We start from the raw sequence: 72,089 nt of genomic DNA on the forward strand, positions 1-72,089 counted from the left end.
TGACATACAACATTGTGTAATTTTAAGGTGTACAATATGACGATTTGACATATGTATATATTACAAAATTATTGCAATAAGGTTAGTTAACCAACACCCCATATAATCATTTTTGTTTGTAGTGAGAACATTTAAGATAAATTTCTTAGCAATTTCCAATTATATAATAGATTATTAACTATAGTCATCATGGTGTACAGTGGATCATCAGAACTTGTATATCTTATAACTAATGGTTTGTACCCTTTGATAAATATCTGAATAATTTTCCCCCACCTCAGCTCTGGGCAATCACCTATTTACGGTTTGTTTCTATGAGTTTGACTTTTTTATACAAATTGAAGAAGGATCACATAGTTTTGTCTTTCTCAGTCTGACTTATTACAGTTACTATAATGCCCCAAAAGCTCATCCATGTTGTTGCAAGTGTCAGGAATTCCTTCTTTTTTTTATCACAGAATAATATTCCATTGTACATACATACCCCATCTGCTTTATCCATTCATCCACCAACAGACACTTATATTGTTTCCATGTCTTGGCTATTGTAAATAACTCTGCAATGAAGTTGGGAGTGCCAATATCTCTTTGAGATAATGATTTAATTTCCCTTTGGTTATATAACCAGACATTTGATTGTTGCATCATATAGATGGATTTTTTTAATTTTTAAGGAGCCTTCATTACTGTTTCCCATCATGGCTCTACCCATTTACATTCCTGGCAACAGTAAAATGGTTCCCATTTCGCCACATACTCACCAATGATTGGTTGTTATCTATTACTTATTTGATAAAAATTGTTCTAACAGTCATGAGGTGATAGCTCTGTGGTTTTGATTTCGATTTCCCTGATGGTTAGACATGTTGAGTGTCTCTCTATGTACCTATTACTTATTTGTATGCCTTCTTTGAAAAAATGTCCATTCAGATCTTTTGTCTATTTTTAATCGGATTGTCTGTACTTTTGCTATTAAGTTGTATAAGTTCCTTCCCATACATGAACACAGGATGTCTTTGAATTTATTTGAGTCTTCTTCAGTATCTTTTATCAGTGTTTCATAGTTTTCAGTGTAAAAATTTTCACTTCCTTTGGTAAATTTATTCCTAAATTTTTTATACTTTTTTGGATATTAACCTCTTACCAGATATAAAATTTGCAAATATTTTGTCCCATTTCATAGGAAGGCTTTTGCTTTTGTTGATTGTTTCATTTGCTGTGCAGAAACTTTTTGTTTGATGTAACACCGCTTGTTATGTTTTTCATTTGTTTCTTATGCTTTTGGTATCATATCCACAAATCATTTCCAATACCAGTGTCAATGAGGTTTCTCCTCCACTTTTTAAGAAATTTTATGGTATGAGGTCTTACCTTTAAATCTTTAATGTATTTCAAAATAATTTTTGTGAGTGATTTAAGATAGTGGTACAGTTTTATTCTTTTTAATGTGGACATCCATTTTCCCAACGCTGTTCATTGATAAGACTATCCATTCCCCATTCCATGTTTTTGACACCCTTGTCAAAGATTTGTTGACAGTATGTACATGGATTGATTTCTGAACTCTTGATTCTGTTCCACTGGTCTATTTGTCAGTTGTAATGCTAGCACCATACAATTTGATAACTATAGCCTTGAAATATAGTTTGATATCTAGAACAAATATTCCTTCAGGTTTGTTTTTTCTCAAGGTTGCTTTGGGTATTAGGAGTGGTTTGTGGTTTCATACAAATTTTAAGATTGTCTTTTCTATTAGTGTTAAAAAATGCCAATGGAATTTTGATATGGATTGCCTTGACTCTGTAAATTGGATTGTGTAGTACAGACATTTTAACAATATCTATTCTTCCCATACATGAACACAGGATGTCTTTGAATTTATTTGAGTCTTCTTCAGTATCTTTTATCAGTGTTTCATAGTTTTCAGTGTAAAAATTTTCACTTCCTTTGGTAAATTTATTCCTAAATTTTTTATTCTTTTTGATGCTATTGTAAATGTGACCTCAATTTCTTTTTCAGAGAGCTTATTGTTAGCATATAGAAATTCAACCAATTTTTGTAGATTCATTTTATATCTTGTAACTTTACTGAGTTCATTTATTTGTCTTAAGTTTTTTGTTGAGTCTTTAGGGTTTCCTATACATAAGATCATGTCATCTACAAACAGAGACAATTTACTTTGCCCTTTCTGATTTGGATGCCTTTTATTTATTTTTATTTCCTAATTCGTTTGGCTAGGATTTCTATCAGTATGTTTAATAGAAGTGGCAAGGGTAGCACCCTTGTCTTGTTCTTAGTCTTAAAGAAAAAGTCTTCAGCTTTTTCTATTGAGTATGAAGTTAGCTGTGGCCCTGTCATATATAGCTTTATGGTGTTCAAGTGCATTCTTTCTATATCTAGTTTGAGAAGGTTTTTTCCCCAGTTTTATTAAGATATAATTGGCATACATGACTGTATGAGTTTCAGGTGTACATTATAAAGATTTGACTTACATATATTGAGAGATGATTACCATAATAGATTTAGTTAATGTGCATTCTTATACGGATACAATGAAAATAAAATATTTTTTCTTGTAATGATAACTCACAATTTACTCTCAACAAATTTCATATCTCATACAGCAGTTGTAACTATAGTCATCATGTGATCCTGAAATTATGTTAATTTTCTTCAAATACTTTCTCTGTATCTAATAAAATGATTGTATGATTTTTATTCTTCATTTGGTTAATATAGTATATCACATTAGTTGACTTACACATGTTGAAACAACCTTTCATCCAAGGGATATATTCCACTTGATCATGGTGTATGATCCTTTTACTATGCTGTTGAATTCAGTTTGCTAGTTTTAGGTTGAGAATTTTTGCATCTGTATCCATCAGTGATATTAGCCTATAATTTTACTTTCTTGTAGTGTCCTAATCTGGCTGTGATGTCAGGATAACTCTGGACTTGTAAAATGAGTTTGGAAGTGTTCCTTTCTTTTCAATTTTTCAAACAATTTTGAGAAGGATTGGTATTAATTATTCTTTAATTATATAGTCAGATTCACCAATGAAGCCATCTGATCCTGGACTTTTGCTTTTTGGGGGATTTTTGATTACTGATTCAAACTTAATCCTTCATATTGATCTGTTCAGATTTGATTTTGTATTTACTTTTATTTTGGCTTTTTTTATTCAATTCATTTAAACTAGAAAAATACCAAGCAATTTACCCATTTCTCACATCTCCAACCTCCCACTCCTGATAATCACCGATCTGATCTCTGTATCTATGACCTTATATCTATCTATCTATCATATATAGTATACACATCTAGTGTATATATCATATAGCATATATGGCATATAGTACATAGCATATACATATATTGTGTGTGTGTAGGTATAGATTCCACATATAAGAGAGATGATACAGTATTTGTCTTTCTCTGTCTGACTTATTTTACTTAGCATAATGCCCTCCAGGTCCATCAATGTGGTCACAAATGGCAAGATTTCACTCTTTTTTATAACTGAATAATATTCCATTGTATCTGAGTATACCACTTCTATTTCTTCATGATTCAGTCCTAGTAGTTGTTATGTTTCTAGAAATTCTTCTATTTTTTATAGGTTATCTAGTTTCTTAGCACATAATTGTTCATGATACTACCTTATCCTTTGTATTTCTGTGTTATCATTTGTGATGTGTAAACTTTCATTTCTGATTTTATTTTTGTGACCCCTTTCTCTTTTTTTCTTGGTAAGTCTAGCCAAAATTTTGCCAATTATTTTTATCTTAAAAAAAAGACACCTTGAGGTCGGCACCATGGTTGAGTGGTTAAGTTCATGTGTTCCACTTTGGTGGTCCTGGCTCTTGCTGGTTACAATCCTGGGCAAGGACATAGCACAGCTCATCAATCCATGCTGAGATGGCATACCACATAGCACAACTAGAAGGAGGTGTAACTAGAAAAAGATTGACAAGAGATGTTAGTGCAGGTGCCAATCTTTGGGGGAAGAAAAAGACACCTTGATGGCTTACCCCATGACCAAGTGGTTAAAGTTCCAGGTGCTCCACTTGGTAAGTCTGGATTTGTGGGTTCAGATGCTCTGCATGATCCTACTCCACTCATCAGCCATGTTGTTGAGTCATCCCACATACAAAATAGAGGAAGATTTGCATGGATGTCACCTCAGGGTTAATCTTGCTCCCGTGAGAAAAGAGGAGGATTGGCAACAGATGTTAGTTCATGGTGAATCTTCTTCACACACTTAAAAAATATTTCTTAGTTTTATCTCTTTTATTTTTTAGTCTCTGTTTTATTTATTTCTACTGGAATCTTTGTTATTTTCTTTATTCTACCAAGTTAAGATTAAGATTTTTTCTTTTACTCATTCTTTGAAAACCTGAAGGTAAGATTATTTGTTTCCTTTTAGTGAAGACATTAGTTGCTATAAATTTCTTCCTATTAACTATTTTGGCTGCATCCCATAAGTTTGGTATGTTGTGTTTCAAGACATGTTTTGATTTTCCTTTTGGTTACTTATTTGACGTATTTGTTGTTCAGGAGCATGTTCTTTAATCTCCACGTATTTTTGAATTTTCCTGTTGTCCTCCTCTTATTGATTTCTAGTTTCATACTATTGTCTGGGAAAAGATACTTCATGTGATTTAAAACTTCTTAAATTTTTAAGACTTGTTTTTTGTCCTAATGTACAATTTATCCTGGAGAATCTTCCACGTGTGCTTGAGAATAATGTGTATTCTGATGCCATTGGATAAAATGTTCTGTGTATGTTCTGTCCAAAGTGTACTTCCAGTCCAAATTTTTCTTATTGAATTTCCGTCCACATGATCTATCCATTGTTGAAAGTGGGGCATGGAACTCCACTGCTACTGCTGTATTTCTGTCTATTTCTCCCTTTGCATATTTTAATATTTGCTTTATATACTTAGATGTCCCAAATATATCATGTCATGCTTATATGTACTTAGAATTGTTTCCCCCTGATGAATTGACCAATGCATCATTCAGTAGTGACTCTCCTTGTATCTTGATTTGTTTTTTATTTAAGGTCTCTTACCTGATACAAATATAGCTACCCTTGTCATATGCATAGTGTTTCACTGTTTCTGAGTCCACAGTGTAAACATCTGTGTATTCTTTCTCAGCAGCATCTTCAGGAGTCTGTGATGGCTGCAAGGGCTTTTGAGGTCCTTAGCAGTGTCTCCAGTTTCAGAAGCCAGTGATTGGGACATATGGTGATAGTGTCCAGGGCTGGGGTTGTGCACATAGTCAGCTATGAGGAAAGCCTGCAGTGCATGCAGTTGCAGGGATTAGCAGCAGGTGCCCACATGGCAGTGAGGGCCAATGACCATGTTCAGGGACCAAGGCTGGCCTCAGGCATTGCAGCCATGCTAGATCCTAGGGTTGTTCGGTGTGATGAACAACTATGGGAGTGGGGAGAGGGGCTCACCTAGCTAGAGTCAGAAAGGTGAAAACCTACAGCATCCTCAACAGCAAAATCCACAAGATAGTCTACAGAAGCTGTGATGGCTGTTGATTTTCTCAGTGAGGAAAGCTGCTCGGTCCTCTGTGGATCAGCATACTGGGGTCTGTAAAGGAGTCTTCAGTTGTGAAATCTGTGAGGGGTCTGTGACATCCTTGAGGACTGTTGAGATCCTCCGTGGAGAAGGCTTCTTGGGTCTTTTGCAGAGCAGGCAACTGAGGACTTCAGTGGCTTATTCCTTGTGGCTGAGACTGATAGCTTCTTGCCTTTTTCTTTGTTCCTAGTCATCTTGATTGGATAAAGAAGATATGGTATGTATATACAATGGAATACTACTCAGCCATAAAAAGGATGAAATTCTCCCATTCAAAACAACATGGGTGGACCTTGAGGGTATTATGTTAAGTGAAATAAGCCAGATAGAGAAAGACAAACTCTGTATGACTCCACTCATAGGTGGAACTTAAACATGTAGACAAAGAGAACTGATTGGTGGTTACCAGGGGACAGGGTGTTTGGGGGTTGTGCGCAAATGGTTAAGTGGTGCACCTACAACACGACTAACAATAATGTAGAACTGAAATTTCACAAGGTTGTAAATTGTTGTAATCTTAATAAAAAGTAAATAAATAAGTAGAAGCTAAAAAAAATGGAGAAAATGAAGAGTGCATGTAGGTAAGGGGTAATAAAGATTACTATGAATTTTGCAATCTTTAATCAGATGCACAAATCCTAAGCACCATACAATATGTTAGAAAACTTTATGATTTTCCAAATCATAATTAATTATTTGAAGTATTATTAACAACTGTTATATAGTGTTATGATAATGATAATTATGTTATTATTATCTTAAACATTTCTGGGATCCAAATACTTTCCTTTAAATTAGCCCAAGAATAAATGGGGGTGCAGAGATTGTGGGAGGTCTCAAACATGTTTCAATCCAAATGCTGTCTTTAAGTAGCTGGGAAGGTAGAACAATAGGTAGAAGATGATGAACATAATCTTGCTCTGGTGCATTATCAGAGCAGTCGGAAGGAGAGACAGCTAATGGCACTTTTATTCTCCTAGAAGTTCACCAAGATAATCAATAATTTTCCTTTCATGAGTGCTGAAATTCATGTACAGTGATTGAAATAAGTCAATTCATTCTATCCTATGATTTTTATATTTTTTATTGACTTGACTGATTGTTTTACTAAATTAATACCATTTATTGTGTTTTGTTTTTGAATATTCTAGTCTCCATTCTTGGACTTTTTGAATAAGTGAAATGTGTTTACACTTTAAACAATCAAATATCTTCTTATGCAGTAAAAGAGTTGAATACTATCTGTTTCTACATCCAATAATATACCCAAGTATATTTTTACTTCAGTGATAGTTTTGGCATAAATGCTGACATGGTCGAAACATGAAAATAAGGCTATTATGAATCCGGAGTTATGACTTACAGATACTGAAATAAGTGGTAATGTAGAAGAAAACAGTCCATTCTTGGAATGATGAATTTATTCCAACTGCCAATCGTTAAGTACATAGGAGCCTCATGAAACACGAGCATAGTTGGTAAGTGAGCCCACAACCACCCAGGGAGCTCATTTTGATGTTATACTACTTTAAATTAAGAGTACACTATTGTCCTTCCACTCCCAATACACTTGTCAACACAGACACACCGTGTTTATTCAGACGCGAAAGGTCCATGCATTGTGTATGAGAATTGCATAGTGTTACCGAACCTGAAGTGAGTCTGCTCACCCGTTGCACAGCAAGCCAATCTCTGACACCGGGTGTGGTGGAAGAAAGTAGGAACTTTACTTTTGCACAGCGCTGAGCAAGGAGAGAGGGCAGCTAATGCTGAAATCCCAAACTCCCCAAAAAGCTAAAAGGAAGGGTTTTTATTTGGGGCTTTAGGTAGCAGAGGTGGAGCATATGGCCTTGCTGGTCAGAGCTTTCCCACCAGCTCCTATCTCTTTGTGAGGAGGAGATGGTCCAGGTGCTTGTCCTTGATGGTGTCTGTCTCCATGGAGGATAGTGGATTCTGGAGGCAGGAAGCCAGAGAGTAAGCAGGGAATGATTGTTTTAGTTTTAACCCCATATATGCTGGATTTAGTGTGGGGAAACTGATATCAGGGTCGATATCAGTAGGGTAAACCTAAAACTTGTTCTCAAAGTTTCTCTTTGATTTCACTGTTGCCAAATTCTCCTTATGTCCATGTGGGACCTCATTACTTTCCAAAATGCCTGGGAGAGTTGAGTTAGAAACCCTAGGGATGTTTTAACAAGCTTTTCTTTTTGGATCCAAACTACAGATACAAGTGCTTGTAATTGCCTCTATTTAATTATAACTTTTTATTGTTATATTGTAGACTAACAAGTCCCCTGGCATGTCCATGGAAGGAGTTTAACTGGCAGGGCTCCCAGCTCCTGGAAGTTGATTAGCAAAGGAAACAAACTGCTTTCAAGCCTTTTTTTTTCATGATATGCGAGAGACAATTTAAATCTTTACTCAGTCCCTGTGCTTTTAACCTGTCCTATTTTTAATAAATAGTCTCCCTGGGAGGCCAAGTGATGCTCAAGTTGGAGAAACCAAACCACCAACTGGAAACTCCCTGTGAACTGTTTCCATGAGAACAAAGCAATCACACTGTGAATTCCAATTATTGGTTAATTCTGATGCTTTGATTTTGTTCCCAAAGAGAAGTCTTGTTTTTCTTGTGGTTGTTCCATAAACCCCCTAACTCACCTTTCAAAAACAGACAGAATATATTATTGAGTCCTCCATCAATACACAAGACTCAGGAGAAAAGATACTAACATTTATCAGCGCAATCATCATTAGGAAATAAATTTTGATTTTATAATCTACTTGTACCCAACTCCTTTTCCATATTTTCTTCCTGTTGACTCCCTTTAAAAAAGACTGGTTACAGAACAGAGACTAAAATACTTAGATAACTGATTACTGGTCAGAACATACACAAAAGTGTGATTTAGCAGTCAGCCAATCAGTGCACCTGAGTTATCTATGTTACGTTGTAGCATTCACAACAGAGAGGGTTCCTTGAAGATATTGAAAGCTTCATCTAAGGTTTTCTTAGTTTCCACTATTTTTGTATAGCCAACATTTTCATTTTGTCTTTATGTTTGTTTTGACAGTTATATATAGCAATCTTATTTTTGAGATATATGTAATAGTGCATATAAAATATAGATAACATACACATATATACATACACACATATTACATGCAAATATATGTAATAACATAACTTTATATAAGGAGTGAAACTATTCAATGTTTGGCTAGCTTTAGTGCACGGTGTTACAATATTTTTAATTACAATTTGATACCTGACTTTTCCTCTTTAGATGCATATCAGCAAGTGCAGTTCTGAGATCTACCCTCCATAGCACATATCTTTTATTTGCTATTTCAAAAATGTAATACTGTCATCCCAAAAATATTACTTGCTTGTCTCCAGTTGATCTAATACATTCCATGAAATAGATCTTATATGAAATCTTACTTCATCAGAATGAAAAAAAAAAAAAAAACAGGCGCTGGCCCCGTGGCCTAATGGTTAAGTTCCTGAGCTCCACATCAGGAGGCCCAGCGTTTCCTTGCTTCGAATCCTGGGCACAGACATGGCACTACTTATGAAACCATGCTGAGGCAGCATCCCACATCCACAATTAGAAGGACCCACAACGAAGAATATAAAACTATGTACTGTGGGGGTTTGGGGAGAAAAAGGAAAAAATAAAATCTTTAAAAAAGAAAAAAAACAAAAAAAACACCCATATTTTAAAACAGCCATTATAAAGAGGGTTACAGAGACCAAATGGGTCTTTCCTGCTTCACAACATTTGAAATTATTCAGGATAAAGTATACAGGAATATGTTTCATCAACTTTAAAAGATAATTTTACTATTTTTATCCTCAAAATGAGTTTATTTTGGAATAGCCAAAAGTATTCCAATTTGAGATGTGCATGCTATAGAGAACCACAGGCAAATCCAGACAAGAGAGGAGAGGGGCTTGCTTTTATAATTAAAGAGGAGAGTAGGGATGCTCTGTTATAAACAAAGTTCATTAGGAGAAAGTAGGAATTCAGGGTGACAATAGCTTCTCAGTGGCTGAGCTGTGGCATTTCTTATTGCTTGGGCTATTGCCAGGTAGACAGAGAAATCTTCTTTCAGTAGTGAAGTAGTTGTACTTTCCGTCAGAGATTCAAGCTTATGTCTTCTTTGGAGTAATTGATGGCATATGACAACGTGTGAGAGCTCCCCCTACAGGTCTCCCTGACTCCAATTTGGTGATGATCAACAGGAGAACACCATGACTCAGCTGTTTAATCAGACAAGCTGAGTAGACAACTGTCAGAGTCTGCTATTTTCTTTCTCACTTCTTTAACGTTAAGCTCATAGATGACTCTCTCTCTTAAGCTCTCTTCCTTGTCAAAGAAAACCATATGGAAGTCAAATCAGCAATGTAAGTTCTTTTATTTATAAAGAATAAACAAAATAACTGTCAAGATGTGTTCCTTTTCATTGAAGTTAGGTAGCAATAAGCATGATTTGGCATAGTGAGACCATCATTTGAAACCTTCAAATTTATTTTCATTCAGACTTTTTATTTTAAGTTGAAAATTTTAAAAGGAAGCCAATTCTGAATTCCTTCCTCTCAGAAAGTGTTCCACCATGGCTTCTACAATTTTATTGCTCATTGTAGCACTGGATTTTTCATTTTGTTTTATATATATAAATATATATAAAATATATATATTGTTTTATATATATATAGTACGTCATTATATTTAGACTATCTTGCACGATTCTCTAGAGAACCCATTACACTGACACATATACCTCATGCAGAATAGAAGAGACTTGGCTCAGTGTTTAGCTAGTTGCCTAGAATGTTTATGCTCCCTATAGGAGACTACAAGCTGTGTAAAGTTGAAATCATACCTTAATATTTCTTTCACTGTACACTATACTCCTCAGCAGTGCAAAACTCCATCTTAAATTATGAGCTTCTTGATTATTTTAAGTTTAAGAGTGAGAGACCAGGAGTGCTTTGAGTATTTGTTGCCGTTTTTTCGTTATGTGAATGTGGGATGGGCAGAATTAGGATATATAATGGATTTTCCCTTCATTGTATCTAGTACTTGTCATAGTGTATAGGTAATATTCCATACCGATCTGGCTAGTTCACTTAGAACACTGTGATCATGAGGCAGACAGTCTGAGTTTGGGCTTCATATAATTTATTTCAGATTTCATTGAAGAAAAATCCTGTTCTAATGAATGCAATTGTAGGGCAATTTTTTTGTTGTCTATAATATTTTCAGCTATGAGTAACAAAGAATACTACTTCAGTCCTTTTAAACCAGTGAGAATATTTATGCTGCATGCAATGGAAGTCTGGTGTTAGACAGTCAATAATGTCTATGACTGCTCAATTATACCAGCAAAGAACTAGGCTCCTTTCATTTTATTGTTCTGCCACTCAACTGTGTCTTCTCTAGGGTTATGAATGGCTTCTGTATTACCAGGCATCTCACTCAGGACCCAAGCAGAATGAATGCTAAAGATGGATATGTTAAAGAGCAAATGTCTTCATCTATTAATTTTTAAACTTTTTTCTGATTTATTGAGGTATAATTGACAAGGAAAATAGTAAGATTGTAAAGTGTGTTTCATGATTATATTTTAAATTAAGAATCACTCATCCATAATCATGTATTTACATCATATTGGCCACGGCTGTACCACTGCACCACCTCAAGCTGTAAGCACTGATTGGAAGAGTGGATATAGAAGCTGGGCAATTGACATTTCTGAACAATTTTGGAATTAACATACATAGGAAAGGGAAGAAGTGTTCATATTATGCCAGTTAATATACTATCTCTCAACAAACATATCATAAGTACAGATTTGGAATCACAAACATAATAGTGGAATAAAATTGGATTGAAAAAGAGAGAATGCCATAACTGAGACTACCATGTGATATGTAAATGTTGAATAATCCCTGCACCCCTGAAATAAATGCCACTTGATCATGCTGTATGATCATTGTAAAGTATTGTATTTTATTTGCTAATGTTTTTTAGGATATATGAATCTATATTCATCAGTGATACTGGCCTTTAATTTTCCTTTTTGTGTTGTCCTTATCTGGTTTTGGTATCAGGGTAATGTTTGCCTTGTAGAGTGAGTTAGGAAGCATTCCATCTTCTTCAATAATTCAAAATTGTTTGAAAGGAAAGGTATTATATATTCTTTGAATGTTTGCTAGAATTCACTAAAGAATCCATCTGGCCCTGGACTTTAGTTTATTGGAAGGTTTTGATTACTGTTTCAGTGACTTTACTTGTGATTAGTCTATTCAGAGCCTCCATTTTTTCTTGATTCACTTTTGGGAGGTTATATGAGTCTAAGAATTTGTCCATTTCTTCTAGGTTATCCGATTTATTGTCATATATCTTCTTGTAGTATTCTGCTGTACTCCTTTGTATTTCAGTGGTATTCACTATAATTTCCCTTCTTTGATTTATAATTTTATTTGTTTGATCCTTCACTCTCTTTTTTTAGGGAGTCTGGCTAAGGGTTTGTCAATTTTTATTATCTACTCAAAGAACCAGCTCTTAGTTACATTAATCCATTTTATTATTGTTTTAGTCTCTATTTGATTTATTTTGGGTCTTATTTTTATTATCTCCCTCTTTCCACTGACTTTGGGATTTGTTCTTCTTATTCTAGTACTTTTATGTGTAGTTTAAGATTATTTCTTTGATATTTTTCTTGTTTGTTCAGGGAGGCCATTATTGCTATAAGTTTACCTCTCAGTACCAATTTTGCTGCAAATCATAAGCGTTAGTATGTTGTGTTTTCAATTTCTTTTGTCTCTAGGTACTTTTTTATTTCTCCTTTGACTTCTATCTTCTCTTTCTCTCTCTTTTTTTTTTTTGGCCGATGAAAATTAGCCCAGAGCTAACATCTGTGCCAATCCTCCTCCACTTTATATGTGGGTCACCACCACAGCATGGCTGATGAGTGGTGTAGGTCTGTACCTTGGATCTGAAACCATAAATCCAAGGCACCAAAATAAAGCATGTCAAGATTAGCCACTGCATCATGGGGCCAGCCTCTCTCATTTGATTGCTTCATTGATCCAATGATTGATCATTAGCATATTGTTTAGTCTTCACATGTTTATGACTTTCTTAGCTTTTTTCTTATATTTGATTTCTAGTTTCATAGCATCGTGGTCATAAAAGATACTTGATCTTATTTCAATCTTCTTAATTTTGTTGAGGCTTGCCTTGTTTCCCAACATATGGTCCATCTTTTGAGAGGTTTCATGAGCACTTGAGAAGAATGTATTCTGCTCTTTGGGGATGAAATGTTCTATATATATGTATTAAGTCCACCTGGCCCAGTGTTTCATTTAAGGCCACTGTTTCCTTGTTGACTTTCTGTCTGGATTATACACCCATTGATGTAAGTTGGGTGTTGAGGTCCCCTACTATTGTTTTTCTGTTAATTTCTTCCTTTAGGCCTGCTAATAGTTGCCTTATATACTTTGGTGCTCCTATGTTATGTGTATATACATATTAATTAGTGCTATGTCTTCTTGGTGGCATGTCCCTTTTATCAGTATATAATGCCCTTGACATATCACATTAACAAAATGAGGAATAAAAATCACATGATCATCTCAATAGATGCAGAGAAAGCATTTGACAAGATATAACACAAATTTATGATAAATACTCTCTATAGAATGCATATAGAGGGAAAGTTCCTCAAGATAATAAAGGCCACATTGGACAAACCCACAGCCAACATCATACTTAATGGTGAAAAACAGAATGCCATGCCTCTAAGAACAGGGAGAAGACAAGGCTCTCACTGCTCTTATTCAATACAGTACTAGAAGATTTAGTTAGAGCAATTAGATAAGAAGAAGAAATAAAAAAAGGCCCCAAATTGGAGAAGAAGAATTAAAACTCTCACTGTGGATGACATGATTCTACATATATAAAGCCCTAAAGAATCCACCAGAAAACATTTAGAAACAGTCAACAACTACAGCAAAGTTTCAGGGTATAAAATCAACATAAAAAATCACTTGCATTTCTAATCACTAATAATGAACTAGCAGGAAGATAACTTAAAATTAAAATAACATTTACAATCCAATAAAATGAATAAGACACCTAGGAATAAATTTAAGCAAGGAGGTGAAAGACTTATACACTGAAAACTATAAGATAGTATTGAAAAAAATTGAAGAAGACATAATGAAATAGAAAGATATTCCATGTTACTGGATTGAAAGAATAAACATAGTTAAAATGTCCATATTACCTAAATCAGACTACAGGTTCAATACAATCTCAGTCATAATCCCAGTGACATTCTTCATGGAAATAGAACAAACAATCCTGAAATTGATAATGAGCAACAAAGACCCTGAATAACCAATGCAATCCTGAGGAAGAAGGTTGAGGTATCACAATTGCTGACTTCAAAATATAGTACAAAGCTATAATCCAAACAGCATGTTACTGGCACAGAAATGGACACAAATCAATGGAAGAGAATTGAAAGCCAAGAAATAAAACCATACATCTATGGACAGGTAATCTTTGACAGTGAAGACAAGAACATACAATGGAAAAAGGAAAGCCTCTTGAATAAATTTTGTTCTGGAAACTGGCACCCACATGCAAAAGAATGAACACAGACCATTATCTTTCATGATACAGAAAAATTAACTCAAAATGGATTAAAGACTTAAATGTAAGATATGAAATCTTAAAACTCCTAGAAGAAAATATAGGAGAAATATTTTCAAGTCATGTATCTGATATGGAGTTAATATGCAAAATATATAATATACACGCAACACTCCATCCAAAAACAGTAGAATATACATTCATCTCAAGTGCACATGGAGCATCCACAAAGATAGACCATATGTTGGGAAACAAAAGAAGCTTCAATAAATTTAAGAAGATTGAAATCATATCAAGCATATTTTCTGACCAACAGTGTTATGAAAGTAGAAATTAGCTGCGAGAAAAACACTGGAAAAGCAACAAATATGTGGATACTAAACAATATGCTACAGAAAAACCATTGGATCAATAAAGAAATGAAAGGAGAAATAAAAAAATAACTGGAGACAAATGAAAATGAAAATACATGTTGTACCCTATCAACTGTTATGGGATACAGTAAAAGTGGTTCTAAGAGGGAAACTTATTGCAATACAGGCCCACCTCAAAAAACAAGAAAAATTTCAAAGAAGTAATCTTAAACTACACCTAACAGAAGTAGCAAAAAAGCAACAAAAAAGCCAAGGTCAGCAGAAGAAGGGAAATAATAAAAATTAGAGAATAAATAAAGTAGAGAGTAGAAAAACAGCAGGAAGCATCAATGATACTAAGTGCTTGTTCTTTGAGAAGATAAATAAAATTGAAAAACCTTTGGCCAGACTCACTAAGAAAAAAAAGAGAGAGAAACCTCAAGTAAATAAAATTTGAAATGAAAGAGGAGAAATTGCAATGGATACTGCAGAAATGCAAGGGATTATAAGAGAATACTCAGAAAACTATATTCCCGCATATTGGGTAATCCAAAAGAAATGGATAAATTCTTAGACTCATGCAACCTCTCAAAACTGAATCAAGAAGAATTAGATAATCTGAATAGACTGAACACAAAAAAAGAGATATAAACAGTAATCAAAAACCTCCCAAAAAATGAAAGTCCAAGACCAGATGCCTTCTCTAGAGAATTCTATCAAAGATTCAACTATTTAACATCCATTCTTCTCAAACTGTTCCAAAAAATTAAAGAAGACAGAATACTTCTTAAATCATTCTATGAAGCCAACATTACCTTGATAACAACACCAGACAAGGGTATGACAAAGAAGGAAAATTACAAGCCAATATCACTGATGACCGTAGATGGAAAAATCCTCAACAAAATATTTGCAAACCAAATGCAGTAATACATTAAAAGGATCATGCACCATGATCAAGTGGGATTTAAACCAGGGACACAAGGATATTTCAACGTCTGCAAATCATCCAGGCAGAAAATCAACAAGGAAATGTGGGATTTGACCCATACTTTAGACCAATTTGACCAGAGAAATATACATAGAACATTTCTTCCAACAACCACAGAATACACATTCATCTCAAGTACGCATGGGGCAATCTATAGGATATATCATGACATATCAGGCCAAACAACTATGAGCATATTTAAGAACATTGAAATCATAGCAAATATTTTATATGAGTAAAATAATATGAAACTAGAAGTTAATAACAAGGGGAAAGCTGAAAAATTTGCATATATGTGGACTCTAAACAACACATTCTTGAGCAAACCATAGCTCAAAGAATTCAAAATCGAAAATGGAAAAATATCTCGAGACAAATGTAAATGGAAACTCAAGATACCAAAACCTATTGGATAATGCCAAAGCAGTTTGAAAAGGAAAGTTTAGAGTGATACGCATATAGTAAGAAAAAATCTCAAACAAATAATCCAACTTTACATGTGAAGCAACCAGGAAAACAGCAAACTAAGGTTAAAGTTAGCAGAAAAAAGAAAATAACAAAGATAAAACTGAAATAAATGAAATAGAGAATAGACAAGTCAATAAAACTAGGAGCTCTTTTTTAAAAGAGATAAACAAAATTGAAAAACTTTTAGCTACATTAAGTGATTAAAAAAGAGAGATGATGGGGCCAGGTTCCGCTTCCATGGCCCATGGTTAACCGGTTTGGATCCCAGGTGCGGACATGGCACTGCTTGACAAGCCATGCTGTGGTAGGCATCCCACATATAAAGTAGAGGAAGATGGGCATGGACGTTAGGTCAGGGCCAATCTTCCACAAAAAATAAAAAAAGAGAGAGAGTGAAGGTGCGGATAAAGAAAATCAGAAATGAAATAGATACTAAAATTGATACACAGAAATACAAAAGATCATGAGACTATTATGAAAAACTATATGCCAACAAATGCAATGAGCTAGAAAAAGTGGATAACTTTTTAGAAACATACAACTTAACAAGACCAAATTGTGAAGAAATACAAATATAGGGGAAAAAAACAATAATGAGTGAGGAGATAAAAATCTTTCAATAAAGAGCATCTCAGAACTAGATGGTTTACCTGGTGAATTCTACCAGACATTTAAAGAAGAATTAACACCAATCCTTCAGAAACTCTTCCAAAAAATTGAACAGAAAGGAACACTACCAAGCTCATCTTATTATTCCACCATTACTCTGATACCAAAGACAGAAAAGAACATTACAAGAAAAGAAAAATATAGGCCAATATCATTGAGAATATACACACAACTTCTCAACAAAATACTAGCAAACATAATTCAACAGCAAGATAAAAGGATCATTTACCATGATCAAGTGATATTTATCTCTGGGGAGCAAGGATGGCTCAATATGCTCAAATTGAAACATTTTCTATACCACACGAATTGAACAAAGGATAAAAATCATGATCACCTCAATATATGCAGCAAAATCATTTGAAAAAGTACAACCTCCTTTAATGGTAAAGGCTCTGAACAAATTTGATATAAAAGAAAATACTTCAACATAATAAGGGCAATATATGACTAATCTAGAACTAAAATCATACTCGATAGTGAAATATTGAATTTTTTTCCTGCAGGATCAGGAGCAAGACAAAGAAGCCCACTCTCACCACTGTTATTCAACATAGTACTAGAAGCCCTACCTAGAGCAATCACGCACGATAAAGAAATAAGGGGATCCAGACTGGAAAGAAATAAGTAACATATTGTTATTTGAAGATGATATGATCTTACAAAAAACTTTAAAGATTCAACTAAAAAATTTTTGAAGCTACCTAACAAATTCAGTAAAATTTCAGCATATAAAATTAACATACAAAAATTATGTGCATTTCTATACACTACAATGAAATATCTGAAAAAGAAGTACAGAAAACAATCCTCTTCACAATAATAACAAAAACAATAAAATTCTTGGAAATAAATTTAATGGAGGAGGTGAAAGATCAGAACACTGTCTAGTACAGGATTTTGATGAAAGAAATTTAAAAAGATACAAACATTTGGAGACATATGCCATGTTCACAGATTGAAAGTTAAAATATTGTTAAAATGTCCATACTACCAAAGCCATCTATAGAGTCAATGCAATTCCTGTCAAAATTCCAATATGACATTTTGACAGAATTATAAAAAGCAACCTTATAATTTGTATCTAGCCACAAAAGATCCTAAATAGTGAAAACAGTCTTGAGAAGGAAGAAAACAGGAAGGGTCACCACTTCCTGATTTCAAGCTATACTGTAAAGATATTGTAAACAAAATAGTATATTACTCATAAAAATGCATACACATATCAGTGGAACATACTAGAGAACTTAGGGGAAAAAACACGTGCATATGGTTAACTAATATTTGACAAGGGAGCCACCAATACTTGACAGGAAAAGGGTGGTCTTTTCAACAAATAGTATTGTGAAAATTGGACAACCACACACAGAAAAATGAAATTGAATCCTTATCTTACACAAATGAATTTACAAACATTTGAAACTACTTACAAAAATGAACTCACAGTGGATTAGACTTAAATAGAATACTTGAAATCATAAAACTTCAGGTAGAAAACAGGGAAAAGCTCCTTGACCTTGGTTTGGGCAACGATTGTGCCAGAAGCACAAGAAACAAAGGAAAAAATAAATAAGTGGGACCACATCAAACTCAAAAGCATTTTCATAATAAAATGAAACATAAAAAAATAAAAGACAGCCTATGAAATGGGAGAAAATACTTTCAAGTCGTGTATCTGATATGGAGTTAATATCCAAAATACATAAAGAACTCATACAACTCCATAATGGAAAATAATATTTCAATTAAAATATGAGTAGTGGAACTGAATAGACATTTTTCAAAAAAAGATACACAAATGCTAATAGGTAAGTGAGAAGATACTCAATATCACTAATCATTAGGGAAAGCAAATCAAAACCGCAGTGACATATCACCTCACAACTGTTAGAATGGCTATCATTGAAAAGACAAGACGTATCAAGTACAGGTAGGATGTTGAGAAAAGGGAATTCCTATGCTTTGTTGGTGGGAATATAAAATGATACAGCCACTTGAGAAAAAGTGCAAACACTACTTCAAAAATTAAAAACAGAGCTATCATATAATCTAACAATCCCACTTTTGGATATCTGTCGAAAGGGAATGAAAACAAGAGTGCTAAGAGATATCTGCACTCTCATATTTATTGCAGTATTATTCACAATATGCAAGATATAGAAACAACTTATGTGTCCATCAATGGATGAATGGATAAAGAAGATGTGGTATATGTATATATGTATATAATATGTATATAAATAATATAAATATACATATATATTTATATAGAGAATGGAATATTATTCAACCAAGAGAAAGAAGGGAATCTTGCCGTTTGTGACAAAAAGGAGGGAGTTTGAAGGCATTATGGCTAAGTGAAATAAGGCAAACAGAGAAAGACGAATTTTGCATGCTACTATTTATGTGTGAAATCTAAAAAAGCCAAACATAAATAGAGAGTAGAGAATGGGGCTGGGGGCAATAGGGAGATACTGGTCAAAAGGTACAACCTTCCAGTTAGACAATGAATACATTCTGAGGATCTAATGCACAGAATTGTGAGTATAGGTGACAGTACTATATTATATATTTGAAAATTGCTGAGAGTAAATGTTAAATGTTCTCAACACAAATAAAATGTAATTGTATGATGTATTGGAGGTGTTAGCTAACTGTACAGTTGTAATCATATTGCAATATATAAGTTTCTCAAATCAACATGCCTTACACCTTAAACCTACAGAGCATGTCAATCTCAATAACCCTGAGGAAAAGAAAACAAAAAACCAAGAACAGTGTAGTTTAAATTGGGCTACACTGTGCTAGAAATGTAAGCAAATCTTCAAGAAAATGCATTTTATAGTAATATATTAAGTGCTCATTTAGCAACATACCTTTATATTTTTTTCAAAAATTCTAATACAGTGCATTTATATCATCAGCAGCTACTATGGTCAAGCATTATGCCATGTATTGAGTTTACACTGGTGAACTTCATAGATGTTTATCTCCAAAGAACTGAATGAAATTTAGAGATCTCCATGATGCAATACACATACAGTGCTTAGAAATTTGCCCAGCACACTGAAGTCACTATGAATATTTGATAGTAGTATTGCTTTTTCTTATAGTGAACATTCACTTCTACAATATTGTTAATATCTGATTGGCACATACTACTCTCCAAGACCCCCAAGTGTTCTAACGGAGTCATGGGTGCTATCTCCACTAGTAAATTTTATTTTATGAATAAATATATTTATTAGTAAATAAAAAAGAGTTTGCATTATATCATATTCTCCTCACATTTTCCCATAAAATTCTATAGTAATGTAGTGTATTTTATTCTTGAAAATTTGTATTCAATACTCTATCATAGTTACCTACAACAAAATGTATATATGAATTGATTTTTAAATTAAAAGTTTCCCTTAACAATAACTGATAAAAATTTCTGCATTGAGTTACCATTGAAATTATTAGTAAGGTATTGATCACTAAAATAAAATTATTCTCATAAAATGCACATAAAACTTACCATTAATGACACTTAGTAATTTCACAATGCTGTACAAATATTAGCACCATTTAGTTCCCGAGTATTTTGTTAATTCCAACATGAAACTCTGTAGCCATTAAGAAATCAGTCCTCACTTTCTCTCCCATCCATCTCCTAGCAACCATTAATCTGCTTTCTGTCTGTATGGCTTTGCCTAGTTTGTATATTTATATAAATGGAATCATGGGGCATTTTGTCTGGCTTCTTTTACTCAGCTTCATGTTTTCAAGGTTCACTCATGTTGTAGCACATCTAGCTACTTTATTCATTTTTATGACTGAATAATATTTCATTTTATGGTGACACCACATTCAGTTTACCCATTTATCTATTGATGGGCAATTTTGTTGTTTCTATCTTTTGGCTATTGTGAAGAGTGCTGCTAGGAATATTCATGTAAAATACTTGGTTTGAAACCTGTTTTGTATATTTAGGGTGTATACCCTACAGTAAAACTGCTGGGTCGTATTATAGTTATGGTTCTTTAATTTAGGCACTGCCAAACGGTTTTCCACAGGAGCTGCCCCATTTTACATTCCCACCAGCAATATACAAGGCTTCTCATTTCTCTACATCTTTGCCAGCACTTATTTTCTTTTTTAAATGATTCTAGTCATTATCATGGGTATGAAAAGGTATCAATGCATTTCTACTGAGACTAATGAGGCTGAAAATGTTTTCATGTGGCTGTTGCACATTTTATCTCTTCTTTGTAGAAACGTACCTTTAAGTTTTTGCCTAGTTTTAAGTTAGATTCTTTACCTTTTTGTTGTTGAGTTGTAAGAGATCTTTATATGCATTCTGGGTATTAAACCTTTATCAGAAATATTTCTCCCATTGTGTAGGTGATCTTTTTGCTTTCTTGTCGTGTCCTTTGATGCACGAAACACTTTATTTTTGATAAAGTACAAAAAAATGATGGGCAATATTGTCTTGTTCCTGATCCTAGAAGGATAGCTGTAAGTTGTTCACCACTGAGTATGATGTTAGCTGGGGGATTATTATATATGGTCTTTATTATTTTGAGATACTTTCCTTCCATAAATATTTTATTCAGAGTTTTTATTATAAAAGTTTGCTAAAAGTTGTTGAATGCCTTCTCTGTATTTATCCAGATGATCATGCTATTTTTATTCTTCATTTCGTTAATGTGGTGTATCACATTGATTGATTTGAGGATGCTGAACCATCCTTGCATCCCTGGAATAAATCCCACTTGATCATGTCTTATGATTATTTTAATGTATTGTTGTATTTAATTTTCTAATATTTTGTTGAGGATTTTTGTATCTATGTTCATCATGATATTGTTCTGTAATTTTTCTTTTTCTCTGTTATCTTTGTCTTGTTTTGGTATCAGAGAAATATTGCCCTTGTAGAATGAGTTAGGAAGCTTCCCTTCCTCTTCAATTTTTTGGAACAGTTTGAGAAGGATAGATATTAGATGTTATGTCTTCTTTAAATGTTTGGTAGAATTCAAAAGGAAGACATCTAGTTCTGGATGTTTGTTTTTGGGAGTTTTTTGATTACGGTTGATGTCTTTACCAGCAATTGGTTTATTCAGATCCTCTATTTATTTTTATTCAGTTTTGACGGGTTCTAAGAACTTATCCATTTCTTCTATATTACCCAATTTTTTGGCATATAGCTTTCCATTGTATTCTCTGATAATTCCTTGAATTTAAATGATATCTATTGTAATTTCCCCTCTTTCTTATTTTATTTGATGACCATTTTCTAGTCAATTTTGTATATTGTTTCAAAGAAACAACTCAACTTCATTGATCTTCTATACTCTCTTTTTAGTCTCTATTTCATTTATTTATACTGAGCTACTTATTTTTTCTTCCTTCTATTGATTTTGGACTTCATTTATTCTTGTTTTTCTGGTTCATTTTGGTATATTATTAGATTGTTTATTTGACATTTTTCTTGATTTTTGAGATAGGCACTGTTGCTATAAACTTCCCTCTTAGTACTTTATTTGCTGTATCTCATAGATTTTGGCACATTGCATTTTTATTTGTCTCAAGATATTTTATGATATCTTCATTAATTTCTTTGTTACCCAATAATTGCTCAGTAGCATTTTCTTCAACCCCTGCATATTTGTGACTTTTCCAGTTTTTGCCTTGTAGTTTATTTCTAGTTTCATACCATTATGGTCAAAAAAATACTGGATAGTATTTCAATCTTAAATTTGTTGAGACTTGTTTTGTGGTGTAATATGTGATCTACCTTAGAGAAAGTCTCATGAATATTTGAAGAGAATGTATGTTTTACAATTTGGGGATGAAACATTCTGTGAAATTGTTCCTTTCATTTCCATTTGCTTGGAGTGTCTTTTTCCATGCCTTCACTTGTGTTTGTGAGTGTCTTTAGGTTGGAAGTGTGTCTCTCGCATGCAGCATATATATGGGTCTTGCTTTTTTAACCATTCATTCTCCTTATGTCTTTTGATTGGAGCATTTGTCCATTAACATTAAAAATAGCAATTGATAAATATGTACTTATTGTTTTGTTACTTTTTTCTGGATGTTTTGTAATTCCTCTCTCTTCCTTTCCTCTTCTCTTGTTCTTTTTACTTGTGATTTGATGACATTCACTAGTATTATCTTTGGATTCCTCTTTCTTGGAGCGTATTTACTATAGGCATTTGGTTTGTGGTTACCATGAAGTTTATATATATATATATATAATGACCTATGTAAATAGCAATCTATATTACATTGATGACCTCTTAGGTTCGACCTCTTACTAAAAGCCCTACACTTTACTCAATTTCATGTTTTATGTTTTGACATCATATTTTACCTTTTTTTTATTTTTGTGAATGCCTTAACCTCTTCTATATCACAGTTATAGATGTTTTTAGTGCCTGTAACTTTTGACCCTCATATTAGTTTTATAAGTTATTGATTCATTGCCTTTAATGTTGATTTGCCTTTACCAGAGATATTTTTTCTTTTATAATTTTCTTAGTTCTATTTGTGGCTTTTTCTGTTCCACTTAAATAAGTCCCTTTAACATTTCTTTTAAGGCCAATTTATTTGTGATAAATTCCTTTAGTTTTGGCTTGTCTTTTCTTTTTCTTTTTTTTGACGAAGACTAGCCCTGAGCTAACATCTGCCAATCCTCCTCTTTCTGCTGAGGAAGACTGACCCTCAGCTAACAACTACGCCCATCTTACTCTATTTTATATGTGGGATACCTACCACAGCATGGCTTGCCATGCAGTGCCCTGTCCACGTCCAGGATTTGAACTGGCGAACCCTGGGCTGCCAAAGGGCAACGTGCACAATCAACCACTGTGCCACGGGGTTGGCCCCAAGTTTTTGCTTGTATTGAAAACTGTTTATCTCTCCTTCCATTCTGCATGATAACTTTGCTTGGTAGAGTATTCTTGGTTCTAGGGTTTTTTTCCATTCGGTAATTTGAATATATTATTTCATTCCCTTCTATCCTACAAGATTTCATCAAAATGTCAGTTGATAGCCTTAAGAGGTTTTCTTGGTATGTAATATTGCTTTTGTCTTGCAGATTTTAGGATTATCTCATTACCTTTCAATATTGACGTTTTATTTATAATGTGTAGGGTTGGATCTCTTTGAGTTCATCTTGTTTGGTGCTCTCTGTGCTTTCTGTACCTGGATGTCTGTTTTCTTCCCCATGTTAGGGATGTTTTCAGCTATTGTTTCTCTGCCCCTTTGAGTCTCTTCTTTTTCTGAGATTAACCATAAAGTGGTTGGATGTTAGTACACTTGATGTTGTCCCAGAATTCCCTTAGGCTGTCCTAATTCTTTTAAATTACTTCTCTGTTCAGCTTGAGTGATGTTGTCTACTCTGTCATCCAGATTGCTAACCTGTTCTTCTGTGTCATCTACTCAGCTGTTGATTCCCTCCAGTGAATTTTTCATTTACTTTATTGTACTCTTTAATTCTGATTGGTTCTTTTTAATATTTTGTAATTCTTTGCTGATATTCTCATTTTGTTCAACTATTCTTCTCTCAAGATCAGATAGCACCCATATGACCATTAGCTTGTACTCTTTATCAGATAAATAGTTTTTCTGTTTTGTTTAGTTCTTTTTCTGTGGATTTGTCCTATTTTATTTGGAACATATTCCTTTGTCTCCTCATTTTGCCTACTTCTCTATGTTGCTTATATGTATTAGGTACATGAGCTACATCTCCTGGTGTTAAAAATATGGTGTTATATAAGAATGCTTTTTGAAGGGACCTATCAGCATGATCCTTCTCACCACCCATTCCAAATCCTTCAAGGGTCTCCTTTGTGTGGGCTGCATGTGCCCTTCTGCTGTGGCAGGGTTGGTATTGCTGTAGGCATGCAAGCAAACTGGGCTGGGCCCTGGGCTGGCAAATTGTGAGGTGAGGCCACATGCAGCTGCTACAGCCATGTATAGGGTGGGGCAAGCCCCTGATATGGCTGGATGTGAAGCCTAGTGGTGCATGACTACTGCATTTTTTAGTGATTCAGGGTCCCAGTGTATCTGATTGCTAAGTCCACATGCGCACAACTGCTGCAGGCCCCTGCTGTAGCTGAACGCATGGCCCTGAGTTGCTCAGCTGCCTTGACTGCATTGGTAGGTGAGACAGGCTTCTGATGAGCTTAGCAGCATGCTACATGGATGTTGCCATCTTGCTTTTGGGTGAAGCAGTCCACTAGTGTAAACTACCTACACTGCCCTGCAGTGCACAGCAACATCGGGTGTGCTGATTGGCAAGGCAGGCCCCAGGCATGGCAGTGTGCAATTGGTTCAGGCATTGCAGGTGGGACAGATCCTCTGTGTGGCTGTTTGTGAGGACCAGTGGTACAAGTCTGCTTTGGGCTCACTGGTAGATGGGGCCAGTCAGAGGGACAGGCTACTGCCCAGCCTGGCTATGTTCAGTTGCCTTAGTTGCTCTAGTGGGTGGGGCAGAACCCTGTATTAATAGGCTAGAGGAAGGATTCCAATGCCTGTCAGCATCTGTGTGACCATGGCTGATCTAGGTCATGATAGGAAGTGTAGCCAGTTCCTCAGTCCCTGGATAGTGAACCCAGCCACTTTTGGCTCTCTTGGCTATGCTGTGAACTTAGTAAGTGAATCTCTTTTACCACTGGACTATGAACTTTTCTCTCTCATGTTTTTGTGCTGGTTTCTGAGTTGAGTGAATTTGTGTATGGGCCCTTCAAGAGCAGCTTTTCCTTTCCCTGAAGTTCTATAATTTTGCTGAGCATATTCCTCACTAGTTTTTAAAGCCAGGAATTTGGGATCTTGTTTCTCTTGTGGTGGATCTAAGGGATGGGGTGCCTAATGCAGGGCTCTAACTCCCTGTTCATATAGGAAAATCTCTGAATCTTTGAGACTGTTCCTGACCATGAAGTCCTCAAAGGGCTCTATGTCTCCTTCTTCCACCCCTCTCTGTGTTGTCCATTGATGTGGAGGTTATTTTTATTTAGTTTCCAGATCTCTCCCAGGGGAACATGTTCCCCAGGTAGTCGTAAGTTTGTTGTGTCTGTGGAGGGAGATGAGTTCAGGATTATCCTATGCTGTCATCTTCCAGACTCTCCTAAGCAGACACTCATGAGCAGAAACTTCCAAGAGTGCTGGAGTTGGAAAACCTGAACTGTAACCAACAAGTTGCTAGAGGTTCAAGGTGGTCAACTCTGACAGTTAAAAACTCCAATAAGTTGTAGTCATGGGGGGGTTCTACACTTCTGTGATTTTTACCTACAGGATTTCAACTCGATCCTCATGATACATTTCAGAGAAAAGTTCCCTTGTGTTTTCAGCAGCAGGAAGGAAAAAGGATTAGAAATATTTTCAGTTTACAGAAAAATTGACAAGGGAGAATAAAGAATTTACAAATAAACCATGCTAAGCTTTTGCTATTAATAATATTCTATATTAATATGTTACATTTGTTTAAATTAAAGAACTGATATTTATGTATAGTATTCTTAGAGTCTACACTTTATTCATATTTCTTTAGTTTTTACCTATTGTCCTTTGTCTTTCCAGAAGACCACATTACATTTATTTATTTTGTCACCTTATGCTTCTCTTGGCTGTAACAATTTATCAGAATTTCCCTGTTTTGTTTTTGTATTAGTTACACAAAAGAGCACAGTAAAGAAGGAAAAGCACGCTGATACCAAAAGACATCAATACACAAAAAAATATATTAAGACAAGAAATAAGAAACAAAGAATCTACAAATCGACCAGAAAGTAATTAACAAAATGGCAATAGTAAGTCTTTACCTATCAATAATTGTTTAAAATTTAAATGGATTAAATTCTCTGATCAGAAGACAAAGAATGGCTGAATAATAATAATAAAAAAAGTACAATATGTTGCCTCTGAGAGACTCACTTAAGGTTTAAAGACATATGTAGACTGAAAATGAAAAGATGTAAAAAGGCACTTCAAGCTAGGCTTAACAGAAAAGAAGCAGAGGTTAGCTATGCTTATATCAAATAAAAGACTTTAAACTAAAACTGGAAAACAAGGCAAAGAAGGTAATTATATAATGATAAAGGTGTTGCCACATCAAGATGATACAACAAATGTAAGTATTTATGCAGCAAACATTGGAGAATCTAAATATATAAAGCAAAAGCCCACAGAGCTAAAAGGAGAATTGAACAGTAATACACTAATAGTTAGGACTATAATACCCCACTCTCAATAGTGGTTGTGTCATCCAGACAGAGACTTTATAAGGAAACTGGATTTGAACAACACTACAGACCAAATGGATCAAACAGACTTATACAGGACATTTTATTCAACAACAGCAGAATATTCATTCCTCTTAAGTGCACATGGGATATTTTCATAGCATAGAGCATAGCGTAGGCCACAAAACAAATCTCAGCAAATTCAAGAAATTGAAGCCATGCCAAGGTATCTTCTCTGACAAAATGGCATGAAATTAGAAATCAATAACATGGAAACTGGAAAATTCACAAACACATGGAAATTAAACAACACTCTCCTGAACAATAAATGAATCTAAGAAGAAATTAAAAGGGAAATTAACAAGTTTTTGAGACAAAATTGGAAACACAACATACCAGAACTTATGGGATTCAGCAAAAGCAGTTCCAACTGGGAAATTTATAGCAATAAACACCTACACTAAGAAGCAAGAAAGATCCCCCCAAAACAACTTAACACTATACCTTAAGAAACTAGAAAAAGAAGAGCAAACTGAGTCCAAAGTTAGCAGAAGAATGGAAATAATACAGATAAGAGCAGAAATAAATAAAATGGAGGAAAGAAAAACATGGAGAAGATTAACCAAACTAAGATTTGGTTCTTTAAAAAGATAAACAAAATTGGCAAATTTTAGCTAGATTAACCAAGGCAAAAAGAAAAAGGACTAAAACCAGCAAAATTATAAATGAAAAAGGAGACATTATAATTGTTATCACAGAGATTAAAAGGATCATAAGAGGCTACTATGAGCAACCAAACTGGACAACCTAGCTCAAACAGAAAACTTCTTAAAAACATACAACTTACTAATATTGAATAAAAAAGAAGTAGAAAATTGGAATAGACCAATCACTAGTAAGGAGATTGAACCACTAACCAAAAATCTCCCAACAAAGAAAATCCCAGGACCAGATGGCTTTATTGGTGAATTTTAACAAACATTTAAAGAAGAATTAACATTGTTCCTTCAAAATTCTTCCCAAGAGTTAAGAGGAGAGATAAGCCCTGAGCTTATTTCATGAGACCAACATTTTCTAGATACTAAAACAGGAAAATACACAGTTAGAAAAGAAAACTACAAGTCATTATCCCTAAAGAATGTAGATGCAAAAATTCACAATCAAATACTAGCTAACCAAATTCAGGAACACGTGAAAGGATCATTCACTATGATAAAGTGGGATTTATCCCCAGGGTGAAGAATGTTTCAATATAAACTAATCAAATAATGTGATATATCACATCAATAGAATGAAAGAAAAGAATCATATGACCATCTCAATAGACAGAGAAAATATGCAACAAAATTAAACATTCATTCTTGATAAAAACTCTTAACAAACTATACATAGGAGGAACATACCTCAACTTAATGAAGACCATGTATAACAACCCCACAGCTGGCATCATACTCAGTAGTGAGAGGATAAAAGCTTTTTGTCTAAAATTAGGAACAAGACAAAGGCGCCCACCCTCACTACTCTTATTCAACATACTACTGGATGTCCTAGATAGAGAAATCACACAAGAAAGGAAAATAAAATATATTAGAGTTGGAAAAGAAGAAGAAATATTGTCTTTATTGGCGATGACATATTTTATAGAGAATATTCTAAAGACTCAAACAAAAAACTGTTGGATCTAATGAATAAATTCAGTAAATTTGCAAGATACAAAATTAAGACACAAAAATAGTTAGCATTTCTATAAACTAACAATAACATTTCTGAAAAAGAAACAAAAAATTGATCCAATTTATGGCAGCATTACAAAAAATAAAATACTTAGGAATAAATTTAACTAAGGAGTTGAAAGATCCCTATGCTGAAAAACACAAGACACTGACCAAAGAAATAAAAGTCATACATAAATGAAAATGTATCTCTTGTTCATGTGTAGTAAAAATTAATATTACTAAAATGTCAATACTACCAAAAGCCACCTATAGATTAAATGCAATCTTTATCAAGATTCCAATGGAAGTTTTTACAGAAGTAGAAAAATTACTTGTAAAATTTATATGGAACCAAAAAAGATCCTGAACAGCCAAAGAAGTCCTCAGAAAAAAATAAAGCAGGAAGTATCACAGTTCCTATTTCAATCTATAGTATAAAGCTTTAGTCATCAAAACAGTATGATACTGGCAGAAAAACAAATAGATCATGGAAGAGAATTGAGAGCCCAGAAATAAACCCAAGCACATATGGTCAACCAATACTTGACAAGGGAGCTAAGAATACTCAATAGAGAAAAGACAGACTTCAATAAGTGGTGCTGGGATAACTGTATATTCACATGTAAAATAATGAATTTGAACCCGTATCTTAGACCACTCACAGAAATTAACTCAAAATGAGTTAAACACTTAAATATAAGACCTGAAACCATGAAACTCCTAGAAGAAAACAAAGGAATAAAGCCTCTTGACATGGGTCTTGGTAATGATTTTTTGTATGTGACGCCTAAAGCACAAGCAATAAAATCAAAAATAAACAAATGAAACTAATATAACTAAAAAGCTTTGCTGAGAAAAAGAAACCATCAACAAAGTGAACAGGCAACCTACAGAATGGTAAAAAAAATCTTTCCACATCATATATCTGATAAGGGATTAATATTCAAAATATATAAAATCTCATACAACACAACAGAAAAAAACAATTAAAAATTGGGCAAAGGATCTTGATAGATCTTTCTCCAAAGATATACAAAATGCCAAAAGTTACATGGAAAGCTGCTCAACATCACTAGGTATTAGGGAAATGCAAATTAAAACCACAGTGAAATATCAACTCGTGTCTGTTAAAATGGCCATGATCAAAAAGACAAAAACTTGCAATTGCTGTCATGGATATGGAGAAGAAGGAACCCCTGTGCACTATTAGTTAGACTGTGAATTGGCACAAGTATTATGGAAAATAGTATGGAGAATCTTCAAAAGATTAAAAGAAGAGTTACCATATAATCCAGCAATTCCCTTCTGATAGTATACAAGGAAAATGAAAACACCAACTCAAAAAGATATCTGCACACTCATGTTTAGAGCAGCTATTAAAATAGCTGGGGCATGGAAACAAACTAAGTTTTCATCAGTGGATTAATGGATAAATAAGTTTTGGTATATATATATATATATATATATATGTATATATATAATGGAATATTATTCAGTCATAAAAAAATCCTACTATATGTGACAACATGGTTGGAGCTTGAAGGCATTGTGCTAAGTGAAATATGCCAGCAAGCCAGAGACAAATACTGTATGATCTCACTTATATGTGAATTAAAAAAAAAAGACTCACAGAAAAATGGATCATATTTGTAGTTATCAGAGGTGGGGGATGGAGAGGGGGAAGGGGAGGAAGATGATCAAAAGGTACAAACCTCCCGTTACAAAGTAAATAAGTACTGGGAAGTAACATACAAAATGATGACTACGCCTAACACTGCTGTAGGTTATCTAGGAAACTTAAGAGAGTAAATCCTAAGATTTCTCATCACAAGGAAATTCTTTCTTTTTTTCTGTTGTTATATTGCATCCACATAAGAAAATGGATGTTAGCCAAACCTATTGTGATAGTCATTTCACAATATATGAAAAGTAAGCCTTTATACTGCAAGCCTTAAATTTGGACAATGATGTGTGTCAATTATTTCTCAATAAAACTGGAAAAAAATCCAGAAAAACTTAAAAGTGTTTTATTAGCTTTCTATTGCCGCTGTAATAAATAACCATGAATTTAACGGCTTAAGATAAAACACATTTATTATCTTAATATAGACTTTAAAGTCCAAGATGGGGTCTCACTAGGCTAAATTCGTGATGGCAGCACAGCTGTGTTCATTTCTGTGGGCTCTGGGATACAGTCGGTTTTCTTGCCTTTTCCAGCTTTCAGAGGCCATCTTTACTTGGAAATGGTCACTTTCCTCCCTGTCAAAGCCAGGAACTTGCTTTACTCCTTCTCACCCTGTCATCTTCCACTTTTCAGGAGCTCTGTGCTTTCATTGGGTCACCCTGGATCATGAAGGATAGTCTACCTATCTTTAGGTCATCCCACAGGCAGCATTAATTCTATCTGGGACCATCATCTCCTTTTTCCATGTTGTGCAACATATTCACAGGTTGCAGGGATTGGAAGGTAGACATCTTTGAGAGCTGATTATTTTATCACAAAGTTGTGTATCTCAAACACATGAGATTTGTCTCATTGATGAGGCAAGTTTCAGTTGTCTAAACAAATTTCAAAAAAGTCCATTGATTTCTGTGTTCATTATAGACAATGGGTTAATTGAAACAAAAATATTTTCTAATTAAAAATTATTTTGAAAAGTCTTCAGTGTCTTAAAGTATGAATCACGTACAAAATTTATATTCAACTAATAGTCTTAAAAATGTGCTAGAATATGTCAGGGCAAAATTGCTGAAACAAGATGGAAGCTAAAACCAATAGAAACTAAAATGGACAAACTGGCAGAAAAGCTAATCACCCAAAAACTCTGAAAAAATGAAAAGCATATAACCAAAGTTACAATAATACTCCAACTAACCCAATTGCTAACCTCCAAGATGATTCTTTTTATTTATCAGCACCTAGAATTTTAATAGAGTACAAGGTAACTTATCAAAACAGCATACTGCTTAATTTTCATATTTTGAGTTTCTTATAAATGACGTGACGATAAGATTTGTTTTTATATCTTGATTGTAATACTAAACTTCATGCCTATCCATTTCATTTAGGTATTGTAAGGCTATGCTGTTTGTTAGCATTCAATTGTATAGAACATCTGATCCTAGATGCTTGAAACTTCTCTGTGTTAAAAAGTGGAATTTAGCACATAGGGTATCAAATGAGTCAAATTATTTATCAAAATAGTTCTCTCCAGTTTACACTAATTCTTGTAGTGTTAGATTTTTATTTGCTGCCAATTGAATGTGTGGGAATACTCAACGGCCTCCTTAGTTTTTTTCCCATCTGTATCACCTTGACCTCCAGCCAGTTTGATATGCTTTTAAAATTTTTATTGACATTTTGATATTTCTCTTCTGTCAGTTGCACATCAATATCCAGTGTAACTTTTCTCATTCATTTAGTTATTCACCTTTTCTTAGTGAATTTTTTGGACATTTAAAATGCTTGTTCGGACCAACCCTTTGTCCATCACATATGTTGTCCACACTTTCTCCTAATATAGCTTTTGAGTTTTCAGTTTGACTGTACATTTTTAGTCACTGTTTTTGCTGCTGATTGCAATAATTGTGTTAATATCCACTTAAATACTGAGGAAAATCCTCCTCATCTTCAGCTTTTTCCCAGCACCAGGAAGCCCCACCATACACATCACTCAGCCTATTTGAGACACACACCATCACCTGAGGAAGACATCTTGGGATGAGATGGGAGTTGGAATCCATTTGTGTTACTAAGACTTGACTTCTAAACCAGTGTCCTCTGTAACAGTTTTAATTCAATTTGTCAATTTGGATTAATTGATGTATCACTTCTGTTCTGCCAAAAGCCCAGCTGAGCTAGGACAGTGGAGTATCATTCCTAGAGACCAAAGAAATGACCCAGAGACTGCAAACAGGACATATAGGTTTACTGGGACTTACTTGAAGGGAGAGTGTCCAGTGGTGGCTGGCTAGAAGGAAGTGTGCACCTGCTACTGCCCCCTAAGCAAAGCTTGCTTAAGTAGACAGAGGAACAAAGTCTGCATGCTTGCCAAAGGGCTGTCCTTGGTATGAACAGCATTTCCAGGAACAGTAACTCACATGGAAGGGCTTTGTTTCCCTGTAAGAGGCTATGTTCTTTACGTGGGATAAGGGAGGATCCAGGTTGGCCAGGTCCAGGTGCTTAAAAATCTTGGGAGCTTGGCTGCCTGCCCAGAAGAGAGCCATAAGTACACATGGTTGCAATGGGCCTGGGGGTTTCTGCTGAATGAGCAAGGCCCAGACCCTACATGTTCTCTTCCTGGTCAACCTCTGACCATGCTGTTTTATGAGATTCATTACAGGCTGGAAGTTCCTTCTTCAGGCTTAGGATGGCATCTCTTCCTTTAAGCCCAAGAAGGAAAAGAAATACTATTGTAAGAAAATTCCACGAATTCAGTTATCCTTGGCAAAAAGGGGAGAGTGAATGCATACACATGTGTGAATACCTGCGCATGCATTCCATTCACACATGGAGGCTCTACCAGAACATGAGCCTTTTGGTTGAGCCAGATGCTGTAGACTGAATGTCTGTGTTCCCCAAGATAATATACTGAATTCGAACTGCCAATGTGATAGTAGTATGAGATATTATGGACTTTTGCAAATGATGTGGTCATGAGGGTAGAACTCTTATGAACGGAAATACTGCCGTTATAGAACAGACCCCAAAAAGATCCCTCCTCCCTTCCACCCATGTAAGGAGACACAGTAAGATGATGGTAATCCATGAACCATGCACTCACTAGACACCAAATCTGCTGGAGTCTTGATCTTGTAATTTAAGCCTCCAGATCTGCAAGAAATAAATTTCTGTTGTTTAAGCCACCCAGTAGTCTATGAAATTTTTGTTATAGCAGCCCAAACTACTTCCACCCAGGAAAGTTCCCTTTGAAAAGTCGCAATAGTAAACAGCCCCCAGTACAAGGTAGACATGTAAGCAAGGAAACTTGGGAATGCAGCAATTCCACAATGCCAAAGATTTGTTGCTTTGATGCCTACTGAAGAGCTGGGTTAGAGCTGGGAATGATTGCATTACAAGGAGAAAGTATCTCTGAGTGCTCAGGAGGGGAAGTTGGTGATAAGGGTCCCATATTTGCCAGGGCACTAGGTTTCTTCTTTCCTATGCTGGGGAAGGAGCACTGACCATGACCCTAGAAAGAGACTACTCAGTTTACACTCCAGCACAGCTTCAAATCCAAGGGCTTTTTCTATAGTACGGCCTCATCCTTCCTCAAAGCTTCTCTGGAGAACCAAAGATTTCCCCACATTTTAGGGGGAAGGGTAGATGTAGGGAGAGGAGGTAAGTATCTCATACAAGCTTTTCTCCCATAATCAACTTAAAAAAGAATCTCAGAAGAACTGCAAACAGACTCAGTGGAGAAGGCAGACCCTAGCCCACACACAGACACTCTGTCTCCCTGGAGTGGCTTAACATCAGGTCATCCCTGGCTTCTCTCACACTCCAAGACAGAGATGGTATGATAATAAGCAGGAGATGCTGCTTTGAAGTCCATTCTGTAGACTGCAACTCCATTTCCCTAATAACATAGATATCAAATCAACTAAAGCGTGATGGAATGTAGGGGGAAAGAATGATGCAAAAGAAGAGGGGCTTACCTCTTCTTGATCTTTGGCGGACATCTATTCCAGCTTGGTTCAAGCTCACTATGAGGAGAGTTTTCAGTCTGCATCTAGACCCACTTGCACAGTTAATCATCTGGGCCACCTCTGGCCAGCCCCCTTTCATCCAGTTCCCAATCATTCTGCTGGAGGGACATCCCTTTTGCATACAAATGTGTCCCCAAGAATCATGAAGTAATTGTTTGTTTCACTCATCCAGGAAATGACATAATTGTATATAGCAACTGCTCAGCGTCTACTTGAATGGTGTGAAAACACCATGAAGGAAACGTGGAGAAAATGCAGAAGGAGATATTAAAAGCATGTAACTCCTTATAACATGAATACTTCTCCTTGGCAGGTGAAACCCCTTATATTCACCCCAATTAAAAATTAAATGGTATCAAACATGGAAAACCATGTAAAATCAATGATCAAACTAATCCAAACCATTAAAGAATCCAACAAGGTAGCAGAATGTCAAATTAACATGCAAAAGTCAGCAGCATTCATATGAAAAACAGCAAGCTTATTTACAATAACAACAATAATAGATAAACTTACCAAGAAATGATCTGAAACTGAATGAAGAAAACTACAAAATATCATATAAAATGAATAATGGACATAAATACAGACAAGACGTCATACAGCAATTTCTCCCTGTCCCTCTTTGCTAAGTACGAACATAAGATATGTACGACATGAAAGAAGAAGCTGAATGAGAACTCTGAAAGGTGGTTAGAAGAAGATGAACTGCCTTGAGACTCTAGGATTTGAACAAGATAGCAACAGGGCCTCTTAGCCCCGGTCCAACTCAAGAAGGAAATCCAGATCCAGTATTTTCAGCTCCTCAGTTGATGAACAGAACACAGCCAAGGTAGGCTTGTCCTCCTCCAGATGTAATGAGAGTCTTAGGAACCATTCCAAATAGCACTAACAAGAGGGGGTCCTTGGGAAATGTCACTGACAAAAGAAAGCAAAATAAGATTATCCTTCCCTGTCAGAAATGAGACCCATTCCCCCAGGTAGAGCCTTCTGGGCAGCAGCAGCAAGAATGACCTTGTCACTGTAGGAGAGGAATAAAATAAGGCTTTCTTCTAAGCTTCTAGGTTCTGTGCTGGGCAAAGAGTTAAACTGACATGAGACATATTAACAAAAGAAAAAATATAATTGCATAATAATATAAATATGCATGGAGTTTTTAAATTACAAGACTCAAGGAGGTGGCCAGATTATTGAGAGTTTGTTTCAATTTTTACCAATCTGTTAAATTAACATTTCTTTGTAATAAACATTACTACCATTTGAGCAAGGTTTATTACTGTTGTGATTATGTCCACAAATTAAGGGCATTTTCCTTACTTCTACTGAGGTGAATAAAATCAACCTTGTCAGTAAATTTTGGCATTCTTCTGAGAAATAATGATTTGCTTCAAGCCCGCTCTGTGTGCTGCCAGCACATTTCTTTAATTCTGCCCACTGGAAGAACAAAACCTCTCAGTGTAATTTCTCCAGTTATGACTACATTTAAACATACCCGTCATGGGTTAAAAAGTGAGACAAGACAAGTTACTCTGATAACTCCAACATGTGGTCCATATTTTGTGACAGCTCCAGCTGGAAAGTGCAGATGGATGTCTGTGTTGTTACAAAGATCTAAACTTTCAACAGCATTAGTTAGATTTTTTTTATTGTTGCAAAGTCAGGTAATAGCAAGATGAGTAGACTCCTTCATGACTCCCCTTTCTGACCAGTTAGAGTTAAATGACCTTTGCCATCCATTCAACTTGCCTCCACAAATATGTTTTCCTTACCTAAGGGAGTCCAAACCAAACCTATATCCACTCCTGGTTGATTCAAATGCCCATTTCATACATCTTAAGCCCAAGCATATGTTTCAGAGCATGGAAATTAATCAAAATTGATACTGCAGGTGGTAGGGTCAAGTCAGCACTGTGATTCATAGATTCAGGTTTTGAATCTTTGAAGACATGTTCTCTGTAAACTTCTCCCTCAGTCACATCAGAATGGTCCAGTTTGGCTTCCTTATATTGTCCTTCTGCAACCTTCATGGCAATAGCTGGGCAAATGGCCCCAAAGTCTCTGTCCAGAGAATGAACCCATGCCTCTCTGGTATACCTGGTGAAGATGTGAAGAGGAGTAACCTGAGGGACTTGAATCTGCTTAGGAGTCAGCCCATGCTGCTCCACTTGCTTTGGGATCAAGTATCTGTCAGCAATTTATCTTCTCCTCTTGCGTATACACTGGCACCTAAATAATCTCCATTCTTTTCAACAATGGATATTGGCAGTAGTTATAAAAAGAACTTGGAAAAAGTCAAAGACCACATTTAGATAATTTTCTTTGAAGTTATAGGATTATCTTGTAGACATTTTTCTTGTTGGTCAACCTCCTCTAATAGGAACACTGGATTATTAATGTCAACAGACTTCAAGTCATTGATTACATAACCAGGGATACTGCCAACATAGCTGTGCCTGTGTCCTTATATGTCAGACTGAACACATATCCTCCAAGTGCAAACACTTTGAAATCTTGACCTAGAGTCTTGGCCACTAATCTTCCCAAATTTGTTTTACCTACTCCAAGAGGGCCTGCAACACAAGGAAGGGGCACTTCAGATTGCTTTTTTAGAAGTCTGATACCCAAATATTTAAGTAATCTTTTCGTCAATTTTTCTGTTACATAATCGTCATTTTCCAGAAAAATCTGGGCTACTCAAATATCCAGATGATTAGTTGTACTTCTGTTCCAAGGAAGTTCCACCATAAGTTTTAAATAATTTATAATCAGAGCATATTTTTACATGGACTACAGAATTTTTTTTAGTCTTTTTGTTTCTTTGACACAGAATTTATGGGCCTGTTCTGACATACGAGATGCTTATATATATTTATTTTTCTAGCATGAGATTTTCATCATTATCTACATCCTCCTCTTCATCTTCTAAAGTTCCTGGGATGTGTATAATTCTCCTATGAGGGCATATTACTATAAAATACTTATTATCCTCTGGTCTGTGTTTTCTGTTTTTTAAAGCAATTTTCGTCCTTCCATTTCCTTGATAAGGAGTGGTATCATCCTCTTAAATGGTTCCTCTATACTCACAGTATCTAAAATTTGGAGCTTATTTTGATTGACTATTAGGTGTCCAGATGTGTAGTAAATCTTCCCTTGGAGAACTATCTTAAAAAAAACCTCAATTTAACAACAGTAGGAACACACATATCTGACATTTCAACTAATTTTAGTGCAGGTTTCTAAAACTGTTCTGATACTTCTCCTGGCACCTCTCTAGTATTACAGATGTTAAGAAACTTCTCAAGTTGGTCCAATAGTTCCACTTCAACAACAGGATATGGCTTCTCATTTATGACCTGTACAATCGGAAAACAGCACAGGCATGAAGCCAGCAAAATAGAGTGGAGTTTGGGCCAGTTATTACCCACAACCTGTACTGTCAGTGCACCTGTCCCAATCGTGTGCAGAGGTGGCAGGTCCTAAGCATTGCTGGCAACGTGGGTCATGTTAGACATGAGGTTCAGGATGGTGCCCTGCAACCTTTTATCAGGTAGCTCCACATCAACTGTGGATTGTGGGCTCAGTCCACACTTGGTGCACATGGGGAATCTGGGAAGCAGAAAGCCCCCTGGGTGAACAAAAGCAGGTTGTGGCTGGAGGAAAATTATTGGAAGATGAGTGAAGAAAATGTATATTAAATAAAGTTTATCTTACTGTGTAGATAAGTCAGGTGAAAAGAGTGTCTCTGGGAGTAGCTCTCTTCCTGGTACAGATGCTTTACTAATAGAAATGTCCTTTGTCAATATAAATTTCCTCAACAAAAGGAAAATTTATACTTTATTTTAGCCCGTTAAGAAAGAGGTCAAGAGCTTTTCTTCATCTCCTAGCTGCCAATTGCTTTCAGTTCAAAATAATTTACACACCAAAGTGGTTTATTTGGGAGTGCATGTTCTGAACTCTGAAAGGAAGGGACTTATTGTGGGAAGTCTTTTTCGATTCTCCAACCCAGAGATACCCAAGTTGCCAGGGGCCACCAGTAAGTGGGATTCTGATGCAACATGCTTCAATGCAGCCTCTTCATCCCCAAAGGTATGGTGCATACCAGTGGGGTATATTACTACAGATTCTCCAGCCATTGAGAAAAATGCAGTTATATGCTCATAAATTTGACAAATTGGTAAAAGGAAACAATTTAGAAAACATTTTAAACTAAAATACTCAACCAAGATGAAGTAGGTAATATGAATAGTCACATAAACATTAAAGATATGTAATTGATAATTAAAAGACCTGGAAAAAAAACTATTGGGGCCACTGAAAAATTCTAACAAAGTTCTAAATGCAAATTAACAAAGATTTTCAACAATATTGATACCAACATTGACATCAGTTTCCCTACATTAAACCCAGCATATATGGGGTTAAAACCAAAACACTCATTCCCTGCTTACTCCCTGGCTTCCTGGCTCCAGAATCAACTATACTCCATGGAGACAGACACAGCCAAGGACAAGTACCTGCATTAATTATCACCTCCCTGCAAAGAGATACCAGCTGGTGGGAAAGCTGCTGACCAGCAAGGCCATATGCTCCTCCTCACCTACCTAAAACCCCAAATCAAAACCCTTCCTTCCAGCTTTTCGGGGAGTTTGGGATTTCAGCATTAGCTGCCCTCTCTCCTTGCTCAGCACTGTGCATAAATAAAATTCCTACTGTCTTCTACTACACCAGGTGTCAGATATTGGTTTGCTGTGCAATGGGTGAGCGAACTTACTTCAGGTTTGATATCAATATTTTTCAGAAAATAAAACATATGAGATTTCTAATAACCTGATTCCAAGTTAATAAAGTATAAAAAAGACAGAGAGTACAATAAAATAAAACTACAATATTTCCTATTACAAATAACTCATAAACTTATATGTAAGAATGTTAAAAAATATTAACAAACCAAATTAAACAACGTATCAAAAGTATTTTACACCATGACCAAGGGGATTTCTTACAGGTATGTAAGGCTGATTCAATATTTAAAAATAAATCAAGAATATCAATTTTGTTTAGATATTAGTAAACAGAAACCTTATTAATATAGAATCAAGAGGCCAAGGGAGGATACCTCATGCCCTATGCTGATAGCAAAGCCCAACAGGAAGAAAAAAGACTTCCATTTCTTGACGAGCCGAAAGCTCAGCCAACGAGAGACTATCACTACTCACACAAGGCAAATCCACAGCTTGGACTCTTTGTTTACAACAGGCCTCCTGACTTCCTCTTCTCCTCTATAAAAATGTTTCTCCTCCATTTATTGCTGTGGATCTGCATGTCTTTTGCCATGGGTTCAGACTCCAAGTTGCTATTCTTTGCTGCCCCAATTAAACCCATTTTTGCTGGAGAAATAACTGGCCGTCTATTGGTTTAAGATCAATATTTGTTTAAAAATAAAAGAATGTAGAAAAAGCACTTGATAAAATCCAATAACTATTTATGATAGATAATAAATAAACAGATAAAGCCCTACTCTAGGAAGTTCAAGATAGAGAAAAATTACTTTCACTTGTTAAAGATTATCTATAAAAAATGTACAGCTGACATCATAATTAAGAGTGAAAGATTAAGTGCATTTCCTCATAATGGAGAACAAGACAAGAATGGCCACTTCCATCATTCTTGTTGAACAACTTTCATCATTTTTATTGAACCAAAATACACAATGTTCTAGCAGTAATAGCAGTAAGAGAAATAAAAGCCGTAGAGTTTGGAAAAGAAGAAATAAAACTGTTCTTAGGTGAATTATTCAACTAGGGATCTATTGAAAAACAATGTATTGAATCTAGGAATCTATTGAAATAAATATTCAAGGCAATATATAGTACAAAAAGATCACCAAATAGAAAGTCAACTCACAATAGAAAAAAACAATTTTGGAGGTACATAGGCACAAAAAGATCACCAAAAACAAAAATGACTCACAAAGACAATCTTATTTCTATTTATTAACGAGGATCCTGCAGATGCTGAAATCAAAATCACTGTATCAATTAGCATCACTCCAAAGAACATGAAATGCTCAGGTATATGCTCAATAAAATATGTACAAAATCCATATGCTTAAAATTACAAAATACTGATTAAGGTAATTAAAGAAGATGTAAGTAAATCTAGAAATACAGTTATCAAATACAAACACTACCCACATCAGCTAAAGTGGTGAAAACAGATTTTATTTCATAACTACTGACAGCAGGGGAAAGATCTGACCTCCATTCTAACTTGTGCATAGGTCATTTTGGAATTTTAAAGGAAGGATAGTGGAGTGGGAAGTGTGGGGGCTAAAGTCACAGAAGTGAAAATGTATAAAGGGTTGGTCAGTGTAACTGTGATTAAGCCAGCTGTGTTTGCTTTTGGCGGTTATCAGAGTTAGGATTTTATCTTCACTCAGAGGTTGAGAGAAAGAGACCCTATTCTTAATAATTGCATATCAAAGTAGTGGCTGTCAGGTCCTTGGGAGAATTGTGAGATGAGTATTCAAAACTGTAAGACCTTTATAGTAAATAAACTAGAAAATGGAGGGCAGGGGCCTATAATAGGGTGTTGGCTAGAACAAATAGTAAGTTTTCTGGAAGCTTGAGCTTTCTCAGGCAGGTCTTTTAAAGTTGGGCCTGGATGGTCTAGATACACAGACTTATGCTGCTAGAAGCCATGCTAGAGTTTGATCAAGTCTTCTCCTAATGCAGGGGTTTGGAAGGAGTTGTTATGTGCAGAGGATTCTGAAATGATAACCATGTTCATGGGTAGAATAATGAGTACAGACATCAATTATCCCCAAATTGATGCATAGGTCTAAAATTCTAACCAAAATTCCACCAAATTATTTGTAGACATAGACAAACTTCTTCAAATCTTTATATGGAACAGCACATACTTGACAGTAGTTAAAACAATTTTGATATTGAAGAATAATGTAGCAGTAAACCATTTAACAATATTTAGTATTACTCTGCAACTATTATAATCATGGCATTGTAATTTTCACTGTAGGACGGCAGGAAAATTAATGAACCTGAATAGAGAATCCAAAAATATGCCATATAGTTATACCATAGTAATTTTTGACAAATAGATAAAAGCAATACAGTGAAAGAAAGAAGACCCTTTTACAATTGGTACTGGAGAAATTGAACGTCGGCAGGCAAAAAAAGAAGCACTGCTAAAAATCATCCCAATATAAAAAATAATTCAAAATGCATCATGGATTTATATGTAAAACACAAAATTATAATTTTGTTTTAGTAAATATATAAGAATCTTCAGAATTTAAGGTTAATCAGAAAGTTCTTGGATGGGATAGCAATAGCACATTACATAAAATGAAAAAAGTTAAATTGGATCTCATCACAACTAAAATATTTCACTTTGCAGAAATCACTGTGAGGAATTTGCAAAGACAAGCTAAATTGAAACAACAATGAGATATCACTGCACACCAGCTAGAAAGGCTGAAATCGAGTTATGAAGAAAGACTTGCTCTATCATACATTAAAAATATTGCAAAGTCTGTAATACAACAGGGAAGTGTTACTGGATGAATAAGAAGAGAAGAGAAGAGACAGGGAGAGGGAGGAAGAGGGAAGGGAAGAGGAGAAGGGAGGGGAGGGTCAAGGTGTGCCCTGATGGAAAGTTTCTGACATGGGGAAGCTGGAGGCCACTAGGTAAATGGAGGACATCCTATGCGATGATTTAGGGAGTGTATTTGGCTTTGTCTGGTTGGTCCTGTGTTGAAAGCAGAATTAAAATTTTGGAAGCTGGCAGTTACTGATCAGGTGCAGACTGTTTTGTGCTGACTGTTGCACGGGTTGTGATTTGGTTTCCTAGGGTGATTGCTTTCCAGGTTGTGGGGCGGAGTTCTGTTATCACATAAGATCTGGCCCTTCTCCATTTGTATATTCAGTCTCAAAAATAAGAGTTTCTGTACAAATGCATATTATTCAATTTGCTCTTCACTAAAATAACTGTCTTGAAAAGTTAAAGCTTCAAAAGTTAAAAAGATAAAAATGTTAAAAAATAAATGTTGCCAAATAATTTACATAGATGAATATTAAAAAATTTGAAAAAACCACAAAATTATCTTTCAATAGAACAGAATTTTGTGAAACAGGCTTGTCAAACTTGAAGGCCTGTTCATTAATACAATTTTCTTTCTTGTTTTTTTGTGAGGAAGATTCACCCTGAGCTAACATCTGTTGCCAATCCTGCACATTTTTCTTTTTTTTTTTTTTTTGAGAAATACTGGCCCTGAGTTCCTGAGCTAACATCTGTACAAGTCTTCCTCTACTTTGTATGTGGGATGCCTCCACAGCATGGCTGATGAGTGGAGTATATCTGCACCCAGGATCTGAACACTTGAACCCTGGGCTGCTGAAGCAGAGCACATAGAACTTTAACCACTGTGCCAAGGGGCCGGCCCCAACACCATTTTCTTAAAAAGAAGTTTGGCAAAATGGATTAAATGACTTAAAAAGTCTTTAGCAGCGACTTTACATTTCCACTTCCAGTAATTTACCTCCAGGGAATAATTCTGATAATTCTAATTTCTCCCAAATTAATTTTTAAATAAATTATTGATTAAAACAAGAAAGAAAACAAAATCTAAGTCCAGCAGCAAATGATATTTTCTTGAAAATATATCATGCAAATTATGATCAGAGTATGTCATTTTTTTAAACAGCATAGGAAGAAAGACCCGAGTTAATAAAGGTATTCAGATCATTCTCAGTTATTTTTTTCACTTAACATTAAATCTTGGATACATTATCATGTCAAACTGATGCATTTAGTCGTTCACTTTAAATGATGAAGACTATTTCCTTGGTTTTGATATAATGAGGTGTGCAGAGGGAGTGAGATGTTGAACATAACTTTCACTGAGATTGACAGTAGCAACAGCTTTTGTATTTTTTCAGAATTTGGGGCTCATCCATCAAAGCAGGGATGCCATTTGTCCTCAGAAAGTAAGAATTTGACTTTTGTTAGAAATTTTGATTCTTAGAAATCTCCATGTAACCTTAAAAATTTATTTTATTTTTTAGCTCTATTAAGTTACACTTGATAGACAAAAGAATGCTCAACTTTACTATGCACATATTGATTAGTTTGGACATATGCATACATCCGTCATATCATCACCAGAACCAAGTGCTAAACACATCCATCACTTCCAAAAATTTCCTTGTGATTTTTGTGTGTTTTTTTAATCTTAGGAATTTCATGGATTTTAACCTTATGCTCAGATAAAAGAGGGAGCAGATGAGGTGTACATCGTTTCATTATGCTACCTTAAGAGGTAGGCTTTCAACATACACATGACTTCTGAAAATCCATATTTATTACTCTCACAATGAAATATTTTCTCCCTGTTCCTTCAGATATATAGCCTTTTTATTCTACCTTCCCCCACTTCCTTTTTGAGTAGGGACCCAGTAGGAATTTTCAATAGTACAAACAAACAGGGTCCAAGGGTTGGCTGCCCCTCAGCCCTGCAGGCTTTTCCCCTGTGAGAAGCAGCCCACTGTGCACCTGTGTAAGCCAGTGTGGAACAGGACAGAGAATGTCTGCAGACTGATTCAGCCTGCTGAGCCCTTTTGCTACTTCTAACCTATGGCCCAAAACAGGGATAAATGGAGGGAAATTAACTTTCATGTGTCAATGATGAGAAAGACCATATTTTGCTCTCTAAGGGATAAAGTCATTTGGAGGAAGATCAAATCACTACCATAGTTATTTTTTTCCATAGCTATTTTCACCCTGGAGCCACTGCCGATCCTAACCTTGTGGACTTGCTGGTAGTCAGAATCCAGTAGTATTTTCCTTTTCTAAGGTCAACACATTGTTCTGTATGGGACTTCTATTGCCTTATCCAAACTCTCCTGGGATCCTGTTTATCTACTTTTCACTTTTCATCCCCCGCTTGTTTTTTCTTTTTTTTAACTTTTTATTAAGATTATGATAGTTTACAACCTTGTGAAATTTCAGTTGTACATTATTGTTAGTCATGTTGTAGGTGCACTGCTTCACCCTTGGTGCCCACCCCCCCCCTCCCCTGGCAACCACCAGTCAGTTACCTTAGTCTCTATGTTTAACTTCCACCTATTAGTAGAGACATACAGAGTTCATCTTTCTCTATCTGGCTTATTTCACTTAACATAATACCTTCAAGGTCCATCCATGTTGCTGTGAATGGGACAATTTTTATATTTTTTATGTCTGAGTAGTATTCCATTGTATATATATACACCATATCTTCTATATCCAATCACCAGTTGATGGGCACTTGGGTTGCTTCCACATCTCGGCTATTGTATATAATGCTGAAATGAGCATAAGGGTGCAAGGGACTTTTGGAATTGCTTATTTCAAGTTCTTTGAATAGATACTCAATAGTGGGATGGCTGGGTCATAAGGTATTTCTATTTTTAATTTTTTGAGAAATATCCATCCACTGCTTTTTAGATTTCTTTGTTCACAGTCCTTGCTAAACAAATGTGGCACATTAAAATTATCAGTTTTTATATGTATCTATTGTACTGTATTTCATCAAGAAATAGTGTGCTTTAATTATTGCAGACTCTGACATTAGTTATACTTTTATCCATTTAGCCTTTTTGTGTTTCTAATACTCCATATTTCACAAATATAGTTCCCAAGAGTTTTCACTTATGTAATCAAAACAATCTTTAAAAGGGACAGGGATTTAGAGTTTCTTTAGTAAAACACTATTCTTACTGTTTATATGCACCTAACTTTATAAGTGAAAGTCTAGAACAAATTTAATTGTGTGCAATGTTTTTTCAAGAAAAAAGAGTCCGGTTTTGCTTATATCAAGAACTCCCATTCCCATCATGTATGAGAAAGTAGAGCAAATGTATACAGTTTTTTAATTTCTTTTGTTCGATGTTTTCACTTTTGTCTTTCCCTCTGTCAAGAAACATTTGTCTTTTTCCTCCATATTTATACGTGGGACCTCTGCACAACTATGGAGATGATTTACAGAGATTCTTCTTTTTGTAGGTGGCTTATTTCCCTTCCATTTCTTCAGCAGTTTCCCTTACTATTTTGTTATGGAGAGGGTAGATAAAGGTGTTTAGATCTGGAGTCATCACAGTGTTCAGGACATGCACAGCTTTATTCAGATCCAATGCTTTGCTCCTCTGCTGGCCAAGGGGATGCTGAGGATGGTGCTGATGATATATACCAGGTGATGAGGCACAATCTCAGAATCACCACCAAAGCCGTCACAAAGGTTGTGAGTTCCACTGCTTCTGTGCTGGTGCAGGCTGGGGCAACCTGGAGAAACAAGTCACAGAAGAAGTGGCTGATAGTGCATGAGCCACAGAAGGACAGTCTTCTGATGAGGGCTGTGGGCACTGCAATGGCCAGGAAAGTGCAGAACCAGGAGTCCAGGGCCAGTGTGCTGAAAGAAGGCTGCTCATGATTGTCCCACAGTGTAGAGGTGAGGAGACGGCTAGATAGTGGTTGTAAATCACAGCTGCCAGGAGGAAGTACTCTGTGCAGCTCAATGAGAAAGCAAAATATATGTGCAAAAGGCAGTTCCTAGAGCCCCGGCAGTCCTCCTGTAAGGAAGCCAAACCATAGCAGTTACCAGCTGCCTTTTGCACATATATTTTGCTGTGGTATACCAAACTCCCAGGAAAGAGAGTTTTCTCTGAAAGAACTCCATGGGGGTGTGTAACTGATGGCAAGTACTCAAAATACCAAGATAGTCATATTACCTCGACCCGTGAGTACATACATAACCAGGAAAGCACAAAGAGAAGTGGCTGAATGGTCTGGGACCCAGGAAAATTCAGCAACAGAGAGTCCTGGAGGAGACTTTTATTGTCTGTACTCATTGAAGGAGGAGATAAATAAGAAAGCAGAGGCCCTACACTGAGGCCTTTGACTGAATTGCACAGTCCTGGGAAAATAAAACGAAATATATTCATAATAGTGATTCAACTAAATAACCAAATGCAGACTGACAGCATAACATTTGTTGAAGGCCTGCTTTGTGCCTGGAGCTGTGCATGGTTAATATCAGTTAATTTAATGAAATGGAGAGACATGTATTATTATAACTAATTTAACAGTTCAAGAGGCGTACATGCAAAAATAATTAACAGTTTTACAAAGATTGCACCTATAGTTGCACTTCAAATCCAAATGTCAAATGCAGTCTTTCTACCTCCATCATCCTGCAGTAGCATGCCCCAGCTCAGCCACAGATTACATCTAAATACACAAAGGGCCAACCATTTTATGTTGACTCAATTCACTACTTTGTAAAAGGACACTTTCTGCATGGCCCTTAAATGAAAACATGTATTTTTGTCTTTAAGAAAAAGGCTTCCCAAATGTGTATTCTAGGTACCTAAGTTTAACAGTTATAGCTTCTGAATTGATCTTCTTATTTACAAGTTCTGACCTCAAAAATAATGTTCACAAGTTAACTATAATAATTTAAAAAATAAATAGCTGTAAAATGATTTTTCTTCTCTGATCTTGATCCTTACACATTTAAACTTAATGTGACACATTCTTCACACAAACGAAAGAATGCACCTTATTGAACAATGCACTTAAGGCAACTGATTCTCATGTCTAAGACATCCTGATGCTCATTTGGAAGTAGACATACCAAGAAGAGGCTAAAAGCAGAAAATAATTTTGAAACTAGTTATTAAAAAAGATTGTAGTTTATTTCTGAATCATTATTTTGAGGACAGAACCTATAAATTAGAAGATCAATTGGGAAGCTATTACTGTCAAACATTCAGGTGACTAGAACTCACATTTGAAAGGCAGGTTTGGGAAAAAAAGATGAAGTGGACTTTGGAAACTTCACTTTCCACATTCCCTTCTTTCTTTTATTTTTTTTTAGGAAGATTGGCCCTGAGATAACATCTGTGGCCAATTTCCTCTATTTTATATGTGGAATGCCTGCCACAGCATGGCCTGCTAAGTGATAGGTTGGTCCGTGCCCAGGATCCAAACCAGTGAACCCGAGACTGCCGAAGCATAACATGCCAACTTAACTGACGAGCCACCAGGCTGGCTCCACGTTCCCTTCTGAAGGAATGTTCCTCTCTCCATCCTCATGTATAAGACTCTTATACTCTCTAACACTACATTTCATCTCTTGTATAAATCGCAGAAAATTTTTTACGTATATCCAGTGTCAACAAGCATATCTTTCTGACAAATGAGTCTACAAAGTCAATGGGTAGAAATTGTGGATATGTAGGAATAATTGTCCCTATTGTGCTTCACTTTATTGTACTTTGCAGATATCATATTTTTATATGGCCCTTCATCAGCAAAAAAGTTATGACTTGCTGAAGGCTCAGATGATGCTTCGCATATTTTAGAATAAGGTATTTTTTAATTAAGTTATGTACTTTTTTTTTTTTAGAAATAATGCTATTGCACACTTAATGAACTACGGCATAGTGTAAACATAACTTTTATATGTACTTGGAAGCCAAAAAATTTGTGTGACTTGTTTTATTGCAATATCTGTTTTATTGCAGTGGTCTGGAACCAAGCTCCCAATATCCCCAGGGTATGATGGTACCTCATGTGTAGCAGAATGGGTCTTTAGGGTCAACTAGAGCAATGATCCCAAGTTCTAATGGGCACTTGAATCACTTGAGGGTGATGGCAAAATATAGCTTTCAAATTAGTGATTTAGAGTGGGGCCTGTGGGTGTGCATTTCACACAAACTTTCAGAAGGCATCACTGTCTGGGGATCCTACTCTAAGGAGCAAGAATCTAGCATCCTTCTAATTTTGTAAATAAAGTAAGCTAAAGATGCCGGCCTGATCATGTAGTGGTTAAGTTCATGTCCTCCACTTCATTGGCCCCGGGTTTGCAGGTTCAGATCCCAGGCGTAGATCTGGCACTGCTCATCAAGCCATGCCTGTGGTGGCATCCAACATAAAACAGGGGATGATTGGCATAGATGTTAGCTCAGCAATAATCTTCCTCAAGAAAAAAGAGGAAGATGAGTAAAAGATGTCAGCTCAGGGCCAATCTTTCTCACACACACACACAAAGAATGTTAATTACTCTCCTAAGTTTTGCTTGATTCAGTAATAAAGCATCTAGAATATTAAGTACTTATCCTAATAAAGAAAAACTTATCTCAATTTAGACATTGAAGCATGAGACAGAACAATAGAGACTACAAAGAAAATATGCTAATTAGAGGTAAATGCTAAATAATGGTTTTCATAAATTTCTTAATGCTAATATGTTCCAAAATCTGCATCACTCATGGCCAACCAATTTATTTAACACATGATTTCGAGTCCAAATTACTTATGGCCATAGTTAATGTCTTTAGTATTTTCCAATTTTTTTTCGTTAAAAAGATAGTCAAGAAGATACCATGTAAATATAAACTCATAACAATGGCTAAAAGTAGCCAACATATAGTGAATGCCTACTTGGCAGTCATTAGTTTACTATCTACAAGATCTTCGCATATATTATTACTTTGATTTTATTGTCATCCTACTAGTTTTACAAATGATAAAATAAACACAAAGAAGCCACAGAAGTTGTCCAAAGTAGAGCAATGACCAGCAATTCTAGAGGTCCAGGCCCAGAGCCATAGCACATTAGACCTGATGCTTTCAGAGACATTATAGGTCTGATATCTGATGGTCAGGTTCAAAGAAATGATGCTTTAATTTTTATTTAAATAGAAATTACTGGTAAAAGCTATTTCTAAAATATGTTAATGTGAAATAATTCTATCTTAAATTGTATAATTAAGGTGAATAATTATTTTTATATTTTTTTCATTTTCAAAATTTTAAGATCAGTGTGTGATGACTGAAAATTAGAGAAAAAATAGAATATCCATTATCATATGTTTGAAATGGTATTTTCATATTTTGCTTTCAATTATATTGCAGAATTCATCAAATATCATAAACTAATAATATTTGCTAGAATTAGGAGATGACTATGACCCACATTTTAAAATCTGTATATATTTCTTTATATTTGATTATTTTTATTATTAATTCTAAGATGGCTTATCTGTGACTTTACACTTATGAATTAACAAGAATTTAACAATAAGAGAAATAATTTGATTTACTGATTTTAATTTTGACTGTTCAGATTAAATATTTTACTGGATTATAAGAAAAATATTGTTTTCAAAAATTTATTGACTGAGTTTAATAAGAATTTTAATTTTTTACATTTGGAAATTTATTTTTAATACATAAAACAATTTTTTTCCTACGAAAATGCAATATTTTAGCAAACATTACTACATTTATAATGTTTCTTATTCATAGGAGATTTGAGGGATTGATTGAATGCTATGATGGGTCTACCACATTGCACAAAATTGTGATAAACATACTCATTCATTCATCAAGCATTAGATAGAACATAGTGAGTATAGAGTAACTCTGTTCACTTATGCAGTTGTAATTCTTTGTGCCATAAATATAAACTCCATAAACTTTGTCTTTTGATGTCCCCTTCATCAGTATGTGTATTCCATAATTTTATACATTTAAAAATATTTTGATTGCAATTATTCTATTTAACTCCCTTGCTTCTTTTTTATGTATCTTATTATTTTATGGTATATGTCTTCTTGTACTGTTCCTTGCTGTCAAAATTGACTGTCATGGAACAAGTTTAAAGTGGAGTCAGAGGTACTTTTCCAGAGAAACTGCCTTGCCATCTTAAACATTGAACTGAATCGAGACAGAAATTGTTTTATAAGCAATTATTTGGGTAATAAGCAGGAAAATAGACGTCCTGATCAAAGAGAGTGAGGATTATGGACTTTCTGAAGATAGAATCAATAGTCAATCAATGTTTAGCCAAGATAAGCTCTCAGCTCCCTACTGCAATTAAAATTCTTTGTATGAACCAAACCTCCCTTCTTTGCCTTTAAAATCCACTGACTTTTACTTCCTATTGGGACACTATTTGGGTTTCTACCTAAATCTGTGCTTTCTGAATTGCAATTCCATGATAATAAACAAATTTATTCCCTCTTAAACTTGTTTCCATTTTTTCAATTGACACATGCTGTCAAAAAGTGGGACCTGAAGCAATCTCACCTTCCTGGACCAGAATCTCCTGGAGATGGATTGTAAACCAACAAAAGCCTCCTCGTATAGTTAGACACTTCCATGGACAGCTGGCTGTCTGATTGTGGGACCTCCCAGGCTCATACCTTTCTCCCTTGGCTGAGGTCAGTGACTTTCCTTGGGATTGGTGAGGTGGTTTTCATCATTGCAGAAAAATTTGTCTCAGGTAAGCAAGGAATTCTCTAGTTATGATTTTGATGAAGCTCTTGCTATGGGAGGGGATTCCCTAAGATGAGTAGTCTGAATTTGAAGGGGATTCCTTGATCTCTGAATTTGGAGGCATTCCCTCAGTAGAAATTTCTGCTTAGATAATCTTTGCTGTGGTTTAATATGCACATAAAATAAAAGCTATTGCTAAGAGACATCTTGGAAGCCAAAGTTGAAAAATTGGTGGGCACATGTGAGCATTTAAGAGCTATTAGGGTTCTCACCACCTTGAGAAAACTTCTGTCCTGTGTGACTTCCTGCAGAGCAGTGGTGATGGTGGCTTGGCCCATGCAACTGCCCTCAGAGATGTGGCAGTAGCAGCCTGTTCTGTGTAACTTCTGGTGGAATGGTGGCAGTGCCAGTGGCCCAGCCCATGAGACTGCAAGCAGACAAGGTGGGAGCTGAAGAAACAACTACTGTCCCCCCAGGGGTGGTAGGTGGAACTTGTGACTGGAGTCATCAAGAACCACAGTAGAATCAGTGATGCAGCCTCCAGTGGTGGCAACTCTGACACCAACTCCACCACCAGTTGGGGCTGAATACTATTCTTTGGAACCCTGGGCCCCTGGCAGTGACAGCAGCACCAATGAACACAGCACCTCTGGCAGGGGTGCACCCAAATCCACCTGACAACTCAGAGACTGCAGTTCAGGTGGTGCACAGGATGGCAGCTCCTGTGCCTGCAGAGAGCCAATGTAAGAACATGAGATCCAGGAGACTCCAGAAGCAGCAAAAGTACTCACAGCCTGGAGATCCTGATGGCACAGGATCTCTTATAGTCACATCTAAGCAGCAAGTCACCAGCAACCCCAGAGGTACAAGCATTACGAGGCGGGCACTAAAAGTGCTTCTGGCAGAGGCAGTGGAGGGTGTAAAGAGTAGGCCCTCAAATACAATCAGAAGCAACTCAGAACCAAAGCTGTACCCAAATAAGGAACAGTGATTACTACCACAAATGCACCTGCAGAGGATCAGTTCAACAAACACCATGAAGAACTACAGTAACAGAGTAGAACAGAAGGAAAATGACAGCTCTCCAGAAAACAAACCTGAAATCACAGAAGATTACAATCTAACTGACAGAAAATTCAAGCTAGTTACCATAAAGAAACTCGTTGTTACAAGAAAACTCAGATAGAAAATTAAATGAGCTCATGAACAAAATTAATGAACAGAAAGAATATTTCACCAAAAAGACTGAAGCTCTAAATAAAACCTAAACAGAAATTCTGGATAGGAAGTAAACAATTAATGAGTTAAAAAAACAATTTAGAAAGCATTAAAAATAGAGCAGACACTATGGAGGAGAGAATTAATGAGTTCAAAGATGGAAACCTGGAAATGATTCAGGTGAAGGAGAAGGCAGAACTAAGAGTATAAAAAAATGAAGAAATTCTTTGAGAAATAGATATCTAAGGAAAAGTAACATAGGGACTGTAGGTATCCCAGAAGGAGAAAGGAGGGAGAAAGAGTAGAGTTTTTTCAAAGAAATAATCACTGATAATTTCCCATGTAAGTACATGAAAACAACAGGACTCCCAGTCACATCAATGCAATAAGACCTTCTCTAAGGTATATAATATTAAAATTGTGAAAAGTCAGGGACAAAGAAAAAATATTAAGGCAGCAAGAGAGAAGAAAATAACCTAGAAGGGAAGCCCTGTCAGATTTTCAGTGAATTTCTCAGCAGAAACCTTACAGGCTAGGAGAGAGTGGAATTATATATTCAAAAATACAGAAAAACAAAAACTATTAGGCAATAATACTCTATCCAGCAAAATTAACCTTCAGATGTGATGGATAAATTAAAGTTTTCCCATACAAACAAAGGCTGAGGGAGTTCATTGCCACTAGACCTGCCTTAAAGAAAAGTTGAAGGGAGTACTCCTACCTGAAACAAAAGGTGAAAGTTTACAAAACTTTGAGTAAGGAGATAAATAGAAAAAAACAGAAAATTGCAACAATTTTTAGAATATGCTAGCACACAATTATAACATGAAAGATAAAGAGGAAGAAAGCATCAAACATACTTATAAACACTTCAATTTGGTCACAAATTCAGAACACAAAAAAGAGTAATTTGTGACAACAAAAACATGGAAAGAGAAGAGGAAAGAGATGGAACCTGCTTAGGCTAATGGAGATAAGAGCTATCAGAAAGAGGGCGATCTCATCTATGAGATCTTTGTACAAAACTACTGGTAACCACAGAATAAAAAATCAGAGCAGAGTCACAAATCATAAAGAAAAAACTATCACAGAAAATCTCCAATTTGAAGTGGCAGGCAGAAATACAAAGGAGATGGGGACCGGTGGAAATATTGAAAAAACAGAGAAAAGATAAAAATGACAATATTAAGGCATCATATATCAATAATCACTCTAACTGTAAATGGATTGAATTCTCAAATCAAATGACAGAGTAACTGGATGAATGAGAAACAGGATTCAGAAATATGCTGCCCCAAGGAAACCTATCTCAGAACTGAAGACAAACATAGGCTCAGAGCAAAGGGAGAGAAGATGACACTCCAAAAAATGACAAGCAAAGGACAGCGGATGTAACCATACTTTATCAGACAAAGCAGACTTCCAGATAAAGAAGACATTGAGATAAAGATAGGAATTCACATGATCACAATAGATGCAGAGAAAGCATTTGACAAGATCAAACAGCCATTTATGATAGAAAAAAAAACTCTCAATAAAGTGAGTATAGAAGGAAAATTCCTGAGCATAGTAAAGGTCATATATGAGAAACCCAGAGTCATTCTCATACTTAATAGGTAAAAATTGAAAGATATCCCTCTGAGAGCAGGTACAAGACAAGGATGCCTACTCTCTCCAGTTTTATTCAACAATGGGCTGGAAGTTTTAGCCAGAACAATGAGGTAAAAAAACAGAAATAAGAGGAATCCAAATAGGCAATGAAGAAGTGAAATTATTACTCTTTGCAGGTGACATGATTCTATATATGGAAAACCCTAAAGAGTCCACCAAACAACCATTAGAAATAATCAACAATTCCATAAAATTGCAAGGTACAAAATCAACACACAAAAATCAGTTGCATTGCTATACACTAATAACAAACTAGCAGAAAGAGGACTCAAGAATACAATCTCACTTACAATCTCAAGAAAAAGATTACAATACCTAGAAATTCATTTAATCAAGAAGACGAAAGATCTATACACTGAAAACTCTAAGACATTATTGAAAGAAATTGGAGGGGCCATCCTGGTCGTGCATTGGTTAAGTTAACCCACTCTGATTCAGCAGCCCAGGACTCACTGGTTCAGATCCTGGGCACGGACCTACACACTGCTTATCAAGTCATGCAGTGGCAAGCATCCTACATATAAAATAGAGGAAGATGGGCTCAGATGCTATGTCATGGCCAATATTGCTCAGCAAGAAGAGGAAAATTGGTGGCAGATGTTAGCTCAGGGCTAATCTTCCTCAAAAGAAAAGAGGTGAAGAAGAAATCAAAGAAGACATAAGACATAAAAAAATGGAAAGATATTCCATGCTCATGGATTAGAAGAAGAAACATATTCTGAAAGTCTATATTACCTAGGGGAATCTATTAATTTAATGCAATCCCAATCAGAATCCCAATGACATTCTTCACTGAAATAGAATCAAGAAACCTAACATTTATGTGGAACAACAAAAGACCCCAGAGAGTCAAAGCAATCGTGAGAAAAAAGGACAAAATTGGAGTTATCGCACTCCCTGAGCTCAAATTATACTGCAAGGCCATAGTAGTCAAAATAGCACGGTACTGGAGGAAAAAAATATTCACCATTTAATGGAACATAATTTAAAACGCAGAAATAAACCACATATCTATGGAGAGCTAATCTTTGACAAAGGAGTGAAGAACATACAGTGGAGAAAGGAAAGTCTCTTCAATAAATTATCTTGGGAAAACTGGACAGCCACATGAAAAGAATGAAAGTAAACCATTATGTTACACCATACACAAAATTAACTCTAAATGGATTAAAGATCTGATGTAAGACCTGAAAAAATAAAACTCCTAGAAAAAAATATAGACAGTACACTCTTTGGCATTAGTCCTAGCAGTATACTTGAATAACTTGTCTACTCAGGCAAGGGAAACAAATGAAAAAAATAAGCAAACTGGACTACACCAGACCACAAATCTTCTGCACAGCAAGGGGAACCAACAACACAATGAAAAGGCAACCCACCAACTCGGAGAACATATTTGAAAATCATATATCTGACAAGGAGTTAATTTACAAAATACATAAAGAACTCATAAAACGCAACAACAAAAAATGAACAACCTGTTTAAAACTTGGGCAGAGGATATGAACAGACATCTTTTCAGGCACATGAAAGGATGTTCAGCATGACTCATTACTAGGGAAATGCAATTTAAAACTACAATCAGATATCAACTTGCATCTGTCAGAATAGCTATCATTAACAAGACAAGAAATAACAAGTCTTGGAGAGGTTGTGGAGTAAAGGGAACCCTCATACACTGCTGTTGGGAACGCAAATTGATGCAGCCACTACAGGAAAAAGTATGAAGCTTTCTCAAATACTGAAAATAGAAATACCATATGATCCAGCTTTTCCACTTCTGGGTATTTGTGAAAGAACATGAAAGAAACATTTCAAAGAGATAGATGTAACCCTATGTTCATTGCATCATTATTCACTATAGCTAAGATGTGGAAGTAACCCAAGTGCCTGACAATGGTTGAATGGATAAAGAAGAAGTGGTATATATGTACAATGGAGTGCTATTCATCCATAAAAAGAGTCAAAGTTGTGCCAATTGTGACAACATGGATGAACTTCAAGGGTATTATGCTAAACAAAATAAGTCATACATGGAAAGACAAATACTATATGATTTCATGCCTATGTGGAAGATAAAAAAAATCTATAGATATGGTTAACAGACTAGGGGTTACCAGAAAAGAAGGGTCTGGGGGGAGGGCAAAAGGGATAAAGGGCACATATGTGCTAGGCTATTGGTGGTTAACAAGATGCAGTCTATACAGAAACTGAAATATAATCATGTACACCTGAGTTTACACAATGTTATAAGTCAATATGACCTCGATAAAATCATTTAAAAAAAACCAAAACTCCTATGATAGGCTGTTGGTCATGGCATGGGTTGTATTGATACTAGGTCACAGACTAACCTCAAGCCAACTTTCATGAGACCAAATCCAGTGGTCTAGTGCTTAAATTTGGCACATTCAGCTTCAGTGGCCTGAGTTCAGTTCCCAGGCAGGGACCTAGACCACTAGTCAGTGGCCATGCTGTGGTAGGGGCCCACACACAAAATAGAGACAGATTTGCAGCAGATGTTAGCTCAGGGTGAATATTCCTCAACAAAAGAAGAAAAAAGAGATCTTTTATGAAGTGAGATACACTGAAAAAGCATCACACAACCCCCCCCCCCCATAGCACATTTCTCTTTGGTATTAGTTTGGCTCCAAGAGACCCAAAGCTTAGGTAATTCTGTTAACATGAATATAAAAAGTCAAACTGTCATTCTAAATTGAGTTCTTGTCTTTACCATGAGGCTTTGCTTTCTAAAAATTCCCGAGAATTAATTGTCTCATGAACTCTAGCTGGTTTTATGCTTAAAAATTATGATCCCTCTTCTTTTAAATTTCTGTCTCAATTCATCAAAATTACTAAAGATGACGTAAAATTATAGTGGCCACTTTAGGTCTCTTTTGAGCTTCCAAAACTTGTATTTTTATGTAACCAACTTGAAAGCTGTGAATATAAAATCAGGTCAGCCTAATGGAATGCTTTTTCTTTTTCTTTTCTTTTTTTTTTTTTGCAGGGAAAGATTCACCCTGAGCTAACATCTAGTGCCAATCTCCCTTTTTTTTTTCCTTCCCAAATCCCCAATGTGTGGTTGTATATCCTAGTTGTAAGTCCTTCTAGTTCTATGTGAGCCACCACCACAGTATGGCAGCTGACAGATGCTCATCTGGTTCTGTGACAGGAAGCAAACCCCAGGCCACCAAAGCAGTGACAGCACCAAATTTTACCTACTAGGCCATCAGGGCTGGCTCTGGAATGCATTTTTTTTATTAAGATTATGATAGATTACAGCCTTGTGAGATTTCAGTTGTACGTTATTATTAGTCTTGTTGTGGGTACACCACTTTCCCCCTTGTGCCCTCCCCCCACCCCCCCTTTTCCCTGGTAACCACTGATCAGTTCTCCTTGTCTATATGTTATCTTCCACCTATGAGTGGAGTCATATAGAGTTCGTCTTTCTCTGTCTGGCTTATTTCGCTTAACATGATACCCTCGAGGTCCATCCATGTTGCTGCGAATGGACCAATTTTGTCATTTTTTATGGCTGAGTAGTATTCCATTGTGTATATATACCATATCTTCTTTATCCAATCATGATCTTCTGGGCATTTAGGTTGGTTCCACGTCTTGGCTATTGTAAATAATGCTGCGATGAACATAGGGGTGCAAAGGACTCTTGGGATTTCTGATTTCAGGTTCTTAGGATAGATACCCAGTAGTGGGATGGCTGGGTCATAAGGCATTTCTATTTTTAATTTTTTGAGAAATCTCCATACTGTTTTCCATAGTGGCTGCACTAGTTTGCATCCCCACCAACAGTGTATGAGGGTTCCTTTTTCTCCACAACCTCTCCAACATTTGTCGCTCTTGGTTTTGGATGTTTTTGCCAATCTAACGGGTGTAAGGTGATATCTTAGTGTAGTTTTGATTTGCATTTGCCTGAGGATAAGCGATGATGAACATCTTTTCATGTGTCTATTGGCCATACTTATATCTTCTTTGGAGAAATGTCTGTTCATGTCCTCTGCCCATTTTTTGATCGGGTTGTTTGTTTTTTTGTTTTTAAGCTGTGTGAGTTCTTTGTATATTATGGGGATTAACCCTTTGTCAGATAAGTGGCTTGTAAATATTTTTTCCCAATTAGTAGGCTGTTTTTTTGTTTCAATCCCATTTTCCCTTGCCTTGAAGAAGGTCTTTAATCTTATGAAATCCCATTTGTTTATTCTTTCTATTGTTTCCCTCAACTGAGGAGTTATAGTGCCCGAAAAGATTCTTTTGAAACTGATATCAAAGAGTGTACTGCCTATATTTTCTCCTAGAAGACATTGTTTCAGGCCTAATCTTTAGGTCTTTGATCCATTTTGAGTTTATTTTGGTGTGTGGTGAAAAAGAATGGTCAATTTTCAATCTTTTGCATGTGGCTGTCCAGTTTTCCCAGCACCATTTGTTGAAGAGATTTTCTTTACTCCAATGTAGGCCCTCAGCTCCTTTGTCGAAGTTTAGCTGTCCATAGATGTGTGGTTTTATCTCTGGGCTTTCAATTCTGTTCCATTGATCTGTGGACCTGTTTTTGTACCAGTACCATGCTGTTTTCATCACTGTAGCTTTGTAGTATGTTTTGAAATCGGGGATTGTGATTCCTCTGGCTTTGTTTTACTTACTCAGGATTGCTTTAGCAATTCGCACTCTTTTGTTGCCCCATATGAATTTTAGGATTCTTTGTTCAATTTCTTTAAAGAATGTTCTTGGGATTCTGATTGGGGTAGCGTTGAATCTGTAGATTGCTTTAGGTAGTATGGACATTTTAACTATGTTTACTCTTCCAATCCATGTGCATGGAATGTCTTTCCATCTCTTTATGTCGTCGTCAATTTCTTTCAAGAAAGTCTTGTAGTTTTCATTGTATAAATCCTTCACTTCCTTGGTTAAATTTATCCCAAGGTATTTTATTCTTTTCTTTGCGATTGTGAATGGGATTGAGTTCTTGAGTTCTTTTTCTGTTAGTTCCTTGTTAGTGTATAGAAATGCTACTGATTCATGTATGTTGATTTTATACCCTGCTACTTTGCTGTAGTTGTTGATTGTTTCTAATAGTGTTTCTGTGGATTCTTTGGGGTTTTCTGTATATAAGATCATGTCGTCTGCAAACAGCAAGAGTTTTACTTCTTCCTTACCTATTTGGAGTCCTTTTATTTCTTTTTCCTGCCGAATTGGTCTGGCCAACACCTCCAGTACTATGTTGAATAGGAGTGGTGAAAGTGGGCACTCTTGTCTTGTTCCTGTCCTCAGAGGGATAGCTTTCAGTTTTTGTTCATTGAGTATGATGTTGGCAGTGGGTTTGTCATATATGGCCTTTATTATGTTGAGGTACTTTCCTTCTGTACCCGTTTTGTTGAGGGTTTTTTTTTTATCATAAATGGATGTTGGATCTTGTTGAATGCTTTCCCTGCATCTGTTGAGATGATCATGTGGTTTTTGTTTCTCAATTTGTTAATGTAGTGTATCACGTTGATTGACTTGCGGATGTTGAACCATCCCTGTGTCCCTGGTATAAATCCCACTTGATCACGGTGTATAATCTTTTCAATGTATTGCTGTATTCAGTTTGCCAGAAGTATGTTGAGGATTTTTGCATCTATGTTCATCAGTGATATCGATCTATAGTTCTCATTCTTTGTGTTGTCCTTGCCAGGTTTGGGGATCAGAGTGATGTTGGCTTCATAGAATGTGTTAGGGAGTACTCCATCTTCCTTAATTTTCTGGAATAGTTTGAGAATAATAGGTAATAAATCTTCTTTGACTGTTTGGTAGAATTCTCCAGAGAAGCCGTCTTGTCATGGATTCTTATTTTTGGGGAGGTTTTTGATTACTGTTTCTATTTCTTTACTTGTGATTGGCCTATTCAGATTCTCCATTTCTTCCTGATTCAGTTTGTGGAGGTTGTAGGAGTCTAGGAATTCGTCCATTTCTTCTAGGTTGTTCAATTTGTTGGCATATAGTTTCTCATAGTATTCTCTTATGATCCCTTGTATTTCATTGGTATCTGTAGTGATTTCTCCTCTCTCATTCCTAATTTTATTTATTTGAGATTTCTCTCTTCTTTTCTTGGTGAGTCTGGCTAAGGGTTTGTTGATTTTGTTAATTTTTTCCAAGAACCAAGTCTTTGTTTCATTGATCCTTTCTACAGTCTTTTTTGTTTCAACATCATTTATTTCTGCTTTTATTTTAATTATTTCCCTCCTTCTGCTGACTCTGGGCTTTGTTTGTTTTTCTTTTTCTAATTCTGTTAGGTGTCATTTGAAGTTGCTTATGTGAGCTTTTTCTTGTTTAGTGAGGTGAGCCTGTATTGCAATGAATTTCCCTCTTAGGACTGCTTTTGCTGCATCCCAAATGATTTGGTATGTCATGTTCTCATTTTCATTTGTCTCCAGATAATGTTTGATTTCTTCTTTAATTTCTTCAATAATCCATTGTTTGTTCTGAAGCATGTTGTTTAGTCTCCACATTTTTTCACCTTTCTCTGCTTTATTCTTGTAGTTGATTTCTAGTTTCATAGCATTATGATCAGAAAAGATGCTTGATATTATTTCAACTCTTTTGTATTTATTGATGCTTGCTTTGTTTCCCAAAATATGGTCTAGCCTTGAGAATGTTCCATGCGCACTTGAGAAGAATGTGTAATCTGCTGTTTTTGGATGAAGTGTTCTATATATATCTATTAAGTCCATCTGGTCTAAATTTTCATTTAATTCTATAATTTCCTTGGTGATCTTCTGTCTGGATGTTCTGTCCATTGGTGTTAATGGTGTGTTGAGGTCCCCTACTATCATTGTATTGTTGTTGATGTCTTCTTTTAGTTCTGTTAAGAGTTGCTTTACAAATTTTGGTGCTCCTGTGTTGGGTGCGTATATATTTACCAGTGTTATGTCTTCTTGGTGGAGAGTCCCTTTTATCATTATATACTGTCCCTCTTTGTCTTTCTTTACCTGTTTTGCTTTGAAGTCTACTTTGTCTGATATTAGTATAGCGACTCCTGCTGTCTTTTGTTCATTATTACCTTGGAGTATTGTTCTCCATCCCTTCACTCTGAGTCTGTGTTTGTCTTTGGCGCTGAGGTGTGTTTCCTGGAGGCAGCATTTTGTGGGGTCTTGTTCTTTGATCCATCCTACCACTCTGTGTCTTTTGATTGGAGAGTTCAATCCATTTACATTTAGAGTGATTATTGAAATGTGGGGGCCTACCGTTGCCATTTTATGTCTTGTTTTCCGCTTTTCTTCAATTTCCTTTGTTTCTCGTCCCATGGTTTAATCTGTTCTGATGGATAGCTGCTACTCTCTGTTGTTGTCCTTCTACTTATCTCCTTTGCTCTTTGTAGTCCCTGTCCTTTTTTTGATTTTTCAGGTATGAGGGTTTTCCTGAGCATTTCCTGAAGTGGAGGTTTTGTGACAATGAACTCCCTTAATTTTTGTTTATCTGGGAAGGGTTTTATTTCTCCATCATATTTGAAGGATATTTTTGCTGGGTAGAGAATTCTCGGCTGTAGGTTGTTCTCCTTCAGATTGTTGAATATATCATTCCACTCTCTTCTTGCCTGTAAAGTTTCTGCTGAGAAATCTGCTGATAGCCTGATGGAGGTTCCTTTGTAGGTTAATGTCTTCTACCTGGCTGCCCTTAGTATTTTCTCCTTGTCATTGACTTTTGCTAGCTTCACTACTGTATGCCGTGTGGTTGCTCTTCTTGCATTGATAAAGTTTGGAGATCTATTGGCTTCTGTCACATGAAGTTCCATCTCTCACTAGGTTTGGGAAGTTCTCAGCCATTATTTCTTTGAATAGGCTTTCTGCCCCTTCTCCCGCTCTTCTCCCTCTGGTATACCTATAATCCTTATGTTGCATCTCCTAATTGCATCTGATAATTCTCGGAGAGTTTCTTCATTTCTTTTTAGTCTTACTTCTCTCTCCTCCTCTGCCTGCAGCATTTCTATATTCCTATCTTCCAAATTGCTAATTCTTTCCTCCATATTATCGGCCCTACTGTTCAGTGCATCTAGATTTTTCTTAATCTCCTCTATTGTATTCTTCATTTCCAGTATTTCTGTTTGGTTCTTCTTTATAGTATCAAACTCTGTTGTGACATAGCTCCTGAGCTCGTTGAGTTGTCTATCTGAATTCTCTTTTAACTCATTGAGGTTTTTAATGATGGCTGTTTTGAAGTGATCGTCATTTAGGTTATATTTCACTTTCCTTGGGATTGTTTTCTGTGTATTTGTTATTTTCCTTCTGTTCTGGAGATTTAATATATTTTTTCATATGGCTTGATGTTGTAAATTTGTGCCTCCACATAGAGATAGAGTTTAGTTACTCCTTCCACTTGTTTCTTCTGGTGTGGTGGGGGAGAAGCTATTTATACTGCACCAACCAGGAACCCTATCAGCTGTTGCTAACTGGGCCTGGGCCCCTCCTCATAGTCACAGTGGTCCTGTGGGTTCCCTCTTCAGCTGTAGGGGCCATCACGGAGGGGGGGCTTCAGGCTGTTCATGCCTACTGTTGCAGACCACCTAGATGTGCTCCCTCCTTGGGGCCTGCCACGGTGTTATGGGCTTTTCCAGCAGCCAGGGACAGGATCACTTATATTTGCAGCTCCATCACTGTTGGCACCCACAAAATCTCATTTGTCCACTATGGGTCACAGCAGAGCTATTGGCATCATCTGCGGTCTGTGGTTAGTTCACCTAGCTATGCTAATTTTGTCCCAGGGTCTTCCAGCCTTGTGGCTGCCAGATGGGTGCTCTTTACTAGTGGTGTGCAGAGACTTTCTCTGAGGCTGCTGTGAGACTGTAGGGTTTCCTCCTAGTCTATGAAGCCAGGTCACTAGAGCTACAGCCAGCCCCAGTCCTCTCCCAGGAGATCTCCAGCAGTCCCAAGCCCCGCCAGGCTGTCAGTGGGGCCGGCAGTTGCAGTGGGCAGGGTGCTGCGCTGCTTGGGATTCTCTCTGGGACCCTCCCAGCATTGTGGATGCTGGGAGGAGCCTCTCTGCTAATGGCAAACAGAGACTTTTGTCTGGTGCCCGAGTGGAGCTCTGGAGCTTCTACCCCGGGCTGCGGAGCTGGCCGCTGGAGCTCCACTCAGCCCTAGTCCTCCCTGAGGAGATCTCTGGCAATCCCGTGCCCTGCCCGGCAGACAGTGGGGCAGGCAACGGCAGCTAGCGGGCAGCCGTGCCACTTGGGATTCTCTCTGGGACCCTCCAGGTGCCGTGTACACCAGGCAGGGCCTCCCCACCAATGGCGGGCAGAGGCTCTCTGCGCGGACTAAGGTGTGCAACTCTGAAGGTTCCCTCTGTGTTTAGGTGTAATTGCGGGGGTCTTAGGTAGGGCTCTGGTGACCTGTTTCCACCATTGCTCCTCTGGTGTGCACTCCCTCCTGCCCTAGGTGTGTGCCAATGCTTTGGGGGCGTCCACTGGAAGTAAGCCGCTTGCGGGTACTAGGCTGTTCGGTCAGGGTTGGAGAATTTTCCCCTATCTCCACCTCCTCCCGGAGGGAAGTCCATCCGCCTTCCGAAGTATAGCCACGTGGGTCTCTCAGGCATCCCGAGATGCTGTATGGATATCCTTTGTTAAGCGATGAATGTCCAAAGTGTTGTAGATTTGAAGGGGGAGAGACAAAGAGGACGACTCACACCTCCATCTTGGCTCCTTCCTCCTGGAATGCATTTTTAATTGGCTTTTAGAAGCATACAAATGACAATGAGAGGAATCTAAAATTATTACCAGCCTTGGGGGAATACAATGACCATTATAAGGAACATTCCAATTAGATAAGATCATTTAAGAAGTGCACATAAAAGCAAGTGCTTCAAAATTTACAGTTTTATTGAAAAAAGCTAATATAAATTAAGATATACGAAGCACGTGAAAGAAAAGACTATACAAAAGCCCATCAAGTTAGTGGCTTTACAGACACCCCCATGCATATGTTACAAGAAGGGCTCTATATAGGCCCGTCTCAGAGTTAAAGAGACTCAAAGATTTTCTGGAAAGCTATTATTTCATTAAACAGGGAAGGGAAAACTAAAATTAAAAATTAATGGAGCATTTAATACTACCATAAATATTTACTCTTTGTCCCAGCTGAAACTTGACAGGCTATTTGAAAAGATTTAGAAATTTGGCCAAATTTGAAGCTGATATTCAGAGCCTGATGGGGATTATTTTCAGCTTCTTCCCACTCACCTAAAATAATGCGATGTATCCAGAGTGGAAAAAAACAAGTTAAGGATGAGATAATTGGATGGGTATGTCAGTCTTCAATAAATAACTAACCTCCCCTATATATCTTAAAAACATGTAACATCCCCAGAAACTGTTATCTAGACCATCCGTGATTCTCAGGACTGAAGGAAAAAAGAAAAGAAAAGAGAAGAAAAGAAACTTTTTGGAGATATAGATTACTATGGAAGCACCCTTGCCCAAAAATCTAAGAAAAAAATTTTAAATGGAGGCTATATGATTTCTGTTCTCTATATAAGTATGTTATAAATATTTTACATATTTTTCTACCTCTGGATGATATTGCCAAAATTAAGAGCTCTACTTAATTGTGTTAAAGGTGAAGCACTTATAAGATTTGGGAATTTTATAGTTCTCAGAATTAGAAGAGAAACTAACCCAAATTTTTTTTAGTAAATTTGATACAGAATAATTTTTGGTAAATGAAAGCTTATTTACATTTCTTCGTTTTATTGAAATACGTATGTCCTCAGAGTTATCTGCAATGGATATGACACATACTGCATGTCTTTATTCTACCTGGGTTTATTGGTCAAATAAGCTCATAAGGCAGTAGAAAGGATCAATGAAGCAAAGAACTGATTCTCTGATAAGATAAACAAAACTGACACACTCCTAGCCATATCTACAAAGAAAAAAAGAGAGAAAGCTCAGATAAATAAAATTATAAATGAAAGAGGAGAAATAACAATAGATACCATAGAAATACAATATATTATAAGAGAATAATAGAAAAAGCTGTATACCATCAAATGGATAATATAGTGGAAATGGATAGATTCTTAGACTCATAGAACCTCCCACAGCTGAATCAAGAAAAAATCATCTGCATAGACCAATTACAAGCAAAATGATGGAAATAGTAATCAAAATCATCCCAAAATATAAAAGCCCAGGGGAATTCTACCAAACTTTCATGGAAGACTTAATACCTATCCTTCTCAAGCTATTCCAAAAAATTACGGAAAATTGAATGCTTCCTAACATATTCTACAAGGCCAACATCACTCTGATACCAAACCCTGACAAGGATAACACAACAAACGAATACTATAGGCCAATATCACTGGTGAATATAGAATCAAATATCCTCAAGAAAATATTGGAAACGGAATACAGCAATACATCAAAAAGATCATACATCATGAGGAAGTTGGATTTATACCACGGAAACAGGGATGGTTCAACATCCTCAAATCAATCAATGTAATACACCACGTTAACAAAATGAGGACTAAAAACCACATGATCACTTCAATAGATCCAGTGAAAACGTTTGACAAGATCCAAGAGCCATTTATGATTAACACTTTTAACAAAATGGCGATAGAAGGAAATTACCTCAACATAATAAAGAACTTTTATGACAAATCCACAGTCAACATCATACTCAATGGGCAAAACCTGAACACCATCCCCCGAGAACAGGAGCAAGACAAGGATGTCCACTATCACCACTCTTACTGAACATAGTACTGGATGTTTTGGCCAGACAAATTAGGCAAGAGAAAGGAATAAAAGGAATGCAAAGAGGGAGTGAAGAAGTGAAACTCTTACTGGTTACAGATGACATGGTATTACATATAGAAAACTCCAATGATTCCATTGGAAAACTAATAGAAATAAGGAACAACTACAGTAAATTTTAGGGTACAAAATTCACTTAATACTTATACTCTAAATATACTGATAACAAACTTACAGAAAGAAAAATCAAGAATACAATTTTATTTGCAATTGCAACAAAAAGAATAAAGCATCTAGGAATGAATTTAACCAAGGAAGTGAAGGACTTACATAATGAAAACTGTAAGACATCATTGAAAGAAATAGATGATGACATAAAGAAATGGAAAGAGATTCCATGCACATGAATTGGTGGAATAAGCATAGTTAAAATGTCCATGCTACCCAAAGCAATCTGCAGATGCAATGCAATCCCAATCAGAATCCCAATGACATCCTTCATAGAAATAGAACAAAGAATCCTAAAATTCATATGGGGCAACCAAAGACCCTGAATTGCTAAAGCAAACATGGGAAAAAAGATCAACAATGGAGGCATCACAATCCCTGACTTCAAAATGTAGTAGATAGCCACAGTGATGAAAACAGCATGGTACTGGTACAAAAACAGACACATTGATCAATGGAACAAAACTGAAAGCACAGAAATAAAACCGCACATCTATGAACAGCAAATCTTCAAAAAAAGTGCCAAGGACATACAATGGAGAAAAGATAGTGTCTTCAATAAATGGTGTTGGGAAAACTGGGAAGCCACATGCAAAAGAATGAAAGTAGACCATTATCTTGCATCACACATGAAAATAAACTCAAAATGGATCAAAGACTTGAAGATAAGTCCTGAAACCATAAAACTCCTGTAAGATGATATGGGCAGTACACTCTTTGACATCAAACTTAAAATGATCTTTTCAAACACTATGTCATCTCAGACAAGGGAAACAAATGAAAAAATAAACAAGTGGAAATTCATCAGACTAAAGAGCTTCTACAAGGCGAAAGAAACTATGAGCAAAACAAAAAGACAATCCACCAAGTGAGAGAAAACATTTGAAAATCCAACAGGGGCTTAATCTCCATAATATATAAGGAACTCATACAACTGAACACCAAAAATCAAACAGTCCGATCAAAAAATGGGCAGGAGATATGAACAGACATTTTTCCAAAGAAGATATACAGATGGCCAATAAACACATGAAAAGATGTTCAACATCACTAATCATCAGGGAAATACAAATAAAAACTACGCTAAGATATCACCTTATATCTGTTAAAATAGCTACAATCATTAAGACTAAAAATGACAAATGTTGGATAAGGTGTGGAGAAATGAGAAGCCTCACACATTGCTGGTGGGAATGCAACTGGTGTAGCCACTATGGAAAATGGGATGGAGATTCCTCAAGAAACTGAAAATAGACCTACCATATGACTGAGCTATCTCACTGCTGGGTATCTACCCAAACAATTTGAAATCAACAATCCAATATTACATGCCCCTATGTTCATTGCAGCACTATTCACAATAGCTAAGACATGGAAACAATCCAAGTGCCCATCGACTGAAGATTGGATAAAGAAATTGTGGTGTGTGTGTATATATATATATATATATATATATATATACACACACACTGGAATACTATTCAGCTATAAAAAAGACAAAGTCATCCCATTTGCAACAACATGGAGGGACCTGGAGGGAATTATGCTAAACCAAATAAACCAGATTGAGAAAGGTGAACACCATATGATTTCACTCATATGTGGAATATAAACAAACACATGGACAAAAAAACAGTTCAGTGGTTACCAGGGTAAGGGGGTAGGGTGTGGGTACAGGGGGCTAAGGGGAGCACTTATCTGGTGAAAGACAAGAAACAATGTACAACTGAAATTTCACAATGATGTAAAGTATTATGAACTCAATTAAAAATGAATTTTTTTAAAAACTGAGAATTGTGTACTCTTGGAAGATAGAATTAATAGTTAATCAATGTTAAGCCCAGACTAGCCCTCTGCCTCCAATTCCAATTAAAATTCTTTGTAATACAACCTCCCTTGTTCACCGTTAAAAGCTCCAGACTTTTACCCCCTACTGGGTGTCAGTCAACAAAAACAGACCGGTTTACAAGGCAAAGTGTTTATTTGGGATCAAAGAATTGCAATTTGGGTAGCACTGATTCAGTGAGAAACCCACATAATGTTCTGATTACAGCAGAAGTGCTCAGGGTTTTTATGGGAAAAAGGCAGAAACATGAGGTGATTTGTATCAAAGAAGAGTTTATTGGTGCTAGATGAGGTAAGGTTAACAATGTTCTTTATACATTGCTTTGAGATTTGGTCATCAGGCAAAAGGTTAGATTGGAACATCATTGACCGATCATCAGGAAAGTCCAATTTTGTCAGTCGTTACAAACAGAATCTTCTTGTCCTTACTGCCTTCTTGGAATGTTGGCAGTTTTGTTTAGTTTGCAAGATAAAACAAGACATGCACAGCAATTACTTTAAAATGGCTGTTCTGGATCTATTTTAATGTGGCTCCACTCACATCATCTTTCATATGGGATATTATTTGGGTTTCTACCTGAATGTGTGGTTCCAAAATTGTAACTGTTTGATTCTAAGTAAACACCTTTGCCTCTTAAACTAGTTTCTGTTTTTGCAGGTTGACGTTACTTTTTGATTATCTCAATCTTTCAAAGTGTTTGAAACTTATTGTCAGTCTTTTTTTGTTTATTTTCTCCTTTCTTTCTGATCCTGTCCTGGGCTAATTACATTCACCGTCCCTCTGACTTATTTCGCTTAGCATAATACTCTCAAGGTCCATCCGTGTTGCCACTAATAGCCGGATTTCATCATTTCTTTTGGCTGAGTAGTATTCCATTGTGTGCATATAGCACATCTTGTTTATCCATTTGTCCCTTGATGGGCACTTAGGTTGCTTCCAAGTCTTGCTTATCGTGAATAAAGGTGCAATGAACATAGGGGTGCATGTATCTTTATGCCTCTGCGTTTTCAAGTTCTTTGGATAAATACCGAGCAGTGGGATAGCTGGATAAAATGGTAGATCTATTCTTAATTTTCTGAGGATACTCCATACTGCTTTCCATAGTGGCTGCACCAGTTTTCACCCCCACCAGCAGTGTATGAGGGTTCCCTACTCTCAACATCCTCTCCAACATTTGTTGTTTCCTGTCTTGTTAATTATAGCCATTCTGATTGGAGCAAGGGGATACATCATTGTAGTTTTCATTTGCATTTCCCTGATAGCTAATGATGTTGAACATCTTTTCACATGACTTTTGGCCATCTTTATATCTTCTTTGGAGAAACCTCTGTTCTGATCTTTTGCCTATTTTTTAATTGGGTTGTTGGTTTTTTTTATTGTTGAGATGCATGAGTTCTTTGTATGTGTGGGATATTAACCCCTTATCTGATATATGGTTTGCAAATATCTTCTCTCAATTGTTAGGTTGTCTTTCCATTTGTTGAAGGTTTTCTTTGCTCTGCAGAGCATTTTAGTTTGATGTAGTCCCATTTGTTCATTTTTTCTTATGTTTCCATTACCTGGTCAGACGTGGTACTTTAAAATATGCTGCTGAGACTGATGCAAATGAACGTACTGCCTTTGTTTTCTTCTAGAAGTTTGATAGTTTTGGGTCTTACATTCAAGTCTTTAGTCCATTTTGAGTTAATTTTTGTGCATGGTGTAAGGTAATGGTCTACTTTCATTATTTAGCAAGGAGCTGTCCAGTTTTCCCAACACCATTTATTGAAGAGACTCTCCTTTCTCCATCGTATGCTCTTGGCTCCTTTGTCAAATATTAGCTGTTCATCTATGTGTGGGTTTATTTCTGGGCTCTCGACACTGCTCCACTGATCTGTGTTTCTGTTTTTGTTCCAGTACCATGCCTTTTTGTTTACCATGGCTTTGTAGTATATTTTGAAATGAGAGACTGTGATATCTCCATCTTTGTTCTTTTTTCTCACGAATCCTTTGGCTATTTGGGGTCTTATGTTGTCCCATATAAATTTTAGGATTCTTTGTTCTTTTTCTCTGAAAAATGTTGTTGGGACTTTGATAGAGATTGCTTTGAATCTGTAGATTGCTTTAGGAAGTCTGGACATTTTAAAGATGTTAAATCTTCCAATCCAAGAGCACGGAATATCTTTCCATTTCTTTGTGTCTTCCTCAATTTCTTTCAACAATGTTTTATAGTTTTCGGTGTACAGATCTTTCACCTCTTTGGATAATTTTATTCCTAGGTATTTTATGTTTTTTGTTGCAATTGTAAATGGGATTGTATTCTTAATTTCTCTTTCTGCTACTTCGTTGTTAACGTATAGAAATAGAGCCAATTTTTGGATGTTGATTTTATACCCTTTGACTTGACTGTATTCATTTATTTCTAAAAATTTTTTAGTGGATTCTTTAGGGTATTCTAGATATAAAATCACGTTGTCTGCAAAGAGTGACAGTTTCACTTCTCTTTTTCAAATGTGGATCCCTTTTATGTCTTTTTCTCACCTGATTGCCCTGGCTATGACTTCCAATACTATGTGAAATAAGTGTGGTGACAGTGGGCATCCTTGTCTCATTGCTGTTCTTAGAGGGATAGCTTTCAGGTTTTCCCTGTTGAGAATGATATTTGCTGTGGGTTGATCATATATGACCTTTATTATGTTGAGGTATTTTCCTTCAATACCCATTTTATTTAGAGTTTTTATCATAAATGGATGCTGTATCTTGTCAAGTGCTTTCTCTGCATCTATTGAGATGATCATGTGATTTTTCTTCTTCATTTTGTTAAGGTGATGTATCCTATTGATAGGCTTGCAGATGTTGAACCATCCCTGCATCCCTGGAATGAAACCCACTTGATCATGATGTATTATCTTTTTAATGTATTGTTATATTTGATTTGCTAGTATTTTGTTGACGATTTTTGGATCAATGTTCATTAGTGATATTGGCCTGTAATTTTCTTTTTATGTGTTGTCCTTGTCTGCTTTTGGTATCAGGATAATGTTGGCTTTGTAGAATCAGTTAGGAAGCCTCCTCTCCTCTTCAAATTTTGGGAAGCATTTGATAAGGATAGATATTAAGTCTTCTTTGAATCTTTGATAGAATTCACCAGGGAAGCCATCTGGTCCTGTACTTTTATCTTTTCAGAGGTTTTTGATTGCTGTTGCAATCTCCTTACTGGTGATTGGTCCACTCAAATTCTCTACTTCTTCCTGGTCCAGTTTTGGAAGGTTGTGTGTTTTTAAGAATTTATCCATTTCTTCTAGGTTACCCAATTTGGTGGAATATAGCTTTTCATAGTATTCTCTTATTAGCTTTTGTATTTCTGAGGTGTCCATTGTAATCTCTCCTGTTTCATTTCTGATTTCATTTATTATACCTTCTCTCTTTTTTTCTTGGTGAGTCTAGCTAAGGGTTTGTCAATTTTGTTTATCCCCTTAAAGAATCAGCTCTTCGTTTCATTAATTTTTTCTATGACTGACTCTGCCATGATGCAGGTATCGCTCCCCATAAATTCTTTTTAATTCCAATCATTTATATGTGAATTAGTTTGAATTGTCTGTATCTACATGCATATTATATGTGAATCGCAATTTGATTCCTCCTTTGCTAACCTTACACTGTGAGGTTTTCCCCCTAGCTGTATTGAGGTATAATTGACAATAAAATTATATATATTTAACGTGTATAACTTGATGTTTTTATATACAGAGTAAAATAATCACAAAAATCAAGCAAAGTAATCTATCCATCACCTCACATAGTTACTATTTTTTTCTTTTGTTTTTTTTTTTGGTGAGAACAATTTAGATCTGCACTTTTAGCAAATTTAAAGTATATAAAACATTATTATTAATTATAATTATCATGCTGTATTTTAGATGTCCAGAAATTATTCATCTTGCATAATAGAAAATTTGTACTTCTTAACCCATATCTTCCTATATCCCCTTCCCCCTGACCAAAGATAGCAAGATTCTAGTCTCTGTTTCTGAGAATTTGACTCTTTTATATTCCCACATATAAATGAAATCATACAGTATTTGTCTTTCTGTCTATGGCTTATTTAACTTAGAATAATGTCTGCCACGTTCACCCATGTTGTCATAGATGTCAATATTTTCTTCTTTTTAAAGGCTGAATTATAGCTATACATATATACACACACACACATATAAATATGCATTTATTTGTCTCACAATTTCTTTAATTTATTTACACGTTGATGGAAATTTAGGGCATTTACGTATTTTGCTTATTGTGAATAATGCTGCAATAAACATGAAAATGCAGATATCTCTTTGAGATGGTGATTTCATTTGCTTTTAATATATAGCCAAAAGTAAGATTACTGGATCATGAGGAAGTTATATTTTTAATTTTCTAGGAATATCCAAACTGATTCCCATAAGATTCCTGACTTTGGTGTGGGCAATGATCTTTTGGATATGACACCAAAACCACAGACAACAAAAGCAAAAATAGACAAGTGAAATTACATTAATATAATTATATGTTGAATATTATTTAAAAATATACACTATATAATATAAAGTATATATATAATATATATTGAATATACATAATATAATGTTTAATATATATTATATTATAATATGATAG

The 72,089-nt window shown here is 35.9% G+C and overlaps 1 pseudogene; it reads right to left on the bottom strand.

Annotated features, from left to right (window-relative positions):
- Positions 1 to 35,744: 35,744 nt before the first annotated feature.
- LOC100630727 (lon protease homolog 2, peroxisomal pseudogene) lies at positions 35,745 to 38,531 on the bottom strand (annotated as a pseudogene).
- Positions 38,532 to 72,089: the final 33,558 nt, after the last annotated feature.

The sequence above is a fragment of the Equus caballus genome, chromosome 27 (genome assembly GCF_041296265.1).
Source record: "Equus caballus isolate H_3958 breed thoroughbred chromosome 27, TB-T2T, whole genome shotgun sequence".
Lineage (NCBI taxonomy): Eukaryota > Metazoa > Chordata > Mammalia > Perissodactyla > Equidae > Equus > Equus caballus.